The sequence below is a fragment of the Mytilus trossulus genome, chromosome 13 (assembly GCF_036588685.1).
Source record: "Mytilus trossulus isolate FHL-02 chromosome 13, PNRI_Mtr1.1.1.hap1, whole genome shotgun sequence".
Classification (NCBI taxonomy): Eukaryota; Metazoa; Mollusca; class Bivalvia; order Mytilida; family Mytilidae; genus Mytilus; species Mytilus trossulus.
In genome coordinates, this window is record NC_086385.1 from 54,978,500 (window position 1) to 55,050,588 (window position 72,089).

The 72,089-nt window shown below is 32.3% G+C and overlaps 2 protein-coding genes across 2 annotated transcripts; both read right to left on the reverse strand.

Annotated features, from left to right (window-relative positions):
- Positions 1–2,442: 2,442 nt before the first annotated feature.
- Positions 2,443–21,321, reverse strand: LOC134695152 (uncharacterized). The gene is made up of 10 exons (XM_063556352.1): positions 20,976–21,321; positions 14,689–14,727; positions 11,900–12,091; positions 11,417–11,464; positions 10,161–10,478; positions 9,486–9,629; positions 6,708–7,303; positions 5,684–5,851; positions 5,044–5,254; positions 2,443–2,745 (listed from the first exon to the last, which is right to left on the reverse strand). Exons 2-10 carry the CDS (start codon positions 14,707–14,709, stop codon positions 2,638–2,640), a joined length of 1,806 nt encoding a protein of 601 aa, XP_063412422.1. The 5' UTR covers positions 14,710–14,727; positions 20,976–21,321; the 3' UTR covers positions 2,443–2,637.
- Positions 21,322–22,108: 787 nt separating this feature from the next.
- Positions 22,109–34,107, reverse strand: LOC134694861 (uncharacterized). Its single transcript, XM_063555960.1, has 10 exons — positions 34,008–34,107; positions 31,952–31,991; positions 31,316–31,510; positions 30,619–30,666; positions 28,358–28,660; positions 27,752–27,895; positions 25,937–26,514; positions 24,755–24,928; positions 23,352–23,562; positions 22,109–22,403 (listed from the first exon to the last, which is right to left on the reverse strand). Exons 2-10 carry the CDS (start codon positions 31,976–31,978, stop codon positions 22,296–22,298), a joined length of 1,788 nt encoding a protein of 595 aa, XP_063412030.1. The 5' UTR covers positions 31,979–31,991; positions 34,008–34,107; the 3' UTR covers positions 22,109–22,295.
- Between the last annotated feature and the right edge of the window lie 37,982 nt (positions 34,108–72,089).

Below are 72,089 nucleotides of genomic sequence, written 5' to 3' on the forward strand. Positions count from 1 at the left end.
AATTAAATTTTGGTATGCAATATGTCGTCTTAAGTCACTTAAAGAAACTGTGACAGATGTATGTAACAAATATGTGATGTCGAAAGTAGTTCACTTGTAATTATGTTGTTAATGCAGATTAGTAAAACTGTTCATGTCCTAGTGATGCACATGTTGTAGTATACCATTGCCCCTCTAGGTGACTTCTCATCAGAATAAATCTGTAAAGTAACCGGACCGACTTTGTTGCAATGGAAACAAACATGTAAATTGATATATCTTACGATTATTGTTTCAAGGGAATTGATGACCCCGATTTAAAGATTCATTTATCACGTGATTGTCAACGTTTTTGTACTTAACCCATTTAATAAACTTATACTAATAAATAATCCATTAAATTATCAAATACTCGATAAAATGTATCTAAATTGAAAGGTTTTATTGTTGAACAAATATATTGTATTGGATAAACACAATTTAATTACCTTAAATATATGCAACATATTGTAAAATATCGCGGCCTGATTCTAAATAACTACTGTAGGTTATGTTGACAATTATTAGATTCATACTACATTTAGATATTCCGAAATTCTGATCGCACACTCATATACATGCATATGCTCATTGTCTCTTTAAAATTGTAATTCAAATTTCGGGGCCTTTTATATAAGAATGTGCCAAATGAATTTATTTCATTATTGAAGGATGTTCGTAAAGCTATCGTTGTTAATTTTTATGGCATGTGGTCTTTTGTAGTGTGTTGTCTTATTTTCAATCATGTAACATTTTTTTAATATGATTCATCCAAATATTAGTTTATTAGTGCTACATTTACTGAGTGTAGTCAACATTGATAAAAGAATGTAATGAATGATCGATAAACCCCTGACATTTGAATTATCTGAGTCAGACTTTCTTCAGGGCCTTCGGTCATTAAACTTTACTCAGTACTCCGAGTACAAAATGAGTGCTCGAAACACTAAATCCAGTATTTTTATTGGTTGATTCTTGAGTCTGAGTACAAAAATCGTGCTCGAAAGTTATATGACCGCAAGGCCAGCAAGATTTCAACACAGATTCGCAAGAAATTGTATCCTTTTCTACCGTTCATTTAAGTGTAAAATGCACGGAGGTGAACCACGCCCAAATGTCAACGTTTAGGTCACATCACACTCATCAGTCACCAGTAAAAATATTTAACTATCATTTTCCATATATATATAATACATGTTACTCAATTTGCTTGAGAGTATACACAAATGAAAAACCGAGCAATCTTTCTAATAGAACGTTACAGCATATAGGTGTATATTTGATTTTCAAAATTATAAAAAATCAACTTTAAGGTAATACAAGACAGACCATATAACTAAATATTTTACACAGCTTTTATTTGTTGTGATGTATTGAATACAATTGGTTAATGTTTCTTATCATTTTGATATATTGCTATATATTGTAATTATTGAAATAATTTTGCCAATGCTTTTATTTTTTACCTGCCTTTTTTATTTTGTAACGGTTCAGATTTCATTTTCAGGCAACATTTTGTTTGGAATGGTGGAATGGCATCACATGTTATCCAAAATAAAACTAACTGTTAACAACTTTGAAACAAAGATATCAAGATTTCCAAGAGATAAAGTAGGGATCATTCTTCAAAACCTTCAACGATTATGAAATATAAGATATACAGATACCAACGAATATGTTCCAATTATCGAAAGCAAATATGTGCTCTTTTCCTCGATTATGAGTATAAGAATAAAACTTGAACACCACGACAGGTACCACATGGTATCTGTGTAATATCCCGGACAACGGATATCACCAATTGAAATGTTTTAGTTTAAATACGTTCAAATCCTTTTTTAAGTTTGTATGGCTTTTTTCTTAAAATTGTTGTTAGTTGTTGTTTTTCGCCATGGCGTTTTCGACTTAAAAGTTGTATTATCCGTTTATATATTTTGTATTTCGTATACATTACATACGCATTGGACCTATTAGGTATTAACATTATTCTTTTCACCACTAAATGACAAAAAGGAAAACAAGGGAAAACAACTACGTTACCATACAGACGTACATTCAAAAGCCAGTAACCCAACAACAATAATGTATAAAAGTATGAATGTATGACGATGACAAAAAATTGAAACTATTCTACATTGAAATGACAACAAAAAGCTAATGTATATTAAAATATTGAACGAAAGGGAAGAAGGATATAAATAAAGGCAACAGTAGTATATCGCTGTTCGAAACTCATAAATCGGTAGAAAATAACAAATCTGGGTTACACACTAAAACTGAGGGAAACGCATTCAATAGAAGAGGAGAACAACGACAAACATTAAAATATAACACACACATAAAAAACTAAGCATTATGTAAAATATAAAGCAATAAATAAAAAACACTAGATTAAAGTATTCAAGCAGAAGTATGTCTGGTCAATACATGCACGTTATAAAGTGTGTTTTATATTCATAAATTTATTTTGTACATTTCAAAATGCATATTTTGTTTTCATTCAACATGTTCCATCAAGATTTGTATTCATAACAACAAAAAAAGGCTCATTTTCTATAATTTGGCGAACTACTTCATTTTTTCACAGCACACACTTTCGAAAAGTTCAGTTCAGACCGGTTACAATCGTAATAGTTTTCGGATGCTTTTATTGAGAAACATTCCATTTGGATCAGCGCCAGATTTCGTCAGCTGCTCCTTGAATGCGTCGATATGTTGTCCCATATGCTGCAAGATTATAAAAGAATAGTTTATGTACATACATGGTTGATCAATAAAAAAAATATTTCATATTTCTAGAGTTAATATAACGTCAATGCCAAAGACGATAACAGAAATTAACTTCAATATATTAAAGAAGATGTGATTTGATTGCCAATAACACAGCTCTCCATAAGGCCGTAAGGCTTTCAACAATGAACAAAATATATATTGCATTTCAGTTATTGAAGGCCCCTAATGCTGATATATAATAATGAATGTTTAGCGTAAAACGTTATAGGACCAACATTATTCGTCGAGTTATTTATTGTTATACTGTGACTTATAGCTGATTACATTTAGTCTGGTGCAGAGTTGTTACTTTTTAAATCTTACCACACCTTGTTCTTTTTATATTCTTACTAGAAAACACCCGCAAAGTCGCGGGCATATTCAGCTTGTGAACTGTTGTAGGATGATTGTTTTGTTAAAGATATTATGTATTAGAATTACATTAAGGTATCTCCCTTTTTCCAAAGTCCGATATTTGTTTCCTTTCTGTTAAATTCAATTATATTCGTGTTTCTGTTACGACCACAATTATTCTTTTCCTTTGCTACAATGCTTCTTTTGATAAAGTCAAATCAAATTGAAAATTTGCACCGTTTCAAACATGAAATGAATGTAACTGCTTATATATAGACCATTATTAGTCTTAAAAATATGCTTCTATGACAATCCATCAGTGCTTTTTTAGAGCCTTATTAATATGCCAATGGAAGTATTTGAATCATGTATAAATGACTAATACCGACTAAGGCTAATTTGAGGGGTTGTCGATTGGAGGGTCCTGATCCCGAAAATCCGGGCTTATCCGGATCCCGTAAGGATCAATCCCCAAATCCCGAGCTTAAAAACACCCAATCCTGACGCCCCGAAAAAGGTCCTGCCTCCCTTTAATCTCTACCTTACTTTAATTTTTGCCAAATCACTATTTTCCCTTTTAACAATAAATTATATATAGAAATTCCCTGACAGAATACAGAGAGTCTCTATATATTAAAGTAGTATAATCGTAAACGCGAAAAAAATTTTGTCCTCTCTAAAGGATATAAAAGTTGTGATTTTTGCGATCTAAACACAGTGATATTGAGAACGCTCTACGATTGGTAGTACTTGTGTCACATGTTTTACTTATTTTAATATAAATGCAACTGGTATGACCCCCTGAATAGTAAACATTTACAAAAAAAACAGTAGACAGAATACAGAGATTCTCCATATATTAAAGAAGTAAAATCGTAGTTTACATGTAGATAAACGCGAACAATAATTGTCCTCTCTAGGGAGGTATAATAGTTGTGGTTCATGCAATTTAAACACCATTAAATGGAGAACGCTCTGATTAGCTTATCTAATTTTCTTTTTTGTTATTTTTCATACGATTGGTTGTATTTGCGCATGTTTCAAACAGGAAGTCTTATCTATGACGAAAAGTCAGTCTGATAACGGAATCATTTCTGGACTCCTTTTTTGTCGTTTTTCTCCCAAAATAACTCAATCTGAATAATCATAAGAATGGATGACAAATGCGACTATGCATGTTACCTATAGGACACAGAGGCATGATGATTGATTTATTGTGGAAGGAAGAGAAGCGACACCAAAATTGAGGTACTCTCGTTTAATAGTATAGATACGACAACAAAACTGCTAAAGGGGCAAGATGTAGCATTGTTAATATTTCATCTTTTCGCGGAATGTAATTTCATCCTTTTAAGAAATCGTGGCAACAGTGATTGGATGACAATGCAATTATATGACCAATATATTAAAAAGTATACTCCTTACAAAAGACCAAAATGACACAGAAATTACCAGCTATTTGTCACCTTATTGCCTTCAACAATTAGCAACGCCCATACCGCATAAGCATTTTTGAAAGGCCTCGAAATGATCAATACTAAATGAAAACAATTAAAACGAAAAAATAGTCCAGTGTGTCAAAGGGTAGAAAATACGATAAATTGCTGTGTTGATCCATTGATAATCAGTGCGAAAAACGGTGTTTTTGTTTTCTACATTAAATGACCAAAAGCTGAATTAACATTTAATGTAAGTGTCAAAAACTAATATAAAGGACTTTGTGTCTTACATGGATTCAAACAAGTTTTGTCAGAATAATTCAGTAATATAATTGTTTACTTAATGTAGCTGCTGGCGGATTGATTGTATTACTAATTTGATGACCAGATACATTTTCTGGTCTTTAATTCAAGTTTTAATTTTACCTTTATAAACATATAGCTTCTCTTTATTTCTTACCTTGTAGATATGATCCTCAATACGAGGAAGAAAGTCCCACTGCTTTGCTAAATGTGGAACACCATCTAAAGCCATCCACTCTTTTCCTACGTCTGTGGCAAACTTCTTCCATCCTTTGGTGTGGACAATACTTAAAATTTCTATTGTAAAAGTGCAACCAGATCCACCATATGCTGGATTTCCGATTATAGCAGGAGAAAGAAATGAGTCACTGTAATTAAATTAAGAATTTATAATTAAAAGACACCTTTGAAAAATACAATACAACATCACATATAAAAAAGAAACATTTGCCTATTTTGCCTCAATGGTGTTCCTGTATGTGGTAAAATAGTAAGGTTATAATTTAATAGTACATATTCGAATAACTTGTTTCGTGTTATGTTGACAAAATATTGAAAACCTGTTTATATAAATACTAAATATAAACAAAGGAAGATGTGACATGATTGCCAATGAATCAACTGCCCACAAAAGTGACACAGAAATTAACAACTGTAGGTAACCGCACGGCCTTCAACAATGAGCAAAGCCCATACCACATAATCAGCCGATATGACAATGTATAACAATTCAAATGAAAAAACTAACGGTCTTATTTATATAAAAGAATGAACGCTATTTCTTTGTTTTTATTTACCTGTAACCCATCAGGCGCATTTCCATAACAAGGTTCAATGGATACTCATCTTTGTCTTCGTGATGATCTACTTTTTCCACTACGACTTGAATAATTTTCTGCAATCGTTCAGGATTGAAATCGAAAGCAAACTCCATGCAATTCACAGGGGCCTTATGAGTATACTGCCTGTGAAAGTAATTTTAAGGTATCAAATAATTAATGACTTACCAATTTATAAGTACTTTTTACTGGAATATCATAGCAAAATACAGTTCACTTTGAAACGAATTACTCATAATTCAAACTTACAAATATGTACTAAATGTTATTGAGCAAAGATGCATTATATTTAATCAAACAGGTGATTTTGTATTAATTACCGTGCATGCGTCCGACATTGTTGCCATTACACACACATACGTGTATGGTGAATGAAAGAACTAACATTGATTTGAAGAATAAATATAGACAAATGATAGAAACACAAAAATGTTATAAACTGTTTATTCAAGAAATGTTTTTGAAATATTCAAATTACTTTACATATTTTGTATTATCATAAAATATTACAAAACATGCAGTCAGCTTCTACCAAACAAATTATATCTGTACATTTTTTACAATTAGATTTTCGTGGGAAAAGGCATGTAAAGGATAACTTGTGCAAAATATTGTAATGTTGAAAGTCTTTCCTATTGTGATAGGATCGGTGACAATGTAGTGGAATTTGATGCTACTGTCATACAAGTGAGAGGTTAAGCTAGCTATAAAATCAGGTTTAACCCACCATTCTCTACATAAGAAAATGCCTTTAACAAGTCAGGAATTTGACAGTTGTTATCTATTCGTTTGATGTGTTTGAACTTTTGATTTTGTAATTTGATTGGGGACTTTCCTTTTTGAATTTTCCTTGGAGTTCAGTATTTTTGTAATTTTACTTTTTTCTAGTCTATCCCTCGTTTAATATTAGGAGCCTAGGTTATGTTAGTGCACTAACTTATCCATAACTATGGGTTTTATCATAAATATGTAACAGTATTACCTAAAATGAACAGCGTGTGGAAGTTCCTGATACAGTGGACCTTTGGGAAATACGAAATGCTTCAAACTTCCAAAGGCTGACCACGCAAACCATGGAGTCAAAGAAGGATTTCCAACTACTTCTGATGACACGATCGACAATCCTTCTGCTGTCAAATAATCTTTAATTTCTTTCCAGTCGTAGTATGTTTGGGTTTCTGTCTTTACTTTCTTTGTGTCTTTCGGTTTTTTGTTAATTACACGAATCCATACTTCATCATCTTTTGGATCGTAATCAAAAAGGCTGAGTGAGTTGTAAGGAAACCAAAGAATCTGAACCGACCAGTTTTCCTTAAAAAGGTTTTGTAAGCTATCAGGATGATCAGGTTTGTAGATTAAATTTTCTAGTGTCATGTACCGATTTTCTACTTTTACGATAACTTCAGGGATGACTTTTATTGTCATGTCAAATATAACTCCGAAACATCCAAGGTTTGAACTAATCGCTTTCAACATCTCTTTGTCGTCTGATGTATAGGTTCGCAGTTTACCATCGCTTCCGATTACGCGCATTCTCACTAAATCATCACCTGGTGTCTTCACATCCTTTCCAACACCCTATGTAATATGTAATACATATAACCATTTGTAAATTAAACAACTGTTATGCGAAAAACCATTTTTAAATTAAAACAAACTGTATGGCATACATTACATGTCATCACCTGTGGTAATACAGGGCTTAAACCATAATTTGTGTTTTCTTCATCTCAAAAGCAGCGTAACAATGTCAAAGAAACAGGAATTCGAAACCTGCTTAAGGAAGGGTAAAAAATTAAGATTAGCAGATTTGCAGATCTGACACTGTTTAAGTAAATTTCGTACGAACTGTATATGTATACAGTATATGTCTAAACGTAGAACAAAAACCCCGAACTCTAAGATAATTTCAAAAAAAGAGTCGTACAAAACTGATAAAATCAGACATAATTATCCAACAATTCGAGTGCAACACAACTGTATATAGTTTTTATATGAACTTTTAAACGCAATTTATTATTTCTGTATCTCACTTTTAGATGAATCAGACGCAAAAATAAGTTGACATTGAAAAGAACTTTCGTTTAGATATCAATTAAGAATAGAGGTCAACATTCCATGTTGCTCACTATACAAACAATTTGGTTGTAACAGACATTTTGAAAATGTACGCCGGAAAAAAAAAATTATATAATGATCGAACTGTTTAGACTTTAACAAGAGGCCTCGTAAAACAAAAGGCATTGTACAAAATGTATCACATTATACATTCATACCATATATTAAATGTTAGCTTAAAGCCCCACAGCATGACTGATACACTTAAAGTATTGCTCAGCTTGTAGAGCAGACTTTTTGTGAACACATAATTGAAGAAAAGTGTTTGTAATCGACTCGTATTTCATCAAATAAAAAAGTTTGTTACTGATTACATCTGTTTGACCATAGACCCTTACACTTTTAGAAAATTAAAGACACGATAACCTCTTGAAGCTGTAAATACTGCAATTATCGGACAGATACTTTAAAAAAGGTGAATATAATATACAATATTCGCCCGTTGAGAAGATGAATATCCAACATTGTCAACACGAGAGGGTAATTTTATTGAGGGCGCAGCCCGTAGTAAAATAACTTTAAAGGATTCAACTTTGGATACTCATAATTTCTAACAGTGGAACGGGATTTTGAATCATTGTAAAATCCCTTACCCGTTCTTGCGTTAGTACCAAACACAAGTTGTCGTTCAAAAATACACGTAGAATTTATGTCTTTCAACAAACTAACAAACTAAAACTGAGGGAAACGCATTAAATATAAGAGAAGAACAACGACACAACAATAGAATGTAACACACACAGAAACGGACCAAACATTGGACAAAATATGATGAGAATAACAAATATAACATCGAAACTAAATACATTAATTTGGGATAGGAATCTACCGTGGCACGTCTTATAGTAATATGAATTCAAACTCAAATATAAGAGAAAACAAACGACACAACTGAAACACAACGTTAAAATGTAGCACACACAGAAACGAACTATAATATAACAATGGTCATATTACTTATTTGGCACAGACATTTTTAAAGAACACAATGGTGGGTTGAACCTGGTTTTGTGGCATGCCAAACCTCCCACATGTATGGCCATGTTAAATATAACATTAAAATGACAACACAACATTACAGGACTACTTTACAAATAAATAGGAGAACACAATTGACAAGAAACACACGAATAATAGCTAACAAAAGGCACCAGATTTAAACTTTCATACGCCAGAAGTGTGATTTGACCACACACAAGACTTACTAGTGAGGCCCAGATACAAAAGTTTGAAAGCCAAAACAAGTACAAAGTTGAACAGTATCGAGGAACAAAAGTTAAAAAAAAAGTTGTGCCAAAAACGGCAACAAATCAGCAAACGATAAAATGTGATAAATAGGGTCATTCACCGCTAGTGGATTTTTTTCAGGGTTATTCGTCCTTCCTTGCAATTGAATGAAATTAACTGAATTATTCAATGTCACGTGATATAATTGTTTGAAATATATGTAACGTATAATAATGAGGTTTGTTTTTTATATCAATTTTTTTCTGGGGCCGAATAATGGGTCATGTCATGTCCCCTCTCAGTTTCTAAATATAACCTAAGCAATACGTGGAACATATTTCTGTAAGAAGTTAATATTGGAATCCTTTTATATTCAACACTTTGATAAAAAAAAAAACACAAAAAAAACACTTACATGACAGCCTGTTGCTACAACACTGACCATATGAACACAATCTAAAACAGCATTACCAGGTATATTCACTTTGTGTTTTAGTTGGAACTCTTTAAATTCTCCAGTCGTTGCTCCGGTCATAATGTCCACTTCTCCTTTTTCACGCTGAAATGCCGTTAATATAATATTATTTTTCATTTTTATAACAAGCGTATAAACGTACATGCCCAGACAATTTAAAAAAAAATCAGTCTGGTTATATATATAAGGAGGTTTGTTTTTCTTTGGAAATCAAGATATCGTGTCAGGTTTAATTTTAATAGGTGTTGTTATAGATTCATTTATTCATACTTGATTTATAAAATAGTAATTGTACTTGATTTGTACTGTAAAAAAATTATGAATCAAGAATCACCATCAGCCTTGGTTAGACAATACTCGCAACTAACGTCCAATTGTATAGCCGTGTATCCTTGATGCTGTTATTTATCACAACACATCCAATCCATGTAGGTGTTATCTTCTCTTTCTTGTCTTTTTGATATAATCCACAATATACTAAATTTCTTTTGGTATATTGAAAGAAACCTAGTGTGAGGGACCGATTATTGTCCTCAGAATATCATTTCGATTTTGTTTGTCTAATTAACGTCTTCAAAGCAAACATTTTATATTTACATGTGTCATAACGCTTACATCAGATATTCTTATACTGGACCCATCCTTGTAATCGCTTTTCATATCTTCTACATGAATAAGTAATTGATTACTGTCGGCGAATAATGGAGCCCAGCTGTGTCCTCTTCCAGCACATCTTACACGCAGACCTTCCTCAGATGCTGCTAACACCAACTTTTGAAGTTCTTCTTTTGTTGTAGGGGAAGACGAAATAACCTCCATAGATTGTGTCTTGCCCCAATTCACATACCTCTCCTTCTGAACAGTTGGTGTCTCTCCAATCCGTGTTTTTAAACTAGCTAATGTTTTGTCAATATCATCTTCAACACATTGTGTCTATAACATGTACATGTATCGTTAATAACAATATATGAATATGTCTATTATTTCTTAAGTTTAGAGACAATTTGTGACTCCTTTATGCGTGTGAAAACTTTTATTTTTATTTCTGAAAATAGGTAATTGTCTGTTACCTCAATTTATCAGCTAAACTTTCATTTCTTGAAGCCAAACTTTTTCAACATTACAAGTCCATTCCAACGAATATTTAATCATTAACATAGTGTTCATTTAATTTATTTTGTGATATTTCTATTCAATATAAGCTTTTCCTATATGTGTTTTTATGATATGTGTGTATTTTGACATTTTTTCTAAAAATTACAATCACAAATTGTTCTGTTCATTTGTATCCTTTATAAAGCTGCAATGACCTTTTTTCTTTCAGCAAGTCTTCAACTGTTCAGTTTTAAATTCTATATTTAGTATGCCCAATTATCATATTAACCGAGTAATACTGCTGCATTGAACATTTCTTACTTGTTCATAAAATTTGACGTTTATATAATTGAACGTGAACTCATAAATGATCCTTGTGCTTTAAATTTGAACATTTCCAGAACAGGTTAATACTAATAAGAAATACTTTGTTTTTTAGATAAATTTGGCCTATAAATAAACTTATAGATTCCAGGACTAAATTTTATATAAACACCAGACGCGCGTTTTGTCTGCACAAGACTCATCAGTGACGCTCAGATCCAAAAAAAAACTATAAAAGCAAACAAAAGTACGAAGTTGAAGAGCATTTCGATCTAAAACTTCTTACAGAAATTGGTATTAACAAATCATATCAAATAAAACAATTTATTGCCATATAAACCAAATTATACGATTTGTAACACAAACAACATTAACATAATGACAAGAAATAGCATGTATTAACAATGAACACATCTTCATTTTTTTTGCCATCTATATTGTCAGATGCTTACCTCTTCCGACAAATCGGGACAAACAGATTGTGACGGTGAACGCTTCATCTGAAACAAAGACAGTATCTGAATTTAAAGTTCTTAATATTAGTTATAACTCAACTCTGAGAAACAATACCTGTCAAATCAAGCAAATCGAACAGTATGTATATGTGTTTGCATAGACAGCAAGATTAGAGTCAAATACGTTGACCATTTCAACAAAAATTGTCTCACAAGATAAAATGTCTCTTTTAGCATAATTATGACTGTTTGGTGAGATAGGTTCAACTTATTGTCACGTCCATTGCATATGTATTGTAATGTATTCTACTATAAAGAAAGTCAACAATAATGCATGTAACTTATTGCAAACCAAACAGTGCTTTAAAAGGTCAATTGTACAGTTGTTCGTAATATTTTGTAAGTGAAAAGTAATATTTACAACTTTAATGTTCTTGTGTTATATTAACATATCCATAAAAGATGGTTAAAAATGGTTACCTGTTTTTCATACAAAGATTTGCAGTCAACCATAACTAGTTTTTCATTACACCTTGCATGTTTTATCCAATCCTTGTCTCTGTCGCCTAATGACACTAAAACCATCCTTTTCTCATCCATCGCCTTTTTAAAACATTTTTTCAGCTGTTCACCATCATCAGGTTTTTCGTGGTCAACAATTTCCGGTTGACACTATACGAAGCGACGAAATAAGTATAAAAGTAGAATATAAGCAATGTGAAAATTGTAATAATAGCAGACTTTAAGTATTCAGCTTGTTCACCATGTCAATAAGTCAGAATAACTTGTTTCTTATATGATTTTTTTTTTGCTTCAACTTGTCTTTTTTTGCAAGATTAGTTGTGATGGAAAATTTTGTTACACTCACAGAACATAAATACTCAAACTCGAATATTTTTGGGACTCGTGCCATTTTATTAGGTCTTTCCACTTTTCTGTGGAAAGACCTATTGTTTTTCTTCTGATTATTTTTTTTTTCTTCCGCCTAATTTTGTTCTTGCGATAAACATTTGTTTCGCAATATGTCGCTTAGATATTTTGTTTATGATATCGAACAGTTTATGCGCTTTTGAAATTAACCCTGCGTAAACGAATACTTTTCTTTGTAGGAGTTATCTCCCCAAACACTGTTTTCCTTGTTATCGTATCTCCTTCGCAACCGTTCAAGATTATGACAAATTTATTTTACAAAATTGCTCGTTATATCCTTCGCATGATTTGTCCTCTTTTGACCGAAGCGATATGACCGCTCCATATGAGAGTTATTTCCCCTTATGCATCTGATATAAGTGATATGAATTTCTATCTTATAAACCATAAGTGATAGAGACCTAGGATCTTTTGATTTGAGGTCCTTGGTCCCAAAAAATGAAAATTAGGTCAAGGTCAAAGGTCAAGGTCATATTCTAATATTTGAATTTGTCTTATTTTCACTTATATCCAAAGACTGTATAAGATATCAACAAATTATTTTTAACAAATTGTTAGTTGCGACATTTCGTAAGATGTAAATTTTGATTGCAAGCGTACGTTAAACGTAAAAGGGAGTTTTCTCCCCTCTTGTATTTAAAAATACGCGTTTGGTGATATAACTCATTAACTAAATATAATTAAGACCTATGGTCTTTTGATTTGAGGTCCTTGGTTTATGACCTTGAAATTGATCTCAAGGTCATAGCTTAATTTGACGTTCTAGATTTTGACCTTTGCTTTTATGCTATATGTATACATGATAAAGATATACAACTTTTAGAAAAAGGTATCAAACCATTTAACCTTGAAAAAAACAACCGGAAGTGACTTTTTGTAAACCGGAAGTAGCTATTTTTTGTACTTTATTAATATAAAAGTATATAGAACCAGATATTTTTGGAATCAGTGTCAAGTAAATATTCAAATATAATCGGAAGTAACATTTTTCAAACCGGAAGTAACAAATTATCTCCCTTGTTTAAAAAAAATGTACGGAAACAATATATTTTTGGAATCAGCTTACTAGAAGCTATCATTTGACGATTGAAATGACATTTTAGACTTAGTTTCACAACTTTTCATATCAAAATACATTGTTTTGATGGAAAGACCTTCAATTGTTCTCTGAACAATTGGTTTTTAATTTTACCTATGTTTGTGAAGTGTTAATTTCATACTTATGGATAGCAAAGGTTTTCGGATTTTTTTGTCTTATACATATCGTTTCAAAATACTTGTCCTGATCAGCCTTGTTTGAGCTACAAATTTCTATTGATATATAAAAAAAAAGACTCCAAGGTCTATAAGCGGACTTACATTTGATATATTCACAATACATGTAAATATGTAGCTTTATATCATGTTTGACGAAAATGATTTTAGTCTTTTTCATTATTGACACCAATTATGAAAATATAAATGTCCTGAAAAGACAACTACTGTACCGATGTCTTCCCTCCCAATGTCGTTTGGTTAATAACTAGTATTGACAAATTTTATAATGCATGACACCCATCAGTCGTATATCATAGTAATGAACATCCCATGTAAATATTCTCAATTGCTATTCTCCATTTTAGTTTGCTTGTGCATTCCCATTGTAATTAGGAGCGTTGCATAAGCCCAAATAGTTATCAAAGGTACCAAGATTATAATTTTGTACGCCAGACGCGCGTTTCGTCTACAAAAGACTCATCAATGACGCTCATATCAAAACATTTATAAGGCAAACAAGTACGAAGTTGAAGAGCATTGAGGATTCAAAATTCCCAAAAGTAGTGCCAAATACGGCTAAGGTAATCTATTCATGGGATCAGAAAATATAAGATATGTATTTCATCCAGTGTCTTTAGAGATGTTCAATTGAAATGTTTGTTTTATATCTATAACAAGCCAACTGAGACCCACTTCCTACAGAGGGTTTTCACGATGCGTCGTAGACCTATTGGTGGGCGTCGGTCGTTATCCTCTGTCTGATTAGGTTGTTAGGATTTTTTTTTGACAAATTCCCTAAGTCCATCCTCACTTTAGATATGAACTCTGAATTATAAGCGAAACTAAAGGTAGGGGAAGTCCGTACAAATTGACAAAACCAAACTATGCCATTGGCAGACAACAACAAATAACAAATAATTCTGACTTTTAAAAAATGGAATGACCATATATGATTTAAGGAATCTATAAAAGTTATTTATCTTTAATATATTTTGGATGAATAAGGTATTTCGTTTAACCTTGAATTTAGCTTTTCAATTCAATAGAGTTACTTACAATTGGTAAAATGACTTATACCTTACCTTTTCGTTACCGCTTCCCATTTTTATTTATATTACAATCTGAAATGAAAATAGGCATGGAGTTGTTTTACATATTTTATTTATATATACATATCATGTTACGCATTTTTGCTACAACCAAGATCGTTTAAGGTATCTCTGTAGAAAAATATATTTGATGGTGGAATTTTTTTTTCCCGAGGACATCATATATTTGCAAGGAACATAGAAGCTCAGATGTGTTGGTTTTTGTTTTGTGTTAAACTGTTTTCTTCTACGAAGTTGGTAGAAATGAGCTGTTTAAACGTTGAGAGTCGATACCTCTGTTGGTGGATTATCAGTCCCTGAGGGTATCATCAGCTCAGTAATTGTAGATTTGGTACTGACAATAAATTGAGAAAGGCATAACCCATCAAACGGATATGATTAGGAATACATGTAGCACACACGGAGTATTAGTATCTCCAAACAACAAGCACGCACTTAGTACTGATGTGAGAGTATTCGAAGTTACTGACTACTAGCTCAAAGCCACAAGCAACTAATTTAAATAATCATAAGACAAAATTATCAATCATTTAACATTCAACTTCTTATAGATTAAGTGTAAAGATTTCATAAACAGTCAGAGAAAAGCATTACATTTTGTTATGTCAAGATACAAGAATCGACAAATTGTAGATCTATAAATAGGTGTATATGATATGTATATAACAATAATATTTAGGTGCTTTTATTTACTGTTAAAAAAAAAACATCTATACCAATAAAAACAATATTCAATGATCTAATTACAATGGTGAATTGACAACCTTTTATAATACGTGTATTTAAAGGATCGATAAGTTTACCGATCAACTCAGCCAGGCAAACATGTACACCGTAAAACATGTAATACATATTTTAGTATATACACCGATTAGATTATACCCATTATTCATAGTTTTTAATTGACTCATTGACAGTTTTTAACGCCCTTTTTAACGCTATTTGATATATCATGTCGGCTATGTGATTTGTTGGCATATAATCCGAAATAACCAAGAAGGAAACCCGATTCCCGGCAGGAACATCGGTGATCACAATTAATTAAAATCCAACTTATATTACTCGGTCATCAATGTTTATTATCTGAGAATCAATCATATGCTAAATGAAAAGAATAATTTTTGTGTTCTTGTCTTTCATTTTTCGCTAAATGCCTCGGAGTTCAGCATTTTTATAATTTTATTTTTTGTTATAACGCTTACACATGTTACAGAAACAGGAATATTAAAAGTTTATTTCAAATTCAAAGAGACACACAATAGCATACTTGAGGTATGGTTTCATGTTTATGATTTTGAAAAAGAGTGTTTTGTTTAAATAACATTCAGTTCTTCCGTTACATTAATTTCATGTATTGTAATTGTAACGACACTTAAAACAAAGATCGTACCCACATAGGCTTGACATGCACACAATTATTCACATTTCGTTCTTGCATAGCCAAAAATTTCATGATTTTATCATGATACGGGGTTTTTTTTAACTTGCTTATTATTAACCATATTTTGTGGATCGGTTAATATTTATTCGTGTCGATTGACCTTTGTGTAATTCTTTCTTTATGAATATCCTTGTATAACAAATTGAGATTCAATGTTTTTAAGAATAAAATCTATTTAATGCTATCAAAAACTAATTCAATCTAAAGATTAGCTCAACTGTGCAATATAAGAACGGCTTCGAATAATAAAAATTGATTTTGTTGATTTTTAAAACAATTTATTTGCACCTATTATACCTACAGAAAAAAGAAGGTTTTCTCCATAGTATCATAAATCACGTAGTCTATGCATAGACTCTCTATTGAGTTTTAATATTGATTTGTAATTATTACAATCCAAATAAAATATTATTGAAACATTTCCAAACTTCTTCGGGCAACAGTTGCTGTAGACAATCCTGACTTTTCTTTTACAGTCTATCATTGGCATAGGCCTCTTTTTTTATACATCCATCAATATGAAAAGATTGTATCGGACCTTTTTCTTGCCAATGCATGATTCATCTTTTCATGAAGAGATATTGCCATTGTATTCGTCTTCATAACACTAATTATATGGTACCATTGAATAAGAAAACTATGAGTTTAAGAAATCGAAATCCTGATAACTAATTATGTTTCGACAGTGATATGATTCAACAAGAAAATAATAGAAGGTAATTTTATGTCAGCGTTCTCATGGCAGGTTATTTTTAATGTATATTAACATATTATAACAAGTTAACTTATTAATTCTTGGTGATTTGTCTTTGACTTGTTATCAGTTTTGTTAGATGATATGATTTTTCTGATTCTTTCTTGAAGAGAATGGCCGTTTTTTAAGCAATAAGAATCAGTGTTTTTTTTCACATAGTATGTTACATCACCATTCAAGCTTACTGAATCTTACTCGTGTTAACAGCACTGTGTCAATACATCTCCTGTTTGAATATCAGACCCCAAAAGTATTATAATATCAAACAGTTATTTTAATACGAGATTTCATAGTGACTAATGTTTGACAATATCGACTCCTTCAATTTTGTTATTCGATTTTGCCATGTGATTATGGACTTTCCGAATTGATTTTCCTCTAATTTCAGTATTTTTGTGATTTTACTTTTTTCTATAATTACTGACAACTTTAAACATTACAGAAGTAATATGTTATCTTAGTAAAGTATAACAAGAAGCATATGATCTTAAAATGAGATGCTCAAGTTTTAAAAGTAACAGAACTTTTATATACCATACTATAAAGCTTGTGATTTTTCAAAGCTTATACCCCAGTCCCACAAGGCCACGATTGCACTACAATCTGTGAAAAAAATGCAAATGTTGACGAGCGTAGTGCGATCGTGTAGATCGCAGTGAGGTCGTAATACGGTCGTGGTGAGGTCTTGGAGATCGTGGTGAGCGTGGCCAACTTTGAACATGTTCAAAACAAGCGATGTGCGGTCGTGGCGAAATCAGGTCGTAGTAGAAGCGTAGTGAGAGCGCAGAAGGATCGTGATAAGATCGCAAAGGTCGCTGTACCATCGTAGCGAGAGCGTAGCGAGACCACACTACGATCTCACAGCGACGTTTCTACGACCTCTCTACAACCATCACGTTCTCACCGCGACCCAACTACGCTCCCTCTACGACCATTCCACGTTTACACCACGCTTTTCAAGACCATAGTACGATTCTAGCACGCTTATGCCGCCCTCATCACGCTCTTCTTACGACCTGTCTACGTTCGTACTACGTATTTCGAGTTCTTGTCATGCTCATTGTCATTGTCACATAAATGTATAAAAGCTCTCCAGGTTTTGTTTGAAACATCAATTTCAATTGAACCATGGAAACATAAGACCATGTACATGAAGTAATGCTCCTTCAATCAATAACTAAGATACAAAATCTTAACGACCAAGCCATGATATTGTTATTGTGAGAGCGAAGAAGAAGGATTCGAAGAACATTTAGACGGCGTAGGTCTTTGGTTAGCAACGGATAGGAGACTCCAGTTTGGTCATTATGATCAGTTGATGAACGAGTTAAGAATTGAGGATGATTGTTTAATCTTAGATGCATGATTTTTTATTAGTTGTTAGTGGCTTTGAACTAGCTGTCAGATAACTGCGAGTACTCTCATATCTGTTCGAATTCATTGTGTCTTTTTGTGTCGGGATGTATAAGTACCCGGCCACGTCCACTTGTATTTTTTGTCTATCTGATGAGTTAAGTCTTTTTCAACTGATTTGTATAGTTCGTTCTTATGTTGTACTGTTATACCACTGTCCAAGGTTAGGGGAGGGTTGGGATCTCGTTAACATGTTTAACCCCGCCACATTATTTATGTATGTGCCTGTCCCAAGTCAGGAGCCTGTAATTCAGTGATTGTCGTTTGTTTATGTGTTACATATTTGTATTTCGATCATTTTTTTACATACATAAGGCCGTTAGTTTTCTCGTTTGAATTGTTTTACATTGTCTTATCGGGGCCTTTTATAGCTTACTATGCGGTATGGGCTTTGCTCATTGTTGAAGGCCGTACGGTTACCTATAATTGTTAATGTTTGTGTCATTTTGGTCTTTTGTTGATATTTGTCTCATTGGCAAATATACCACATCTTCTTTTTTATACTTCCTTCTTAAATTTTTCAAGAATGCCTCCAGAGATGTTTGATGGTGGCATGTCTGTGTTTTTTCCGTAAAATATTCTTATAAATGAGAAATAGAAGAAATAAAACAGTATTTATTGGAGTTCGGTGCTGAGATTATTGTTGAGAGCCGTAGTAAGATCAGGGTATGATCGTGGTATGGTCGTAGTAAGGTCGTGGGACGAGCGTGCTATAATCGCAGTAGAAGCGTGGTAAGATCGTGTTGCAGTCGCATAAATCGTGGTATGGTCGTAGTGAGAACGGGAAGAGCGTAGAAAGGTCTTGATGAGCGTAGTAAGGTCGCAGAATAAGCGTGCTGAAAACGTGGTATAATCGTAGTGAGATCGTTGTATGAGCGTAATGACGACGTAGTAGCATCGTGAAAGCAACGAAAATGTACATTTTCATGCCGCTCATACCGCGACCTCACCACGATCTAAATTTATTTTAGATCGTGGTGAGCGTAGTGCGATCGTGGTCTAGTGGGACTGGGGGTTTTTGAACAAATTTAAGGTTCTTAAATGATAAATATTTCCTCTGTTTCGCTATCCTTCCAACATTAAGATAATGATTTTGGGTTCTTCACGCACTTGACAGGTTCGAACGCCTCTAAACTCACTATAATTACAACCAAGGGAATCGGTCAAATATAACCTCACCTTCACGAAATACTAGTAGTACTGAACGTTGTGTTAAAACCAATATATTATACAATCAAATAAATAACAGTAGAATACCGCTGTTCATATCCAGAAATCAACGCCACTTTGCTTATTTGAATATTATACTAAAGAAATCGGATACGGGTCACGGAAATTACATTAAAATGATAGGGAATTTTGAAAAAATGTCTGTTTTAATTTTAATTTAAGTGATAAACAGGTTGCCGGGGCTGAAAAATAAATATACACAACAATATACCCATTTAAACGAAACATAATGACTGTTGTTGCAAAAATTCAGGTTCCTGAGCTATTTTAAAAATCGAAGCGAGAGGCCTTCAACATCGCAGTGTAAAATACCGGCTAAAATGGCTGAAACGTCAAATTTGCAAACTTCGTGTTGAAAATTGGCTTACAAGGTCTTTACAAAAACAGGTTGCCGGGGTGAAATTAGAAACTTGAATTTCCAAAGAATAAGCAAGTCCAAACCGTGTATGTGTAGTCGTTGAACTTTAGGTTCCCACGTACTAATTTCTGGCTATGTTGAAAGTCATAAATTGTTTGAGAGAAAACAATTACGGGTTACAAACTAAAACTTGAGGGAAATACATCAACTATAACAGGAAAACAATGAAACAATAGAAACACTTAAGTGAACGAAAAACAAACGACAATGAAACACACAGAAGCGAACCATATAACACTCAAATGCCACCAGCATATAACAGGAATACAGTACAAATAAATGCAAGCACATTCAAGACAGAGACATACACAAACAAACAATATCACATTGTGTCATGCCAATCATTTAAAACCGAACACAAACACGTTAAACAATAGATGTCAGCACACGAAAACAGCTCAACAGAAACACGAACTGTCTTTCACATGGCTTTATCAACGCCACGAAAATGACGTCACAGGCAAATTTCTAATAACAAATGATACGGTTCAAGATCAGGTTTTTCACTATGTCATAGATCCACAAATGTGTTTCATAAACCTACACATGTGTACATATTTAACGAGCGCGTACTAAATGAGTATTCTAAGATCTGTAATTAAAGACTGTTTGTATCTATAATTCTGATGAATTGAGCGGATTCGTAAAGTTTGTTCTTATGTTGTTATATTACGCCACTCTCCAAGATTATGGTTTTGGTGAATCATGAATAACCACACCACATGATTTATGTGCCTCTCTCAAGTGACGTGCATGTAGTTCCGTAGTAGTTTTTTGTTAATGGTTGTAATATAAATTAGTCGTTCATTTTCTCGATTGAATTCTTATGTTGAGTAGAAATAGGACGATGTGGAATGAGTGCCAATGAGGCAACTCTCAAATTCACATAACAATTTATAAGTACACCATTATAACATTGTATAGGTCAAGATACGGACTTAAACACGGAACATGGGCTCAAACTTAATAGCAAACTTAAGATATATGCATTAGAATTAACTTACAATTGACAAGGACATCAATCCACAAGTCGTCTTGAACGTTTTGCTTCGGCGTTAAAATTGAAATGAAATGTACAAATTTCCTCAGTCCAATATTAAAAGTGACTTATAGTTTGCATGTTGAATATAATCACTGCGTTGTGTGATACCAAGAATTAACTTTATATTTCACAAATCTTTGTTCAATCAAATCGCATGCATTGTCCACGTAATGTTTATTATGTAATGTACATAGTAACTATGCATTGATAACCACTATCTATGCACATTTGCTGGTCCGAGACCTAAAATTATTTCGTAGTGCATTTCTTTTAGACAATCAATGCAAATTTAAAAATCCCACCTGCGCTTTCTCAATAAAATTTTTACTGTGTATTGTACTACTTTTGGGACACATTATATCAAAATTACAGAACATTTCATCGGCTCTAACTTCAAAAATGAACAGTGTTATGTTAAGGGGGTCTTGAAATCTTTTGACAGCTTCCGAAGTGCTACTTTTCAACCTTTTTCAACTGAACCAAATCACTACTTTACTTTCGAAATCATTACCCAATTTTTTGACAGTGTCATTTTATCCTTTGACTTACTATTTGATGCATAAAACATGAAGAAATACATTTGGAAGGGGTATAAACAAAATTGAAAAGTAATACACTGTCCACACTAGGGACTACATTAGTGGACAACTAAAATCAAGGGACGACAATTGTGGTCTCGGACCTGCTGTGATTGGTTAGAGTATCAATTAAGGCTTTAGTATAGTTTTAATAAAAGTAAGTGTGCCAAATATCTATTATATTCTCTTAATGATAAAATATAACGAAATGCCTGTACTAAGTCAGAAATATGACAGTTATTATTCAGTCGTTTGATGTGTTTGAGCTATTGATTTTGCCAATTGATTATTGACTATTCGTTTTTGATTTTCCTCGGAGTTCATTTTTTGTTGTTGTTATTTTAAATTTTATAATCATATGATTGAACAGGACTGAAATTTAACAAACCAATAAATAATAATATCTATCTTATACAGACATTTGCCGCATGAATTAAATTTATCATTTGATCAAATTAAAACAATTTTTATTATATTTCTAAATGTCTTCATTTAAATAACCCATTATACATTAAAAAAAACATGCTTAAGTAAAACACGCTATCGAGTCACCTCTATAAAGATAACTTTCCAAAATGAAAATTCTTTTTTTTTCATTTATTCATGAATGTATTCATAATAACAAACACAATTTGAGCTATAGTAATTGGACGGATACTTCACAGATATCACAACTTGCTTATTCCGAACAATTTGTCATCATGTTATAATCGTAACAGTTTTCGGATGCTTTTATTGAGAAACATTCCATTTGGATCAGCGCCAGACTTCGTCAGTTGCTCCTTGAATGCTTCGATATGTTGTCCCATATGCTGAAAGATTGCACAACACTAATAACTGATTGATGGATAACTACCCTACTTTCAGGTACGTTTCTATTCCAAATTCGTGTATTTAGTTTTGATGTTATATTTGTTATTCGTATCGGATTTTGTCTAATGCCTAGTTCGTTTCTGTGTGTGTTACAGTTTAATTTTCTTGTAATTAATGCGTTTCCCTCGGTTTTGGTTTATGACCCGGGATTGTGTTTGTCTATCGATTTATGAGTTTTAAACATCGGTACACTACTGTTGCCTTTATTCAGCACTACTGTGATGTTAAGTGGTGGTCAGTTTTCATGAATAAGAGGAGCCAGAGTGCCAAGATGGAATCCGGTAGAAAAACTTACTATTCTACCAATTTAAATTTGTATTCGATTAATTTTTCTGCAAAATCCAGTCTTATATGAAGGATTTGCTTCATAATAAGGAATCACTGTTAAAGAAATGTCCCATAGCGAGATAAAGTAGACATAGAAGTTGTTTATAAAAAAAAACATATTCAATGTCCGTTTTAAATTTGTTAACTACAAACGGTTGAATACAAGATATCTTAATTAAATTATAAATGAATTTTGTCTAAGAAAGTTTCATGTGTTTATTACATTAATACTTTAGTCTGGGAGAACATATTAGTATTTTAGCTGTATAAGGCTTTGAAATAGCAACCAGTAGCTGCAATAACTTTTTATGTTGGTGCTGTGTGTTGCATTATGTTTTCTGTTTTATCTCTTAAGAACGATTTTTGCCCTTCCTTGTTTTGTTACACCAATAGTACGTCCTGAAACAAATATATAAATCCGCCATATTACTCTTATTTCTTTTTAACGATGAGCCTGCCATTCCTAGTTTGTCATAGGTTTATATTTTATTTTTCGTAAATTGCATACTTCAATAAAAGTAATGATCAAATGTATTATAAACGAGTGTTTTATTTCTTACTTTGTAAATATGGTCCTCAACATCGGGAATAAAATCCCATTGCTTAGCTAGATGTGGAACACCATCTAAAGCCATCCATTCTTTTGCTACATCAATACAAAACTTTTCCCATCCTTTAGTGTCGACGAGACTTAAAATTTCTATATAGACCACGTGACCAGATCCGCCATAGGCAGGATTTCCGATTATACCAGGACACAGAAGAGTATCACTGAAAAAGCCGAATAAATTTTAATCTAAACTACAATCAAAACGCATACATCATAGAACATTTAATACGATTTTGTGACTTTGTTCAATATGCTTATTTTCCGATGATGGTTCTCATTCATTGAAAAGGAAAATCTGAGATTGATAAAATCACTGATGAACTTAAATGTGTGACAAATTCGTATGTGCATCCATACCAATAATCTCTAATAGAACAGTACAACAAAATCTAATAAAAAAGAAAGGGTATAAATACACTCCATGTTACTACTAATTAGTTTGATTGACATATTTACATACATCTTATAATCTAGGTTGCATTTGTGTTTGATAGCATAATTGAGTACATGTATCGTTTTATGGCACTGCCAGTAGATGTTTCGTTTTTAAGCCTTATAAATGGTACCAGTGTTGTATCATTTCAGAGAACTTATCGGGCTTATCGGGGCTATCATACCACATCTTCTTTTTTATATTGGCATATTTAATCTTGAATTTCGAGCGTTTTTAATGATAAAATCAGTTCAAATCTTAAAACGGTAAAAGAAGAATACTTCTGCTACATGAATATGAGCTGTTTTGACAATACAATGCACATTTATCGGGTACTTGCATCATTAAGTGATGCTCAATTCTTCACAATCTTCACACTTTTAGCATTTTAGTTTCATTTCGACGTCTAAAATAAAAATGGCTGGATTTGTGGTCATTCTTAGTATCTAAATGTAAGTTGTATTTGATGATAATTCATAACATATTTAAAGTTTGAGAGTGAACACGGATGCGGCAACTTTCATTTTTGTCAAAAACTATCAAGAAAGGGAAATATATTGGCATATTTGACAGATATGTTGTTTTTCGTTAATTTATTTACATACATAAGGCCGTTAGTTTTCTCGTTTGAATTGTTTTACATTGTCTTATCGGGGCATTCCCTAGCTGACTATGCAGTGTGGGCTTTTCTCATTGTGGAAGGCCGTACGGTTACCTATAGTTGTAAATGTTTGTGTCATTTTGGTCTTTTGTGGATAGTTGTCTCATTGGCAATAATACCACATCTTCTTTTTTATATTGTATTCATTTTGATTTTAAGTGCCATGATTCGAGCGTGACTTATAACTATAATGTAGACGAACGGCGCATCACAAAGCTATACGTCTGGTTTCTTTTATTATTTTTTTTTTTTAATTTACCTATAACCCATCATGCGCATTTCCAGAGCAATGTTCAATGGATACTCATCTTTTTCCTCGTAATGATCCACTTTGTTCACTACTACTTGAATTATCTTCAAGAGTCGATGAAAATCTCCCTTTAAATCGAAGGCAAATTCCATGTCATATACAGGAGCTTTCTCGATGTATTGTCTAAAATTCATATAAAAATCAAACATAAATCTGCTTATATCTTGATTAAAACGATATGATTGAATTGAAAAATTATATCAGTTCCCATGCTTTATTCCAATTTTAGAACTTTTAACCAAAAAATCGTAACAAATAATGTTTTGTTCAAAACCATTTGATATTTTAGTATTTGTTTGCTCATAGTGCGAGCAAATTGTTTATATTTAAGTGTTGCAGCATTGTTTATAAGTAATTTGTCTTTTCAGAATCCAAAGTTATGCAGTTAATTCTGTTGATTGTAACATGTGTAACTGAAATTGACATTAACATTACACGTTTTTAATGATATTCGTTTGTTATGGACAGTGTATGTCAATAACTAAGTTTCCGAAACCACTTTACAAAACTAGAGCTAGAGCTATTAATTAGAACCATCATAATTTAAGTTCTATTTAAGAATTTTTTCGTTAATCTCGGTGATTTTTGTATCATACCATCTACACAAGAAAATTTTGCCTACTTTTATTTCATATGTATCTTACGTGAACTTCTTTCCACACCTTTCATTTCCGATTCAACTCAAAGTAGCTTAAACACAAAACATGTGAAACTCACATGAACTTTTTTATGTTTACTTTATTTTGGTATTGTTTAATGGTTTTTATAGGATCATTTAATTTGCATTAATTTCACATGGAAACAATTAAGTTATTGTCACGATAAATTCACATGCGTTTCACATAAGATTAACGTGAATCTCATATGCGTTTCACATAAGATTAACGTGAATCTCCTATGCGTTTCACATAAGATTTACGTGAATCTCAGATTCAAGAATAAGCTCGTTTGAGGTAAAACTCAAATCAATTTAAATGCATGTGAAGTTCTTTTGAATTAAATTCCCTTTCTATGTTCGACCTCCAATATTGTAACCGTACATACATAAAAGCATCAATAGTACATCATATATCGGGGCTCAAAGGTCATAAATACTTGGAGAAATGAGCGTGGGTCACTTATATAGATTACCTAAAATGAACAGCATGTGGAAGTTCCTGATATTGGGTACCGCTCGGGTAAATGATGTTCTTTATCGCACCAAACGTTGACCATGCGTACAATGGAGTCAATGAAGGGTTTCCTGCTATGATTGGTGACATGATCGCCATGGCTTCTTGTGTAAGATAATCTTTCACTTCTTTCCAGTCGTAGTAGGTTTCAGTGGCAGTTTTAACTTTATTCGTTTCTTTGTTAATAACACGGATCCAAACATCATCATTTTTTGGATTATAATCAAACAAACTCAGTGAGTTGTAGGGAAACCAAAAAATCTCAATTGACCAGTTTTCCTCAAATATTTTTTGTATATTTTCTGCATTGAAAAATAAATCATCTAGATCCATGTATCGATTTTCTACTTTGACGATAACTTCGGGAATTAGTTTTATTGTCATATCAAATATAACTCCAAAACATCCAAAGTTTGCACTTATTGCCCCCATCATTTCTTTGTCGTCAGATGCATAGGTGCGTAGTTTTCCGTCACTTCCGATTATGCGCATTTTCACAACATTGTCACTTGGTGTGTTTGCATCCTTTCCTACGCCCTGTATGTAAAAATGAAATCAAAATATAGATTCATACAAATTGAATTCGTCATAAACAATTAGCTTTTCTCTCGTAGTATTGAAAAAAGTGTGCAAGAATTCAGTTAGTGATTTGTATTGACCTGTATTGACCTGAAAATATGGTTTTTAAGCTCATCATTTTAAAATATGCCTTGGATTTTAGAATATTTACAATGCCCCCTCTCCCCCTCGATAATTAATGAATAAATATTTGTATCTTGAATGTTTTTCTAACCATTTAAAATAGACAAATGATTGAGGAGTGTGACGATTGGCACAAAAAACATGTATCTACCATTAACATGATTAACAAAAGGGCAATGATTTAAAAAGATGACGAAAATTGTGAGGCAGTAGAATTTAGAATCGCTCTCAACACAAGGGAGTTTTAAAAGCCAAGAGATTAAAAATGTCACATAAAGGATATCAACTGACTCTCGTTAGGAATATAAGAAAACAAACTATAGTAGAAACCCTTACAAAACTATCAATATATTAAAGGTTCTTTGTATGGGACAACCAACTAGGTCGGATTTTGTATTGTTTTTGCGCGCTTAACGTTCGTATTCATCCCTTCTCTGTCCAACTTTCTTTAATATAAAAACAAAAGAACAAATTGTAACACATATTTGAAAGGGGCCACTCAAATCAAATCAAATCAATACATAGCTAAACCATAACTTACTCAAAGATCTAATTGAAGATATTGAAAACTGCATGTAGTACAAGTCCCAATTTCTACTAAATACACGATGATTCCCAGAAAATAATTTGAAAAGGGAGAGTTTGTATTTCAGTTTACCTTTGATTTCGGATTTTATTATTTCACTTTATACCAATCAGTTCATAAAGTCACGACCTTAACTCATAAGTGTATGATATACTTACAAAATTTTGAAATTTTTCAAAAAACTAAGGATTTTCTTATCCCAGGCATAGATTACCTTAGCCGTATTTGGCACAACTTTTTGAATTTTGGATCCTCAATATAATGCTCTTCAACTTTGTACGTGTTTGGCTTTATAAATATTTTGATATGAGCGTCACTGATGAGTCTTATGTAGACGAAACGCGCGTCTGGAGTACTAAATTATCATCTTGGTACCTTTGATAACTAATTAGACATCTTAGTGCAATGCAAGGTTAAACTGATAATAAAAAAGTCATTTAAGATAAGGGTCGTTATCAACACAACTATATTGATATGAAAACTCACATGACAACCAGTTGCTACAACACTGACCATCTGAACAACATCTAAAATTACATTAGCAGGAATATGCAGTTTGTTTTTTAGTTGGAACTTCTTAAAGTCTCCAGTTGTCACTCCGGTCATGATGTCCACTTCAAGTTTTTTTCGCTACAATTCAAAATTATACATAGAGGATCATATTATATAGCATATCAAATTTGGTTATCACCAACCCAACCTCCGAAGACATTGTGTAGTGGTAAAGTCACATTGTTATGTATAATAAATTGTATAATATTTTTGTCTTGTTGCAATTTGCGTTTGAGATCTTCTTAGTCTGACCTGCTGTGCCAGATTTTAGATTCTTATAGTTCACAAGATATACATTCACTCGAAAACATAATTTGGACACATTATTCTGAAGCTGTTTTTCTATGGTTTCACGCAAGAAGAAACCGAACTTTTAATTGCTAAAAAAAGACCAACAGAGAGGTGATGTGTCACGGACCAGATGGTATAAATATATAATTAATTTTTCTCTTGCCATTGCATTAACAAATGAAATGTAACATAATTTACATAAAACATTTGAATATTCTTAATTATACTGTTTTATATATCACGACTAACACTAGATATTCTTATTCTTGATCCATCCTTGTAGTCGCTTTTCATATCTTTTACATAAATAAGTAATTGTTTGCTGTCTGCAAAAATTGGTGCCCAGCTGTGTCCAGTTCCAGCACACCTTACACGCAATCCTTGTTCAGATGCTGCTAACACTAACTTCTTCAGTTCCTTTTCTGTAGTTGGAGAGGAAGAAATAACTTGAATAGCTTGTGTCTCTCCCCAGTTTTCAAACGTCTCTATTTGTAAAGATGGAGAACTCCCAACTATCATTTGTAACTTTTGTAATCTATCTTCAATATCGCCCTGAAACAGATGGTGTATCCCATGCAATAAAATATAGTTCATTGATCAGATAATATATACATTTATGACTAAGGACTGTTGCCTTTATCCTATCTCGTGTGTAGGTTTTTCGTGGACTATATTTACTAAAAAAAAAAAACAACTTCAAATTACTTTTCATGGTCATACGTATACATGCGTAATCACATCATTATCATTATTAAATGTGATGCTATTGTATTGTAAAGTCAACATTACTTTTCAAATGCATACTTTTTCGCCCACACGTTTTCGGTGGTTTCTTTGGCTTAGTATTCAGTGTAAAATTATGCAAGTTGCAGACTGTTGTTTTTCATTTTGGCGTTGTTTCTTTATTTGTTCTTTTTTAATTTTGTTTTGACTGAACGTTACCAGTTTGCTTTCATGATCATGATTATTCAATTGTCCCTTTGGTATTAATTTAAACATATTTGTTCATAGTGGATTGGGAAACAAGTTTTGCAATTTATATTAATCCCTTTCCATTTTGCGGGTGCAAGTGCTGCATTGTAGCGGCATTAGCCTGCTATTTTTCGAAATCTACAAGGGTGTCTCTAACGTGCAAGGGATATTGCTCTCTCTTAACACGGGTCAGCCTTTTATCGTCTTCTTCCGACGGACTATCATCGTTTCTTCAAGACCCTACTCGCAAATAGTGTCAAGGGAGAGCCGATAATTCACTCCCTGAAATTTTCATCCCTAACGGGAATCGAACAAAGAAACTTTGTATTAGTAGTACGATGCACAAATTACTACACTACGGTATCCACTGCCTCTCTTTTTCTACGAATCAATATGTATAAGTTATTGCAATTGTAATATGCAAAGAACGAACAGTCCGAACAAAAGATTTAAAATGTATATTTCGTACATGCATCTATGCTATAAACTTTATCAGACTCAACATAATGTCCAGAATATAATTACACCTTATGTAAGAATCCTGGATTTTGATTGGATGATAGCCAGTATTTAACGCCGCGGGGGTATTTGATAAAAGGATATGCCTTTTTCACCGGCTCTGCCGTGGTATTTGCCAAAAAATACTCTAACCGACTGGACGCTTTTAACGTCACGATCATCAATACGTTTTTGAACTTAAACATTTGGTGCAATTAAACAGATATATCATGTTCATGAGGGGTGTTCGCGAAAAATACCAGTCTTGCGAATGAATTTCCCTCGCCTTAAGGCTCGCGAAATTTAACATTCTTTCGACGGGTATTTTTTGCTTATACCCCTCCTTAACATGATATATCTGTTTGCGTACGAGCAGAAATGTAATTTTCCGATACAATACAAATCACCATGTAAATAAAGTGCTCAAAGGTATATGAGAGCATTTTTTTTCAGGGTATAATCGTTCATCGCTCATGTCTTCGACATATTACAGTTGCCCTGTTTTCCGCTTATTTCTATGCATTCAATTGGAAAAAAAAACACCTACATGTAACTGATAAAACTTTTTGTGTAGAGATCTTCATCGGCCGAACATTCAAGCAAAACCAATGTATGGTTCTTTCAATCTTACACATACTAATTATTTGTTCGCCTACTCAGCCAATTTCAACATTTATAATGCAAGTGGTTCGTTTGGATACTTTTTGTTATTACTTTTTTTTCCTAAAATGATTAGATTCAAAGCAAAAACTATTTATTATTTATAGTGATAAATGAGGGCAGCAGTAGTACACCTCTGTTCAATACTTTTACATCGATTAAGGTAAAGAAAATCCGGGTTCCAAATTAAGATCTAGGGAAACACTTCACCTTTGAGCGAAAAGCATTAAAATAACAATGTACTGTCCTCACTCACAATGTACTATCATCGTAACAATATACAAAAACATGTATTAATGTATCATTGTCATTTTGCTTAGCTTCTTTTGTTCATATTCTCCACATATTGAGACGTTATTGCATTGGAATTAAAAACTGACCTGGTCAGACAAATCTGGTTGAATTTGTTTCGCTTTTGGTTTCTTCATCTGAAGTAAATACATTGTAGGAAATGAATAAACAGTTATAATAAGACATAATAACTGCATTACAATCTGTAGAAAGATGGTCATGCCACCGGTAACTCGTAATGAGAATTGGATACTTTTAGATAACAAGATCATCTTCCCTCTTTTCAATTAAATTCGTATTTTTCCGAACGTTTTACATATACGTTTGAGGAAGAGAACAATGATTTCGTTTATTTCGTCAATGATTGTTTATAACATATTCTTGTTTTAACTTTTTTTTTTTTTTTTTTTAAATATATACTGTGAATTTTTTTTTTCGTGGGTACCTATTTTCGTGGTTTTGGCATACAGACCCATTGAAAATTTATCATTCGTTGAACATTTAATTTCGTGGTTTAAATGTGCTCACGAAATCCACGAAAATTGGGTATCTCAAGAATAATTATGAATCCACAGTATCACTTATCGGAAATATTAACGTGTATCAAATAGTGTGATTCCAAATAGTAAGGCATTACAAAAGGTAAAGATATGCCTGTAAAGTTGTGTTTGGTGTGTGTGTGTTGTTGATAAAATACGCAAGATTCCGTGAGATAGAGAAACATAAGAATACCGGAACAAGTACGTATACAAAAAGCAAAATGATACCAAACAAAAATGGTAATACCTGTTCTTCATACAAAGCTTTGCAGTCAACCATGACGATTTGTTTGTCATTACATTTGGCATCTTTCATCCAATCATTGTCTCTGTTGCCTAGTTCAAGTAGAGCAATCTTTTTCTCCCCTAGTGCCTTTTTCAAACAGCTTTTTAGTTGTTCATTATCACTTGGTCTATCATGTTCAACACCTGCAGGATGAACCTGCAATAAGAAAGACACACTCAATTGATCATTTTCAGATATAAATACAAAACTACGTTCATTCGGATGTGTTATTTTCATGTACGTGATTTTCCAACTTCAGTTCCTTTAACAACAAATATCGAAGAAAAACTACGGAAACAACTGTATGATATATTTTTGTCGAGAATATCAATTGTAAACATTACCCAGTTATTTTTAAATGTCTAATTTGGCTTGTTAATTGAAAATATGATGCTGTTATCCTTACTTTGGCGCCTTTAGTTGATTTTTACAACATAAACATGACACCCGAAATCACATAATATATTTCGTTTTGTTTCTTAAAAAATCATTTTAAACCACCCTTGATAAGCTTTCTTAACAATATCAGTTGCAAATGGATAATATAACTTATAATCAATTGAGATACTAGTTTTGTAATACTGTATTACAGCTTACCGCCTGTGATGATGTCCCACAACCCATTTCAAGTTACAGTCTGAAATCAAAATGTGAATAAAACAATAGTTTAAGACAAACAATTCACGGAACATGTTGAGATTATATATCAGCGTGATGTGTATGTCTATCAATTTAGTCAATCGCAGATGAGAAGTTATTTTAATAAATGAACAATTTGAAATGATTATTAATTACTGAGCAGAATTGACGTTATTCGTCAAGCGATTATGTATATCATAGGAAAAGGAATAGGTTCAGTAAGACCCTCTTTTGACCCCAAACTATAGCAGTTGTACTTAATTGTTTAAATGTAACTGTTAGGATATTTATTTGAAAGTATAATGCTTCTGCTACATAAATATGGGCTGTTTTATTTGACAAAACAATGCACATTTAACGACTATTAGCATCATTAAGTCATGCGAAATTACTGAAATCATCAAAATTTCAGCATTTTAGTTACATTTTAAACGGTGTCCGTCTTAAATGGAAGTGGCTTCATTTGTGAACATTCTTAGAAGTTGTATTTAATGATAATATATAACATATATAAAGGTTGAGAGTGAACACGGATGCGGCCACATTCATTTTTGTAAAAAAAAAAACATCCAAACAGTTAAACATTATGGCATATATGACAGATTTGTAATACCTAAGCTTGAATTCGAGCGTCTTTAATGATCAAATTAGTCCAAATCTTTCACATAAACCAATTAAATCGACTGAAGTAGACATTTTACGGTCTAAAAAGTGTCTAAAATCTTTTATCAGATGCACTCGAAATTGAGGTCAAAATCAGCTATAACCGAACCTACTCCTTTTAAATAATGAGTTCGAAAAATAAAAGAATATGTTAAGGTAACATTGAGGAATGTCGTGTTTTTCAAATATTATATGTGTGTTTTATTGCAGTAATGTTACAAAAAGGTTACATTGAATTTCGCTTTTTTTTACTTAACCTTATATGTTAACGTAGTTCTAAGTAATACTAAAGGTATTCGATCATCAATCAATAATGAGTATACCCACTAAGATATGTATATATACATATAAAGAAATGAGAACATTCAAACTAGACAGAAGCTCGATTAAAAGCAAGCATAAACAACTATACAAAAAATTACAAATTGTTTCATCTATTTTGGCTAAATATAGATTACTAACAAATGTCGTTTTCTCAATTGAATCCGGTCCATTTGTATGATTTATATATAGTACACATGATCAATTAACAGTCTTTCATCCATTAATATTAATGATACATATTTGTTACTTGTAAATGAAATATATTTAAAGTACTTTTATTAAAGTCTACTCAATATAAGTGATATTTGCATCCTTAACACATAGATGTTCGTCTTAAACTGCCCCGTTCTGAACAGGAATATAATGCATGACAATATTAACGCATGAACCAAGTCAGTAATATGACCTTTTTTCATTTCATTTGATGTGTTTCAGCTTTTGAGTTTGCCCTTTGTGAAAGGACTTTCCGCTTTGAATTTTCTTTTGTGATAGGTACTTTTTGCAATTCATTTATTATGACTATATGTGTATAATTGGCAAATCAAATTATAACCTTTAAAAACTATAGAAGGACAAGACAATTCTTATATAAACATGATAATTTATTTCTAATTTTCCTCAGATTTCAGTATGTTTGCGATTTTACTTTTTAGTTGGTCATCTTCAAATACATCTTGTAATGTATGACAATCGAATATTTTTTTACGTAAGGCAAGATCAAAGATGTACCAAATTTATAACTAATTGTCATTTTTTGAAATACTATGCCGCCAGTAATCACCTGTCTTATACATCGTATGTTTCTTAGTCTCTAGTTTCTATGTTCTGCCTTGTGTACTATTATTTTTCTGTTTGTTCCTTTTTTTTAGTCATGTCGTTGTCAGTTAATTTGGATCTTTGAGTTTAAGTGTCCCACTTGCATCTTTCGCCCCTCTGTTATATCATTTTATCGTTTTAACATGTGTGAAACAGATTCAATAAAAACAAATAATAATTAATGCAAAGACAAAATACAAACTCCACTTACCAGAACATGTGTTGTTAAAGTGTTAAAATCAAAATGATCGTCAAATTAGTTGAAATCCGGTTATATACTTCAGATGTAAAACCTATATACAAAACTACTAGATAACTTACCTTATTTACATAAATTATTTTTAATTTTTCACAGTTATTTTTAATTTGTACTTTCGACAGTATTGCTTCAATAATCCTATTGGGGATTTAATACCTAATAAAGTGCTACCTTAAATTACCAACAAACATTAACGTTGTTTGTTTACATGTTGTATCTAAGGAAATAACATTTATAATTTAAATGCAATAAACAATTTTAATTGAACAAAAACTGTGTAATGTGTTTGAAAGTAATGATTCAATGTAAACCTAATAAAGTGCGTTAAACGAAGCGTAAGCAAACTATAAAATGGATTCCATACATTTCAAAGACTTAACATAGGAAATGTTTCAAAAACATACGATTAACAGTTCAAAATATAAAAACAAGAATCATTAAGAAAGCTGTAAAATGTCCAGAAAGAAAAATGTGGATATTCACAAAACTACTGCTTACATGTAACAATACAGTAGTCACAGAAAAAAAGGCGACAACATTTTTTTACTCTCCTGAAATCAAATATGTAACACAACATGATAAATCACCTTTCTTTTACTCCGCTGTTTTAATTCTAGACAGAACTATCTTTTTTTTCATTACAAGTGTCCAAGTCACAGTAAGTAGTGTTCAGCTTTGAGCACTTTTGCAATATATCAAAACCATTTAGCAGATATCCGTGTATTATCTAATATGTAATTATATATTCCAGCAAAATGCACCACCTGACAAAACATCGACTTTCTGAGAAGTCATAACAGTTGCGCAACGGAGTAATGGGCAAAAGAATAAAATACTTGTATCATGTATCACTCAAAAAGTATATTTTGGTCGATTTATATGTGTTTTCTATGTTTTCTATACAAATTGTGAACGATTACACTCATTAAAAAAATAATTTCTGAAAATGACTTCATCAATATATTTGTTACGTTTGGAGAACGTGTTTTTTCAACAGACTGTCGGAATTTCAATGGGAACCTATTGTGATCCTCTTCTTGCCGCCATGTTTCTGAATTATTATGAGGCCGACTTCATACAGGAACTACTTAGGATGAAAAATAAGAAGTTAGCTGTATCTTCTTACTTTATTTTCCGCTATAAGGATGATGTTCTTACACTAAAGAATTAAATTTTGGTGACGTTGTTGAACGCATATATCCAATCGAACTAGAGATATTGGAAACAACAGATATAGTTAATTCTGCGTCATATTTTGACTTACATCTAGAAATTGACAATGAGGGTCGGTTGAAAAAAAACCTGAAAGACAAACAAGATGATTTCAGCTTCCAAATTGTAAACGTTCAATGTAGCAACATTCTAGCAGCGAATGCATACGGAGTATATATCTCCCAATTGATACGATATTCCCGTGCTTGTATTTCCAATCTTGATTTCCCTGATAAAGGGTTGCTGCTCACAATGAAGCTATTGAACCAAGAGTTCCAAATTGAGAAGTTGAAATCATCCATAGTCAATATTACGGACGCCATCACGAGTTGGTTGACCGTTTTATAATAACCGTTTCACATATGATATCGAATAAGTTTCCTACGTCGTAACAACAGTCCCTTCGCTTTTAATGAATGTGACCTACCGAATAAGACTATTTACCGAATGTTTAATAACATGATTATCACGATGAATGCCACATGTGAAGCTGGATCTGCTTACCCTTTTGGAGCACCCCCAGTTTTTGATGGGTTTTGTGTTGCTCAGTGTTTATTTTCCTATGATGTTTATTGTGTACTTTTATTTGGTTGTTTGTCTGTTTTATTTTTAGCTATGGCGTTGTCAGTTTATTTTCTATTTATGATTTTGACTGTTTCTCTGGTATCGATTGATCCAGTTTTAAAACAAAAGAATGTCACATCCTTTCAAGAGGACTTTTAACCTCAGCCTAAAGTTAAAACAGTGACTTTGTAATACGATGTTGTTCTAGAACACGATAATCTGTCATGATCATGATTGCTAATTTGATGGTACATGTACCTTCCCGTATAGTTATTTTTCTATGCGTGTATGAAGCAAACTGATTGTTTTTTTAATTATTTTCGTTCAAGCCTCTGCTGGAGTTTGACATGACCAGGGACAAAATGCGTGTGTTATGCATTCACTATGTTAACGTTTCATACACACCTTATCGATTTTGTGATAGGAATAACTTCAACAAACTCTTTCTGTTGGAATTCAATGTTTGACTCCGTCGTGAACTTCATCTAAAACACTGTACATGAAACATTTACTCACTTAAAATTTAAATGAATCACACATATGAAATATTTCATGCGAGATTCACCTCAAACGAGATTATGTATAAAACTGTCGTCTGAATTGAGTGAAATCCATTTAGGTCAATTGAAATTAACACGAATATCATGTGACATTTTTCACATAAGGTTATGATCAGCATTACAAAAAAAAATATTTTACGTGATGACTAAAAAATATTTTTCTACAGGCTAGTGATAGGCACTCGAAGGGGATATAGTTAATCAAATTTTAAATTTATATCATTAGAGAAATACAATTTCAAATAGTGATCGTGTATTATCGAGCTTATCCAATTTCGGGCTTAGAAATTCAATAATTTAACTATCCTAATTGGTTAAATTGGACATTGCACTTGTACCAATATAAGAATCTATATATAAATCACGCTGGTAAACTTTGATGCAAGATTTAATTGAAAGTTAAAGTAACACCTTTACGCCTAACGTCTATTTCATAGCTAGCTTCTAAACTCTTCATTTACAAATGTAACCTGTAGCCTGTTGTTTAGAAGATGATGTAGCACTCTTGTTTTAAAATTTTTTATTTTTTTAAATACTAAGGCTTTCCTACATCAGGTATAGATTACCTTAGCTTTATTTGACAACACTTTTAGGAATTTTGGATCTCAATGCTCTTCAACTTTGTACTTTATTTGGCTTTTTATCTTTTTTGGTTTCGAGCGTCACTGATGAGTCTTTTGTAGACGAAACGCGCGTCTGGCGCATATACGAAATTTATTCCTGGTATCTATGATGATTTTTTTTTGATTTTTTGCACAAATTTACATGATTATACTTTTCTATTAGATGTTCAATTACGTCTGACTTTTTCCAATTACATTCGTCTACATCCCAGCTCACTCTGACCAAACGGATATCCAAAAACTCTCTATCCAAAACTACACTCCATACACCTCTGTACAGGACCTTAAATATCTTAATGTAGCCTTCATTTATTATTGCAAGTTACACATTATATTTAGAATCTACCTTATCTATCCATTTACATCCCACGCCGAAGCCGAAGATTATAGTTTTTATGTATAGTCGTATCACATTTAACATGGTAATCACGCATCATGCATATTGTATATGTTTGAGTCATCCCTTCCTACATCTCTGTCGTGTTGTTTAAGGGTTCATAGTGTTCATGTATTAATCGATCTGTCAATTACGCATCTATATGACATTTTGAGGCAGAATACATTAAGGTTCTCTTCTATTATATGTTTATCTCCCTCCCCTGAATGAATGAATACAGTTCATCGGGGTTATGCCATGAGTTGCTTGTAATTTTACTATTGGCACGTTAACTACTACTTTATGGCTATACGTTTTGCACTTTTTGTATTATGGCTCCGTATTCCCTTTTATAAGCTGTTTATTTTCAGAACGTATGGCCTGGAGCATCACTAAATATACATTTATTATCAAAATGCGCATCTAATGCAGATAAATTGGTTTCGTAAATGTTATCACATATATGTATATTATGACATTTTGAGGTCATTATTAAGTTAGGATCAAAAAGATCATTGTTTTCCTCAGGCAAACTTACATACATTTTTTTACAAAAATAAGGCCGTTAGTTTTCTCGTTTGAATTGTTTTACATTGTCTTATCGGAGCCTTTTATAGCTGATTATATGCGGTATGGGCTTTGCTTATCGTTGAGGACTGTACGGTGACCTATAATTGTTAAAGTTTGTGTCATTTTGGTCTTGTGTGGATAGTTGTCTCATTGGCAATCATACCACATTTTCTTTTTAATATTATACAACTAAGTGAAGTCACAAAACTACTTTCCAATAATATGTAATTAGTTATCTATAAGATGAAGTGTTGTGTGAAGTTATTTACATTTCACATACTAATTGATGCAGATAACATTACTAATGTTTTTTGGGGGGGAATTGTTTTTATTTAACAAATATTTTTTTATAAATGATTAAATAGTTGTCAACTGACCGACTTTAATTATCGTCATTACGCAATGTTCAGATATTGTACTTAAACCATGTGAAAATTTATCGTAAAATTTAATGTAAGTATTTAAAATCTTTGCTCCAGTGAATATTTGAACTATTTATCTTTATGCATGGTATCATTTGACATAAACATTTGATAAATCTCGGTCGTCCGTATTGCTTTTTTTAGATTAAACTTTTTGAACGCTATGGTTCCATACAATTGGGTTTCCTTTCAATTTTAAACTTTAAAGTACCTTTGTAAAATTACAAAGGACGCGGATTTAGAATCTGAGAGTGAAATAGTACTTTAAATATTTTTGGTTTTGATGTTTTATTTGTTATTTTCATCGGATTTTGTCTAATGCTTAGTCCGTTTCTGCGTGTGTTACATTTTGATGTTGTTTCAATGTTCTCCTCTGATATTTAATGCGTATTCCTAAGTTTTAATTTGTTACCCCGATTTTGTTTTGTTGTCCATTGATTTACGAGTTTTGAACAGCGGTATACCACTGTTGCCTTTATTTAAATCAGTAGAAAACAACAATATATTGTCGAAAACACACCCAATATGTTGAAAACATTATTGATTAACAACAAGTCGGGATTTTACTAATATTAGCAACACGACAGAGTCATATGTGTAGCATGATCTGTGTTCCGTACTGGAGCAAGCACCTGCTATCCTCCTCCGTTTTTTATGAGGTTTGTTTTGCGCAGTCATTAGAGTTTCCTGTTGTGTTTTTGCATACGGGTGTTTGTTACTTGTCCATGTTGTTCGTTTTCCTCGGGGTAATTTCATATCATGTCAGTTTCTTTTCTAAATGAGTTGCAATTTTCTTGTGGTATTCTTTGCTTCTGTTATAAGATGAGTCTGATAAAGAAAAGCATAATGATTGTAATGACAATAACTTTTTTTAAGGATTTTGCAATAGTAATGTTATTGTATTTAAATAAAAAGCCTCGGTGTCAACACAAATGCGTTTCGTTAGGCCTAAAGGGAAATACAAGAATGCTGATACGTTATATTATAGAAATAAGTCAAATATAGACAAATACTTCCAATGACCTCAATTTAACTTGAATAATTTACTCCAAATTTTTGTATGTGTTTGATATTGTATTTTGCCATTTGATTAGGGACTGTATCACTTTTAAACAATTCTAAGCGTGTCCAACTCTTTCTTTAAAAAAGGCTCTGGCATTAACGATAAGGGAAGTATCCGATGTGTGTAGATATTTGCCAATTTTTCGCCCCGTATGAATAAACTCATCATAGATACCAGGACTAAATTTAGTATATACGCCAGACGCCCGTTTCGTCTACAAAAGACTCATCAGTGACACTCGAATCCAGAAGAGTTAAGAAGGCTAAATAAATAACGAAGTTGAAGAGCATTGAGGACCAAAATTCCTAAAAGTTTTTCCAAATACAGCTAAGGTCATCTATGCCTGAGGTAGAAAAGCCTTAGTATTTCAAAAAATTAAAAAAAATTTAAACAGTAAATAAAGGTTTAATTTTGACGACTTATGCGTAGAACATATTTTAGATTTCTCATATCATTTGTTGTCCATTCGTTTGATGTGTTGTGTTATTTGATTCTCCTCAGAGTTCAGTATTTTTGTGATTTCACTTTTAATTTGTAGCGTGTGCATGTCTGGTAAAAGCTTCACACATCTTTTTTCAGTGTAGTCATGCTTGTCTCTTGACTTTGGTCGTGCTCTTTCACTTTAAGCACCGTTTTATGTATACTTAATTTTTATAATTTTACTATTTCGAGCATTCAAATTATAGTTGCCTTCTCTGACTTCATTTGTGTCCTTTTAGTGCTGAATTTACAGTTTGACTAGTGTTGACGGTCACTTGAGTATCTATAGATGCTAATATATAGGTTATTGAGATATCTTTGTCTGAAAAAAGTCGTATGGACATAATTAACACATGTACTAGTCATATATTATAAATAATTATTTGACATGTGTTAAAAAGTAAAAGAAAGCAAACACTCAGATGTTAGTATTCAGTTTATTGACGTTAATAAACGCAACAAAGTAATTTAAACCTCATTGAAAGGTTTTATCTGTTTATCATGGAACCTACAGCCTTTGAGTCACGTTCAACTCTTTCCTACAGTGGTAAAACTTCGAACACTTGTATGCCAATTGAATAAAGTAATTGTAAAATAGAACGACTTTGGTCTTCTTTCTTTTCAATGTTACAATATGAACTGAGCTTACTTTATGTCTTTATTATTAAAGAATAATTAAGATGCAACGTTAAAGATAACACTCAATCAGGTTGTCAAATGCCATTGTCCAGCCCTAATATACTATATAAACATCCTATCTGCTTAGGCATAAGTTTTATCTCATGGTCCACAAATATAGCCATGTTCCATCCATTGTCACCAATAGTAAACACCATATTACAAGTTCTTCGTGATTTGCGAAGTCCAGGGTTCAGATTAAAACTAGCAGGTAATACTACAGACATATTTTCCTGATTGAAATTGATATCAATAATCTTTTTCAATCCTCGATTATAGTTTGAACACATTCAAACAACGTTCTTTCTGTTTCTTTTAAGTATCAAATGGGATAATTATTTTACAGTTAGATCTAGCTATATACAATTCCTATTGCATTTTTTTCACCTTGATATGTATATAGTGAACAGGCGTGGTTCCAAATAGGCGTGGTTTTACTTTTAAGTTAAACATGTAAACTGTTTCAATACATATTTTTATATATGTATAGCAAAATGTCAGGATATTATGATGAGTCTGTGAATATTAATGTCAATAATAATTATCTCCTCGGCTTTTTATAAAACAATCAATTTTCAGTTTGTTTATCTAACTTTCCAAAATATTTTCTTTATTTCAAATAAAAGATCATTAGTGTTTGTGCATACATTTGTATTTTAAGATGTGCATGTATCTGTGCAGTTTTATTTTATTTCATTGCATGTGCAAGGTGTCACATGCATTACTGATAATGCTAACCTTATTTATCAGATTTTCAGAATTTACAAATTTTCCACTGGGTCGATGCTACTGCTGGTGGACGTTCGTCTCCGAGGGTATAACCAGCCCAGTAGTCAAAACTTCTGGGTTGACATAAATATCAATAATGTAGTAATTTTTATAAACTTCCTGTTTATGAGCGTCACTGATGAGTCTTATGTAGAATACAATTATAATCCTGGAACCTTTGATTACAAGTCATAAAGATATTCTTTTTTTTAAATTTGTAATGTAAAATGCTGCATTTAGCAAAATTTATATATTTTTTGGCAGAAAAATATTTAACAAACCTTTATGTATATGTCAGATAAAAAAAAATCTGTTGTTGAAAGTCTGAAGTCAGGGTCTTATAAAATATTAAGTGACGAGTGTCACAACAAAAGACTAATAGTTAAACTTGTTAGCTTAAATTAATTAATCTATCGATGTCAAATGAATTGATCAGCTTTCAGTTACTGTGAGTATTCTTATGTTATTGTAACTTTTGTCTACTCACTGTAGTGTTTGTTGTTAGTGTGGTTGAATCAATATTTGTTTTAAATCAACTTAGTTAAACAGTTTCATATTATGTTATCCTGATTTTGTAGTTGCCTTTGAGTCCTGCGTTTTTGTTATACTTTATAACTATTACACCACATCTCCTATAAATGGACGTATTGAGCATTGGACAAAGGTGTTGTCCACAACACATGTAAGCGTCTGTCCCAAGCAAGGAGTCTGTTATACTGTGGTTGTCGTTGCTACGTGTTTGTAAAGTTATTGTGGTATAATGTATTGTTGAACAACTTTTTGAAAGTATGGATCCTCAATGCTCTTCCTTTAGTACTTGTTTGGCTTTATGAATATTTAGATTTGAGCATCACTGATGAGTTTTATGTTGACGAAACGCGCGTTTGGCGTACTTAATTATAATCCTGGTACCTTTGATAACTATTAAAAACAACCCGTTAGTTTGTGCTTTACTTAAATTTCTGTTAACCGGTCCAGCACAATTTCAGTTTATGTAGGGTTGGTTTTCTCCGTTTTTCAGCTTTTAGTGTGGTTCTATTTATGGTTGAGACCATAACTGTGTTTGTTTCGCTCTTTTTGTTTTCTTATACGCCAATCAATGTATTTTTCATTCCGTATGGAGATTGGTGATTTGCGAACTAAGACAAACACTGCTTGTTACGCCCTAATGACATAAATATTGTATCAAAAACGTCAGCAACCCAATTTTGTACTTTCTCATTTCTATGTTGAAACATTTCAGCAGGCCTTCACACGGAGTTCATATAAATCTCATAGTTGATATTCGAGGGCTTTGTATGTTGATCATTATTTCCTCGATAGAGTGTTGCTGCTCAAAAGGAACATATTACACCTATTAAACCAAGATTTCCAAGTGGTGAAGTTGAAATAATTTCTTCATTACTCCGGACGCCATCGCGAGTTCGTTGACTGTTATGAATGAAGAAGGATATGTTCAAACTGTCAAAACATTCATCACAGACCTCTAAAGTGACCTACAAATTCAGACATATCACCGATATCACAAAACTTTGAATAGGGTAATTTTTGGTCAGTCTTTTGATTTTGTGTAGTGTTGCTTGTCTGTATCTCCTTAGCCATGGATATTAATTTTGACTTATGAGTTTGAATGTGCAATTTGGTAATATTAGGTACACAATTATTTCGTAGTGCAAATCTTTTAGACAATAAATCAAAATTCAAAAGATCTCACCTGTGCTTTCTCAATAAGAATGTTTTACAGTGTATTGTATTACTTTTTTGACAAATTATATCAAAATTATAGAAAATGTCATCGGCTCTAACTCAAAAAGTGGACAATTTTATGTTAAGGGGTCTTGGAATCTTTTGACAGCTTCAGAAGTTCCAATTTGTATATTTTTTTAATTCCTTAACTTGCTATTTGAGGTATAAAACATAAAAATTACATTAAGATATGGAACGCCAACACTGTCTTGTTATGACCATTTTCATTATATGATGTGCATTTACCTTTATATGAAGTGCATTTACCTTTATATGCTGTGCCTAAACCTTTAAATGATGTGCACTTGTCATTATATGATGTGCAAACACCTTTATATGATGTGCAAATATCCTTATATGATGTGCAAATATCCTTATATGATGTGCATATACCCTTATATGATGTGCAAATATCCTTATATGATGTGCACACATCATTATATTATGTGCACACATCATTATATTATGTGCAAACATACTTATATGATGTGCATATATACTTATATGATTTGCAAATATACTTATATGATTTGCAAATATACTTTTATGATGTGCAAACATTCTTATATGATGTGCAAGCATTATTATATGATGTGCAAATGTACTTATATTATGTGCAAAGATCCTTATATGATGTGCAAGTATACTTATATGATGTGCAAAGCTCCTTATGTACTGTGTACATATCATTATATGAGGTGCAGTTTCCCTTATATTACGTGCAAACATCTTTATATGATGTGGTTGTGTCATTATATTATGTGCTTGTAATCTTATATGACGTGGTAAGGTTTACTTCATTATGTGATGTCGAAACGTCATTATATGATGTGCTTTCATCGTCGTTATGGTCAATGAACATGATTACGATTAGAATGATTACTGTCTACGTCATAGCTGAGTCCGATCTGCTTCTGTAAACTATTAACCCGGCTCAAATATGTGTCTATCGATAGCGAAAGTACAATTTATAGGAAAAATGAGACAAAGCAATTTAACAAAATCAACGTTTAAAACATTTCGGTTGAAGATTAAGATCAGTTAATACAGGAGCTAGTTGAAGAGATTCCCGGCTGTGGAGAAAATGATAAAACAAATTTAAGAACTTTTTATAGCTTGATATTCGGTTTAAGCATAGGCTCCGTGTTAAAGGTCGAACTATGACCTATTATAATTGTTTCCTCTTACAAATTATGACTTAGATGGAGAGTTGTCTCAATGGCTCTCAAACCACATCTGCTTTTTTCTATTCATTGCAAAAGACACCATTAAAATCTTAGTCAGTTTCAAAAATATTTCATAACAATAGCTATAAAATTAACTACTGATGCATAATATGGCGAGATGGTTTGTTTTATAAAATGTTATTGAATAATATTTAACTGTAAATGGTAAGATGTATAATGTAGTATTGAGTATGTACAATGATATATATTAGATCTGGTATATAATATAATCTATGCTACTAAAGGAAGAGACCGATTTCATTGAGCCGCAACTCCTCTTAAACCATACAAAGTCGGAAATATTTGTGATATGACGTTTACACGTAGTGTTTTTTTACCTTTGATTTGTCTTTGAACCAATCTTTTTTCACAGAAAACGCCTGGCCAGTTATGTGAGAAAATATTTATCAAATTTCGAAGACTGTAAGCTTAGTCGACGTAGTGCCCGCGAAATGCAAAATGGCTATGTGGATATTATAAAAAGAAAAGAAAAAGTGGTATCCTTGCTAATGAGACAACTCTCCACAACAGACCAAATGACACATAAATTAATAACTATAGGTCACCGTACGGTCTTTAACAATGAGCACACATTGGCATATACAGATTGTTTATCTTCAACTTATTTTAATGGAGATTGTTTTAATTGCTAATAAAATTCTGAAACATGAGTACTAGTATGTCAACAGATTTGGAGAAGGGTCAACATTTCTGAGATACAAGGGCGTAATTCCTGATGAAGTGTTTAAGATTGAATTTTTCGTCCGACTAGATCGGATTTTCCCCATTGTGGTACTTATTTTGATCCTTTTCGGTAATGGTAACGGCTTTTATGTAGACGATACAGACTTGAGTTATTGAGTTAAAAGGGGGGGGGAAAACCACTGAAAATCACACTTTGCAACACTTTTTCAAATTTAAGTTATTAAATACTTTTATTTTCCAACCGAGATGAACGGGATGACGCCCGTCTTTTGCATTTTGTTCGTCTTTTTCGTCTATTTAAAAAAAAAAAAAGAATAAAAACTATTAACCTTGTCATCACTGTGTCCACCTTATTACTGTGTCATCACTCTTTGTTTCAACACTTGCCCACTCGGTGGCATCTCCGTGTGTCATCGGTACAGCGGATATAGGTACTAACCAAGGGGTCGTGATCGATATTTCTTCTGACACGGTACACACATCTTTGTTTTGTTTACTTTATATCAATGTATACTTCAATCTAAACATATTTGTTGTTTTAAGAATTGTTTTTAGACGTAGGTTGGTTATTAGAGAAGTCTCACTATTTGCCCAAAACAAGAACCCTTACTACAAACATGTGCAAATACTTGTCAAAGAAGTTGGCGCTCGTCTCATCCAATATGATTCTATATTCATAACTCTTTTTATGAAATAAGGCCACTGTTTGTGGGTAATAAGTATAGCTGTTTCAATAATTGGCATTGAAATATTTTATACATATGTTAGTTTTCGATATTGTATTCCGACAAGAAGCGTTGTGTATAGATGACCACATAAATCCTTCTGTACGGTGCATAATTAAATGAATGTACGGTATATAGTTTTTCTCGCTTCGAAGTACCTATAAAGCTATATTCTCTCTACCGATGATACATGGTGGTTATTATAATTCGGAATACTTGCTTGTGACAATGGTGTTCGACAAGGAGAAAACTTATCACCTTTCCTATTTTATTTACTTTTGATTAACTAAAATAATTACTTAGTGACTAAAAATATTACAGGACTTAACAGGTCTATACCAGAAGATCTGAATAGAGAATCATAAATATATCTTCAGTGTTTTGTAATATTGTTTGCAGATGACACGGTGTTGTTGGCTGAAACAGCAAAGGACCTGCAGACTCATCTCAATGCTTACCATGATTATTGTAACGCTTGGAACTTGAAAGTAAAGTTGACAAAATTAAAGTCTTAGTGGGGTTTTTTTTATGACGGAAGCCAAAAATCTCTGATTTTCTTACAATGATACTAGCATTGAGATGATAATACAATATAACTATTTGGGAATTGTTGTAATTTTAATGGGAAATTTTAATATGACAAACAACATTTATCCGATAAGCCCTTAAGCCATGTACGAAAACTTAAAAACAGGAAAGATGTATAAGATTTCTCTAAAATGTCAACTTCAGCTTGTTCGTTTATAAAAAAATATATAAACACGTGCGTTTATCCTCCAGCTGGCTTAGTAATTTTGAAACCTCTCTCTCTTGTTTTGTATATACTGTAAATAGTTTTTATTTTTATCTCTGTATACTGATGTTATACAGTGACTTTGTGAGCTTAAATATTTAGATTTAGAGGCCATAAGTATACCGGCATGGATGATTGATTGACTGTTATGTAGCGCCACTTTCAACACTTTCATGCTATTTTGTGGCGGTGAGTTTATACTGGTGGAGAAAGCCGAGGTGCCTGGAGAGACCGCCTGACCTTCGTTTAGAAAACAAACAATTTTGGTCAATTAAGATTGGAGTCGAGCTTACCTGCCACGTGCTGAATTTTAAATTGCACACCTAAGTGTTGACATGGTAGTGATACAGCAGTTCGACTACTTATAAAAAAGAAGATGTGGTATGACTGCTAAAGAGACAACTCTTCACAAGAGGTCAAAATGACACAGAAGTTAACAATTATAGGTCACCGTACGGCCTTTAACAATGATGAAAGCCCATACCGCATAGTCAGCTATAAAAGGCCCCGAAATGACAATGTAACCACTCGAACGCCTAGCGCCAATCACTTTCACCCGAAATGGATTAAAGGAGATATGGAATGAACCTGAACTCGGTGCATTACATTCACGTGCAGCTTTTTATCATGTTTTTGTGCATATATTTCACAGTTTCAACTATAATATATGATTATTGTGGATTCATGAGGTCCAGCGGCAAATTGATATATGCATATTCGTACAAGAACATGTTAATGTGATATGAATATTATCCCTGTTTAGTACTAGACCGACACCCTGAGCCGGATTTTTTAACATGATAGTTCAAAAGGTAGCATTCCGAAGGAAGACATTTATGTCACCTTACCCGGACACATTTTTCTAATTTTGAGCCTACCAGCTTTTGCTCTTACTCCTTAATCCCGCGTGCTTAGCTGGGAAGCAGCATGTACATACGAATTTTAAAGTCTTTGGTTTTGACCCGGCCGGGGTTCGAACCCACGACCTCCCTCACTTTAGGAGAACATGCTACTACGAAAGTACCACCACTAGACATGCAGTAACCCGCAATATAAAAGGTTTCGTGGGTAGCCGCTCGTATACTAGTATACACCTCTAGACTCAATCAAACAGGGCTAACGTACCGACCATTGATATTTTTATGTGTGTGTGGGCGGGGGGAGTTATTTTGTAAATGTTTGATTCTAAATTTAAAGAGATGTTATCTATATCAGAAGGGAAGCGAAATAGTTTGTTTCCATTTAAAACGAGGAAAAAATAAAACAATGATGAAACTTAAAAAAAAACATAAACCATGTTTTAGAAAGAAAAAAAATTTCTAACAAGGAAAAACACGTGCTCCTTCCCTCACATGTACACTAGAGTCAATGTCTAACACTTTTATTAATATGTATTAATATATAATGTACATATCATCTGTTTAAGCTTTGGATACAAGAATCTGACATTTTACCTTCTGTCCTTGTATATATTAATTCAGCCAATGAAATTTCAGCCTTCACAATTTTGAAGGTGTGTATCAATCCGACAAAACCAGAGAATTGATCGTTTTTAGATCGACTTAATCAGACAATATCTGTTACCTGGTGTCTAAATGAACTTAAAACACTGCATTTATTTATTTATATTTTACTAAGACCTGTTGTTCTCTTACAGATAGAGAGTGGTGTTTTGATTTTTTCAAATTGAAGATTTACGGCAGCGGCTTTTTATATGTTGCGTTTATCCTGGAAACATAATAGATCTGAAAAAAAAGGTTAAAAGATGTCGAAATATTTAACTTGGATACTCCATAAAGACATGGCCCCGGGGCTATAACAAACAGAAAACTTACTAATGACCACACACCCACTTTATAAAGGCAAGATACATTGAAAAAGGAAATGCAAACAAAAGTCAGACCTTCTTAATTATCCTCATCAGCCAAAACAAATTAGGCAGTTAGTATTCTCGTCTAAATTGTTTAACATTTCGGGCCTTTTATAGCAGACTATGCGGTATGGAAATTGCTTTTGAAGTGTCCTATAGTTGTTAATTTCTGTGTCATTTTGGTCTCTTGTAGAGAGTTGTCTCATTCGCAATCATAGCACATCTTTTTCTTCTTTTTTTTTCAATCATTTAACAAGACATCAAATTGTTATGTTGTGTTATTGTTGCTTCTATAATTCTTCTAAAAAATTAAAAATTGTTCATGTAATTAAAATTTTGTTCAAATTCAATGGAATTTTGTATTTGCACCGGCTTGAAAAAATAAAACCATATAAAGAAGCAACTTCGAAAATCTCTGTACTTTAAGCGGCATTTCACATGAGTAGAATATGAGATCAACGTTGAAACTTTCCGTGGAACAATGTCAAAATCGTCGTTTTAATACGAACGTCGTGTAACACTAAGTGGCCCCAATACCGTGCGTAAAGTTTGTCAAATCAAAGAACTGAAGTATGACAGTTGTTTGCGACTTCAGGGAACTAAGTTTGGATTTGCCTTTTGTGGTTTCATTAATATTTAACACACCTTCATTCAATAATAGCATCAGATGAAAAATTCTCTGCTATTAGAAATTGTTGAAACTAAATTTTCAGGTTTTGACAATTTAGGTGAGCGGAACGAGACGAACATATTGATGCCTACGGTTGACAAAGAACTCGCCATAGCATTATACCGCGGCAAATTTATAACTATGTAAAATTGAATGCCACTTTTCCATTCCAAAAATGATAAAATTAAAGGCCCCCTTTTTTTCTTCCTATCTCCTCTTTTTTTGGTTACAAATGACCGGTTCCTTATATGAGCCGTTACTCTACCAGAGTCTGATTTTTTTCCCAATTGTTTATGTCTATCTTGAGAATATATAATGAGAAACTCGAACAGTTGAAATGATCAGCAAGGGTATATTAACATAAATGAAAATACTAAAATTCGTGTATTAACTTCTTATAGAGAAAAATGCTAACGTTAGGTATACCGAAATTGACAAATATAATGCCTTCCCTCGTTAAAACAATCATAGAGCATGATGACATAATTTTATTTTTTTTTAATTTAATAACCTGAACCGTATTGTAACTCCGTATGTTTATTCCTTAAAGACCCGTCGATTTAAACAAAACTTTGCAATTCATATATATTTTTACAATTTTCCAACAATATCAGATATAACTTTTTGCATCTTAAAACGAGGTACTAACATGCCAAGGTTTATCTCAAGTCTCAACCTTTTTTCCAAACAGTAGCTACAGATTTGATCCTAATTTATTTAGTAGTAACGGTAACTCTGCAGAAGCAGATCGGAATCAGTTATGACGTAGACAGTAATCATTCTAATCGTAATCATGTTCATTGACCATAACGACGATGAAAGCACATCATATAATGACGTTTCGACATCATATAATGAAGTAAATAAAACCACATAATATAAGATTACAAGCCCATAATATAATGACACACACACATCATATAAAGATGGCTGCACATAATATAAGGGAAACTGCACATCATATTATGATATGTACACATCATATAAGAATATTTGCACAGCATTTAAGTATATTTGCTCACCATATAAGGATCTTTCAATATAATATAAGTATATTTTCACATTATATAAGAATGTTTGCACATCATATAAGTACATTTGCACATCATATAAGTATATTTGCACATCATATAAGTATATATGCGCATCATATAACTATGTTTGAACATCAAATAATGATGTTTGCACATCATATAATGATGTTTGCACATCATAAAATGATGTTTGCACATCATATAAGGATGTTTGCATATCATATAAAGGTGTTTGCATATCATATGATTGCAAGTGCACATCAGATAATGGTAAATGCACATCATATAAAGGTAAATCCACAACATATAATGAAAAATGGGCATAATAAGACAGTGTTGGCGTTCCATATTAAGAAGAGGTATAAAACATATTGCCAGGTAACAAAACTTTCCACACTAGGAATTATACTAGTGGACAACGAAAACCAATGGACGATAACTGTGTTCCCGGACCTTCTCGTTTAGTTTTACTCTGGCTCCTTAAAGTACATCCCGCCAATGTTTTATAATGTAAAACATCGATCCCTGACTTTTCCTCCTAAGGTTGATACTTTTATTATGTATACATCTTGTCAGGTTTATATCACGTCCTTGACCTTGTCGAGTTGGTACCATGTTGTAGTATATTGCATGTCTCTTTTCTTCAATCTACGCATTTTTTATCTTCGTTGGTGCGTATTTCGCACCTCTTTTAATAATTTTACATTTTTTTTCTTATCTCAGTTCTTTGCCGATTGAATTAAAACATAACTGCACATAAACCCACTTCAAAGTGTAGTGTATATTATTTTTTTTCACATCCGACAGACATGTATTTTTTATGCAAAAACATTTTTAAAAACTGAAATATTCAACACTTAAATTAGATACATGGGCTGAATGACGTGTGTGACGCCTCTGAAATAAACTCATCAAAAAAATTTAAATATCATAGATTTTTTTTAATCCCGACTTTGTTTTCCGATAAGATTCTTTCTAAGAAGAATATCGTCGATGTTGTTATTTACACAACAGATGGAACGACAATGGTATAGTATGCCATCTTGCATTTCTATACACATGTCCTTAATCAAGAACTTTTGTTCAGTGGTTGTCGTTTGTTGCTCGGCATTATATGTATTTTTCGTTACTCATTTTTGAAATGGACGTTTTGAAATACCGTTACAAATGTAGTTGAATTGTTTTACAATCGTCATTTTAAGGTCCTTGATAGTTAACTTTGATGTTCGGATTAAATTAATGCTGTGCGTTGAAAGCCGTTCTTTGACCTGTAATTGTGAACTTTTTATAACTCCAGAGTTGGTCTTTGGCACACTTTCTTATAAAGAGGCAAACATGAAAGAGAAAAATAAACTACAAACTTTTTTAAAAAAGCTCTAAGCTGCGATGTAGAAACAAAACGTCTTGTTAGTTAGACTTGTCATTGTTTATCGTGGTCAATATTTATAATGCATCTCAGAGTGTGGAACCCTAAAAAAGTGCGGACACGGAAAATCTCGGTGCAGTAAAACTGAACTTGTTTCAATTTTTAAACAGTGCCAGACCTTAACAATTGTGTTGATTTTGGGGACAGAGGCCTTTAGAGTAAAAGTAAAGAAACCTATTATTTTAAAAGATTTACGTAATAAACAAAAATGTAATCAGAAAGTCTAAAAAAAGTTTAAACACAAATTATGTTTACAATTAAGAAATGGTCAATTAACACGGGTCACAATACTAGCGAGGATACCCAAATGTTTCTGGACAATACAGCGCATATATTGAAGTAATAATTTACTTACGGATCGACAAAAAAGCGTTCGATAGGGTTGAATTGGTTGATTTTGTAAAGTAGATTAGGAGGGAGACTGACAGTGTGGATAAAAATGCTTATATATAATGCTACAATTTTCTTCGTGTATACTAATGGATTTGTATTAAGATACTTTTCGAATAATCGCTCAGCTGAGCATGGACGGACAGTGGCGTCTCGTTTCTGAATCATACAAACTGACATGAATTTTAAATAAATTCTTTATAATTTCCAGGCGTGTGGGAACTTAATAGAAACAAAATGATATACATTTGTACAACATATACAATGCATGTTTGCACCTGAAACCCAGGTTTCTAATAAGAACGAAAACTATTTAAAAACATTTATTCACGACTTTGTCCTGATTTGAAAATTAAACCACGGGCACTAAAATACATTATGACAATGCAAAAAGCTTGGTTTTATGGGCTTCTATCAGAAAACGACATATAAATTTGATAAAACCAAAAACACTACAAAAAAGTTAAATTGTAAGGTGTGTGATATTATTATGAAATAGAAGATGGTATATGGACAAAAATAAGTAAAACAGGGAGAAAAGATATTCACATCTGCAACAATAAGAGCTAAAATTAACAAGTAGCCCTTTATAGCTTGTTGTTCGGTGTGAGCCAAGGCTCCGTGTTGAAGGCCGTACTTTAACCTATAATGGTTTAATTTTTAAATTGTTATTTGGATGAAGAGTTGTCTCATTTGCACTCACCCCACATCTTCCTATATCTAAGTAGAACACTTTCAGTTAAAATCTAAGACTATCCCTCTGTTCTCACAAGAATGATATACAAGGACTTTTGAATAAATAATGAGGAGCTAAACAATGTAACAGTCAGAATTATGTAAAAACAGTAAAAGAAAAACAAATCTTTTAAACAATATAAAACGACTTTATGTGAACAACAGGGTCTTGACTGCAAAATGAAAAGTAATCCAAAGATAATAACAACAACAAAAACCACCATGTCAAGTTTGATATACTTTCCCTTATGTAACACCTCGGTTTTTGTGGGGTTCGTGTTACTCGGTCTCTACTTTCACGTTTTCTTTACATCATAATTTGTCTTTTGTGTGTTTGGAGTTTTTTTAGGCATGATGGTGTCAGTAAATTATCAACTTATATGAGAATAAATGTCCTTTAAAATATTTTTATAGGAATAACATAACATATGTATTTTTAAAAATAAGTGGATTGTTTTTATTGTTTTTTTTAATTTCCCATAGAATCAAACTTAAATTTATCCTTCCTTTTTTAAACATTTTTTTTTATCAAACAGTTTATATCAATTATGAGATGATCTCGTACAACACATGCATGAAAGTTGTTTAACCATGTGTACAAGATTTCTCGTTATTTTCTTGTTTCTGGTATGTAATTGACCAGCTTCATCCTTGAACTTTTCCTCGTGAAAATTGTTTGTCGATAGAAGTAATCAATTGTAATACAAATATAATTCAGTTTTAAAGAGCAATGCATATAATTTTTTAAATATTGTAAAATCAAAAGTTAAATGCCATTTTGATCTTTCAATAATTTCACAGCTACCTTACTAAACTTTCTGTTAGACGTCATCAGGTGCATCCAAAATAACACCATAATTCAATAATAAATGTCAAAGTATATTGTTAGTTTACTTACTTTGGTTCTCAACTGGGTACCGATTGGTAGACCATCCATAGAATACGGTAAACAATCGTTAACGCCGCGTACACCAGTCATTGGACGAATAAATATAGGCTGATATGGAAAAGGCCATGTATTAATTACTTTATCATATACTTCCGACAATAGTTTTATGTAAGGCAAATAAACAAATGCAACAACTAAAACAGTCAAAAACTTTAAAAAGAAGTTAAGTTATGAATCAAATATACTATAATTGTCCGACAACATCATCACTACCTCCATATATGTTTGGTAATATTTCCTATAGAGCAGGAACATATATACTGTTTCCAGTATAGAGGCATTTTGAAACATTGCAAATTTGGAAGAGTTTTATGATCATTATTACTCCAGGTTTGTTGTACTATAAAATTATTCATAATTACCAATGGCATCTGTCGGCAAGTACTTAACTATCCCCACAAAAGTTCACGTCGTCATAAAAAATATCTGACGTTACAATGGAAAAGTAAACAACCGATACCGGAAACACCGGAAGTAACTTGCGCGAGAAGCACTGTTATGGGTTTTTGCACAAGACGCCCCTGATATGGGTTATCAGACCGGGCTGAATATGGGTTATTAGCCTGGGTGGGAAATTATGGCTTGTGTACTTCCGTTCGTTACACATATGCAAAAGCTATCATATACATGCTAAGTATATGATAAATAATAATTACCCTTGCAAAGTATTGCATTATATTACAATAACTCTTGCAAAGTAATGCATTATATTACAATAACTCTTGTAAAGTAATGCATTATATAACAATAACTCTTGCAAAGTAATGCATTATATTACAATAACTCTTGCAAAGTAATGCATTATATTACAATACCTCTTGCAAAGTAATGCATTATATTACAATAACTCTTGCAAAGTAATGCATTATATGACAATAACTCGTGCAAAGTAATGCATTATCTTAGTATAACTCTTGCAAAGTAATGCATTATATTATAATAAGTCTTGCAAAGTAATGCATTATATTACAATAACTCTTACAAAGAAATGCATTATATTACAATAACTCTTGCAGCGGAATGCATTGAATTGCATATTACATTTGTAAATGTTAAAATTAAGTTTAAAAAAAAATGAAAATAATATGAAATAACAAAAAATTCTAGCATGTGCATTAATGTTCCGTATACATATTGAATTTACGTATCAAGTTAAAAGTTCATTCAAATCAACACTTTGACGTTTTAAGATCATAAGAGATTCAACGTATACTCTCTGTGTCTTTCTCTAAAACGAAATTACAAAGTTGAATTTTAAAATTTATTTTAACTTATGGAATCAAACTTTGTATTTGCGTCAGATGCACGTTTCGTCCACAAAAAGACTATTCAATAACGCTTGCATGAAAACAGTTATAATGGCCACAATAAGTACAAAGAGGAATACCATTGAGAACCACTAGTTCCGAAAAATGTTTGCAAAATACAGTTAAGTTAATCTATTCCTGGGGTAGAAAAGCCTTAGTCTTTCAAAAAGTCAAACGTAATTTATAAAAAAAAAAATTCAATAATGCGATATCGACAGTTCGATTAAATTTACTATGAGTTTAACATAAACAATTTGCAAACTTATTTTTTAGCACCGGAATGTCCATAAATAGAGGGAACTATGATATCTGATTTCAAAATCAACTTTTAACCTCATATATATTGTAACCTTAATTCTACATAAATTGAACGTCTATTTCAGATTATTTTCTCTCGGACAATCATAACATCATTAAAACATATTTGTTGTTTAACAGTAAAATATATCAACAAAAAGTCAACTGAGATGTAAGTATTCAATTTATTGTAGTATAACAAGTTGAACAAATTATATATATAATATTATATCACAGTGCATTCATAACTACTGTCAGTACATCAAAGCACATTTTAGTTTTCTATGTTGTGTCATGTGTACTATTGTTTTTCTGTTTGTCTTTTTCAGTTTTAGCCATGGCGTTGTCAGTTTGTTTTTGATTTATGAGTTTGACTGTCCATTTGGTATCTTTCGTCCCTCGTTTATAGGCATCATCTGCTTATTATGAAACCGAACTTTAGATCACTGTTGTATCGATTAACTGAGGTCATTGTACTAAACAACGAATGCAGGCTTCCATCTTTTCAAGGTAACATTTAGAAGATGATGATTCTTTATGTTCTTCTTATTAAAGAATAATGAATACACAACGTTAGAGGTAAAACGCCATCAGGTCTTCAACTGACTGTGTTCAATCCTAATATACTACATGAACTTCTTATCTGCTTAGGAATATTTTTTTCCTCCTGGTCCATATCAATAATCGTGTTCCGTCCATCTGAACCAATTGTAAACATCATATTGCAAGTTCCTTTTGATTCTCGAAGTCCAGAAATCAGATTTGAAGTAGCTGGTAATACTAGAGACATCTTTTCCCGTTTTAAACTGATATGTATTTGTTGTTGCAAATCCTGGTAATGTTTTGAAATAACATTCAAATAACTTTCTATCTGTTCCCGTAACGTACTTCACAGATCTAATATTTAACACTTCTGTTCTATATTCACTTTTATATAAAGTTAATAGGCGTGGTGCTAAACAGGCGTGACTTTACTATTAAGTTGAAAATGTCAACTACATCAATAAATGATTCCAAATGTTTAATAGCAAAATGTCATGATATTGGGAAGAGTCTGTGTATATAAATGTCAATAATAATTTATCTTCTTGGCAATGTATTCAACAATTTAAGTTTTCTCTATCGATTGGTGGATTTCGAACAGCGGTCTTCTACTGTTGCCTTTAACTTTACATCAACATACATGTATTTGTCAACATATTTCCTTTGTTTCGAATAAAATGTCCCTTATCGTTTCGTTTTATTTTTTCTCTATGAGTTTATTACAAGGTGTGCCTATGTCTGTTTCAGGGTTTAAAAGAATTGGGATGCATACAGTACTATTGGTACCATATGTCGAAGCTACGGTCTCGAATCTGTTGCAAGAACATGTGATTCCTTTTTTTTATTGTTGTGTTTTTTTTGTGGGTTTTTTTTTTGTGCTTTGAATTTTATTTATCGATTGCATTGATAAAATTTGCACATCGATTAAATACTGTTGCCTGTATTAAAAAGACCTGTTTGTTTTTAATTATATCTTAAAATAGTCATCAAATATGTGAATAGAAAAAAAGAAATGGTATTGTTTTTTTGTTTTTTTTATTTCATTATGCAATTAATATAATAGATTTTCTTTTTTAATTGTTCCTTGGTATTTTTTGTGGTTTTTATATTTTGCATGGATTTTTTTAATCCAAACAATGGAATTTTCTTTCAGAAACTCCAGGACTCCTTTCATGTGTATCACGCATAAATATATCACAATGAAATCATAACAGTTGTTATCTAGTAGTTCAAAATAGTTTTCCTTTTATAGTTGATTTGTTTCCCTCGGTTTTAGTTTGTAAACCGGATAGTTTTTCTCTCAATGGATTTATTACTTTTGAACAGCGGAACTCCGTGATTTAACAACACGTAAATCAAGGAAGTATTCAAACCTCTACAAATGCAAGTTGAAATGCGTAAAATAGTACAACAGTACTCAAAATATGACATTAAATAAAAAAAATGCTAAATTCATCTGAGGTAAATTTTGCCTATAGAGAGTTAGAACCTTTGTTTCACTTTAATCTATGAATAGAAAAGATTGAATAAGAAAAGGATTGTCATAGGACTGCCATACAACAATCATTAATGGCTTTATCAGGGAGGAAACGGTTCAATCGGTTTATTATTCCATTGACAAATATAAAACTCGTGATCGAACAACACTAATTGTCATGCTGTTTGGTCTCCCTTTAAGTTTTTTTCTTTCAAAATTTTAAACTTTTGGATTATTTATTCTCTCAATGTGAACGGAGCAGCATTCTAGCGGCGCCTACATACGAATTAAATATCTCCCAATTGATGCGATATTCCAAGTCTTGTATTTTCTATCAGAAAAGGAGGGACGAAATATACCAAAGGGACAGTCAAACTCGTAAATCTAAAACAAACTGACAACGCCATGGCTAAAAATGAAAAAGACAAACAGAAAAACAATAGTACACATGACACAACATAGAAAACTAAAGAATAAACAACACGAACCCCACCAAAAACTAGGGGTGATCTCATGAAAGGGAAGGGATTGTAGTTACGACGTAAGGAACATATCCAATATCATTTGTGAAACGGTTATTCCATAACGGTCAACCAACTCGTGATGGCGTCCGTAAAATTTACGAAGGGATGATTTCAACTTCACCATTTGGAACTCTTGGTTTAAAAGCTTCCTTGTGAGCAGTAACCACTTATCAAGACAATCATGACAGGAATGCAAGCACGGGAATATCGTATCAATTGGGAGATATATACCCCGTATGCAGGTGCTGCTGGAATGTTGCTACTTAGAAATGGAAAGTTCAGAATTGGAAAGCTGAAATCATCTCTTTTGTCGAAAAGTTTTGTCTTCAACCGACCTTCATTGTCAATTTCTAGATGTAAGTCAAGATATGAAGCCGACTTAACTGTATCTGTAGTATCCTTTATCTCCAATTCGATGGGATAGATGCGATCCACATAGTCACCAAATTTTGAATTGTTTAGTGAAAGAACGTTAAATAGCGGAAAGTAGAGTTAAAGGATATTGCTAACTTCTTATCTTTCTTCCTAAGAAGTTCCTGCATGAAGTCAGCCTCATAATAATAAAGAAACAAGTCAGCAAGTAGAGGGGCACAGTTTGTTCCCATTGGGATGCCGACAGTCTGTTGAAAAACACGTCCTCCGAACGTAACAAATATGTTGTCAATCAAAAAATCAAGCCTCTTGATAATATCGGTTTCAGAGAATTTTTTGTTTGAATCAGAATGATTCTTTACAAAGTAGGATGTATCCCTCCTTAAGACAAGATACTTGTATCTACGTTGGCCATTCTTTTTTATAAAGCAAAGTAATACCAACTCTTTTAATTTGTCTTTTAGTTTGGAATGTGGAATACTTGTGTAAAGAGTAGAAAAGTCAAATGTTTTAATACTGTTCCAAGATGAAAGAGAGTTAGATTGTATGTACTCTAAAAGATCTTTGGAATTTTTAAGTATCCACATCTGATTTTCATCACAAGGAAGCTAATACATCTATAGTAACTGGTTAATTTGAAAGAATCCCTTTGTTAATGTTAAGGACGCCATCAAAAGTAAGTTGACTGCTATGGCGTTGACGACTTGTCTTCCTTGCATCTTTTGCCTCATTTAGTAAACATGATTGGATAAATTACACACAGTTGTGATGTATGGTAATTTTTTCTCGTTTTTTATATAGATAAGACCGTTGGTTTTCCCGTTTGAATGGTTTTACACCAGTAATTTTGGAGCCCTTTATAGCTTATTGTTCTGTGTGAGCCAAGGCTCCGTGTTGAAGGCCGTACATTGACCTATAATGGTTTACTTTTTTGAATTGTTATTTGGATAGAGAGTTGTCTCATTGGCACTCACACCACATCTTCCTATATCTTTTGAAATTATTAACATTCCCTATCAAATGTTTAGTATTACATGATATAAAATCAAATAAATACATGGGTACTAACGTAACCATTAAACTTTGTTGTCATTTTTTTTAACCATTCAAACATTTTCTTGTTGAATATCATGTTGTCCTTGATCCTTTAAAATTCGGTCATGTAGTTGAGTTTATTAACTTAGCTTTATAATTTCATTGATGAAAACCTACATATTCACGCACACAAAACTCACACACAAAAAATTCGCACACTAAAAATTCACACAAAAAATTCACACAAAAAATTCACACACAAAAAAATCACACAAGCAAAGAAATATAACAGTCACCAACAACAAAAGTTCAGTTGACAGTACAGTAAAGTAAAACATTATGACATATACACTGGTGCAAAATCATTCTACCCTACACTTGGCGCAGTAGATAACTCTGCTTTATCTGACTGCACAGCTTTATACGACAGCAGTGGTCGAACCATGAAGAGATTAGCAAATTTTAATATATATCACAGTGATATATCCATAAACGAAGACACACACTATCAAAAAACGACCATGATATTAACATGGTAAGGTTAACTCGAGGTAAAACAACCAAATATAAAAACAGTTCTGTGGATTTGTAGAACTTTAATTTTGAATTTAGAACCTGCGAGGTAAATTTAAACACGGTTTACTATTTCTTGAAGTGAATGTGTAGATCAACAATGTCAACAGTGTATCGGAAACATATTGTTTAAGTATTAGTATGAAGTAATTTGATTACAATGTTATAACTGGACAGATGTAAAATGTCATAAGAATCTGACTATTTGTTTGTATAGCTTTTTAAATTGGTGTGCGTATAATTGTGCCTATAATGCTCCTTTTTGTACTTAAAAAATGTAACTTTAACTCTGGAAAGATCGGGAGTTCCGTGTTGATCTGTATTTTCTTCTTTTTTTTTTTTTTTTTGCTTTTTAAATTTTTATTTGAAAGTTACTGATAAATCTGTTAACTCACGTTTGTCGCAGAAAATGTAAACCTGGTTACTTAAGATTGGTTTGTTTACAAAATCGGGTTGATACCTTACCTTTGATGTTGGAAATTTCTGTCTTTGGTTATCTCTAGCAAAGGAGCCACTACTGTTGTTTTTTTTAAATAAGGCAAACATTTCAGAATATGATTTCTGTAAAAGAACTGTTTCAATTGAAGACATTCTACACAAACAAATATAAATTGTCATTACCTCATCACCTGCACTCAATTAAAAACTGCTCTAAATTTGTCATTTTCTCGTATGTTGAATGTACGTTCCCTTATATATTCATATATATATATATATATACATTTATATATACAACTCGTCTAAACATCACCGGAACAATGTTAGATCTGTAAATTTGCTTCCGCAAAGTTTTTGGTTCTTTCCTCGCCGGGATTCGAACCCATGCTACTGTGATATCGTGACACCAAATCGTCTGCACTACAGCCGTCCCGCTAGACCACACGACCACCTGGACTAAAAATAGCAACAATCAACATTCAATCTATCTAGGTGTGGGTCAGTTTGTAAATAAACTGATGCAGTTACTAAATTAAATTATATAAGTGTCTAAGAATGTAACTTTAACACACTAATGAGTGTTATAAAATTAGGTGTTATATTTTATATATTATTCACGCAATATTTCGCTAAACAAATAAGCTTCATCGGGCGTGTGCATCTATCTAGGTGAAATCGGATGAATGACAAGAAATATCTTTGTAGCTTGGGCTACGCAAAAGTTTAACATAATGATTGATGGTCTGTCTAAAACAAATATTTGCCGTTTACTGTACATAAACATTTTTTTTTAAATTAAAACAAATAGTTGTTTAAGTTGAATAGAATTAAAATTCATGATTTATTCCTTTGGTTTCGGGTAGAACTGTTTTTCATCCCTCTCATTAAGTCTATCAGGTTCAAGAGTACGTAGCTGATGCATCCAGAACCTTTCTCTCTGTTTTCTCATTTCGGAGTCCCAATTTTGGTTTACCTCAATTATTTGAAAGGTGATATAAGGATGTTGCTTAATTGGAGAAGCATCTCCTACATCAACATCATGAAAAACAGCAGTGGTTTTGTTTGGCACATCTGGAAAAAGATTTTTAAAAGAAAATACCAAAGTTTTTATTTCTTCTCTACGATCAAAAGACAGATGTGCAAGTTTTGAATCTAAATTTGACAAAATTTCTTCATTAAAAGTATGTCCTGTTTTTAAGAGGTGTCTCTTAATTGGACAGTTTCTTTCTTTTGTATAGAACGACCGGTGCTTGTTTAGTCTGATGTTGAATTTAGTTTCTGTTTCACCAACAGACTGCAGCTTGCAAGTTCCACAAGTAAGAATATAAATACTATTTTCCGTTTTGCAATTAGATGTAACATAGATGTTGTATCGCTGCTTTGTTACTGTGCTGCTGAAAGAGTGGTCAGTGTTGGCGGCTTTACAGCACTTACAGTTGCTTCTACCGCAGTGTTTGTAACACCCAAATTTCTATATATATATATATATATATATTAAACTGAGGATAAAGGAAACAACATATACAGTAAAGCCTTCCTGATATTTTACTTACATCTAAGACACGTACAGTAAGGTTCAGTAAACCTTACAACAAAAGATTCCTACATTTAAACTTTCCAATTTCTATGTAGAAACACTCCAGCCGAAATATTCATCGAAAGAGGGTTGTTACTCATAAGGAACATATTAAACCAAGAGTTTCAAATGTTGAAGTTAAACTTTTACAAACGCCATCATGAGTTGGTTGACCGTTATGGATGACGAAAGAAATGTTTCAACTGTCAAGACTACACTTACGGCCTTCGAAAGGTACGTACCAAGTTACCGAATAAGTATTAACATAAGCAATACGACAGGTGTCGCATGTGAGGATTGATTCCCTTTCCAATCTTCAGGACCTAATGGTTAAATTCGATTTTTGAATGGGGTTCTTCTTGCTCAATCTTTTGTTGTTTGTATTGTTGTTTGTCTTTTTCGTCCTAGCAATGTTGTTATGGATATCCCTTTACTATTTTTTTGTCTCTCGTTTGAATTTGCTCTGGCTCGTAAATGTGCATCACGCTCATTGTTTTAACCATGTAACAAATACATGACGTGTCTTCATAAGGATTATACCTTTATCATGAATACCTTATATTCATTTTATATCATGCAACATACACCCTCAAACTAGTCGATTTAGTACCACGTTGCTGTATGTCGCATGGTTCCTTTTCTTCAATAAACACATTATTTATCTTCGTTTGTGCTTATTTCGCACCGTCTTCAAAGAATTTGACACTTTTTTTTTATCAGTTGTTTGTCGATCAAATTTATAAATGCCTGCAAATATATAACTCACATTTAAAGTGCAGTAAATATCATTTTTGACATCCGACAGACATGCATTTTTTATACAAACACACTAAACAAAAGTGAAATATTCCACAGTTAATTTAGATACATTTATTGAAAGACGTATTTGACGCTTTTTAAAAAACCTCACAACAAAATAAAAATGTCATAATGTATTTTTTTTTTTTTTTTTTTTTTTAAATATAAAACATATTTTATTAACAATCGCCTGTTACATCAACCCTCAGTTGCTCAGGGGAGCAACTAAGGGGCCCCCAATTGTTACAGTCTCATTTGTCGGTGAAAAATCAAATGAGAAAAAAAACTCCCACTATAAATTATTAACATCAACCTTTAAAAATATTATCTGTCCTTGTACAAATGTACATGTACCTGCAATCATTATCGATCTATATATCTTTACCTCTCACCATATATAAAAATTTTTAAATAAAGTATGTTTTGTATCTTTATTTATTTCTCACAAAAGCTACCTGTATTTATTTAGCAGTTTCAAAGTAACCGTACATCAAGTCTTTTGTTATGTTAATTTCAATTACATTTAAATTCTGGTCATGTGATCATTTACCACGTGCGATTTGTTAAAGGGATGTGTTACCGTAGTTCATTCATAAAAAAAAGGGATTATTTAATGATTTTTGATTTCCAAAAAGGTTTTATTTCAAAGATATGGTGAGTAAATATTTGTTTATAAAATTAACCTGTTGATACAACATGTCTTGTTACAATTAGATGGTACACCTGAATTACATACACAATAGAAATTACATGTAGGGAGCTGAGAGCAGTATACAACATATTATTATTCAATCAGTATCAAAGAGGTCATTGCACTGACCTGACCACACAAAATGTATATTTATATACACAAAATGTCACACATGATAGAAAAGGCTTCGTTTTTTGTATTCGGTTTAAAATATTTGAGCAAAAATTGCATTTCTTGTTTTATCATATTTAAAATCAACGATTTACTTATCCCTTTATTTTGATATTTTGCGATATTTCTAGTTTTCCAGATAACCCATTTCGTGATTAGAAGTACCGTATCTAAAATTTGGGTATAAGATGCATCTGCATTAATGACCCCAAATATTATACTTGTTTCCGATTTTTGTAATTTTTCGATAGTTAATTGTGAACAAAATTCCCATATTTTCTCAAAAATTTCCCGCCAAACGTCTTCCACCAGTTTACAATAAATAAAAAGATGAAAAAGTGATTCGTTTTCATTGCAAAAGTGACACTTCCCGTTTGAGCGATTCATTTTTTGTAATTTTTCTTCAGTGTAAATTATATTATGTAGTAACTTCCATTGAAGTTGTTTAGTTTTCCTATTAGCTAAATTCTTATTCAAGGTTATCCATGGTAGCTCATTCCAAAAATGTAAATTCCACTTAAACTGGCTTTTAGGAGCTGTTTTATTCTCATAGAAGAATCTAATATCTTTAAGGCATAATTTGTTGGCATCAACGACAACTCCATTTTTTATAAATTGACAAGAATTCATTATTTTTATAGGTCTATTAGAGTGACTTTGCATGCTAGAGTCTGTTTTTAAAACGTCAATTTGTTTATGTGTTAGCGAAGATTTAATGCGGCTATATTGTGCAATCCAATTCCTTTTATCTTTAAGACGGTTAAAAATATCAAAAGAAGTTTTAAAGGATTTATTGTCTAAGTCCCGTATATCTTTAATTTTTTTTTTTAATTTTTTTTTTTTTTTATTTTTACATTATTTTTACATTTTTTTTTTTTTTTTTTTTTTTTTTTTTTTTTTCATAATGTATTTTTATTATTACCGACTTTGTTTTCCTTAAAGATTCTTTTCAAGCAGAAAGTCTTGGATGTGTTTTTTACAGATGTATCAACAAGTGTCTAGTATAGTATAACAATACAACCAACCCGTTGCATTTCTATGCAAATGTCCATAGTCAAAAGCTTGTTGTTCAGTGGTTATCGTCTGTTGATGTGCTTCGAATTTATATATGTTTATCGTTTCTTGTTTTTGATAAATAATGGACCGTTAATTTTCTGTTTGAATTGTTTTGCAATAGTCATTTTGTGGACCCTTTAAAGTTTGATGTTCGGTGTAAGCCAATGCTGTGTAATGAAGGCCGTATTTTGACCCAAAATTGTGAATGCATCGTTGTAAATAAAAAGGAATGTGAAGAAATTATAAATTTGTGCAATGAAACTGTCTCTTACAATTTTTAATCACTGACTGACCTCAACAATTATGGTCATGTTGGGAGCAGAGGACCATTGAGTAAAATTTAAACGACATATATACTCTAATTGATTGCAAACATCAGTTGCAATACCTTTAAATAGCGGAATTTTTTATATTGTCTGTACAAAAAATACATGAACATATACTTATATCGACTTACAATAATATTTCCTTTCTAAAACATTATCTGATCGTCATATTTGTTTTCTCAGATCTTTTTGAACTCTCCTGAATGTAAACTGAAAGTCTTGTTGGTTTTACAGTTTCAAGATAAATATTCATTTTGTACTTTTTTACTGTAATTACTTTAACATTCATAATGCCGCGGTCACACATAAACTGATCACTTCGCCGAATCCACTACGGCTTGAATCCCATAGATTATTAAGGAAATACAGTTTACGTAGTCCGATACAGATCCGATACAGACGCACAACGGTATGAATACGGGTTTTGACCTTACTATCACTTACAATGAAAACTGGAAAACTGGTTGAATTTTGCAACATGAGTGATACGGGTTCTTACGGCATGATACGGTCAGGTCGTATGTACTGAATATGAACATCGGTTTCTTATGGTATAAGTAAGGGTTAATACAAATGAAAACGGTCTGAAACGAAATAGTCATCATTTCTATATAGCAGTTTATTGTAGATTATTTGTCGTCGTTGACAGTTAATAAAACAAATATTTATATGTCTGTCTGAACCATATGTGATGTACTTCGTACTCCTCAGACCAAATACATGTTGCCGTTCTTGAAACATATTTTAGACTATTCTTTCAAAGTTCTTAAATGTAGCCGAACTTTTCTTACAATATTCAGTCTTTGAAATGGCTCAAAGTGGCCATGGATAGGGAAGTCAGTTCATAGTCCACTTTTTATTCTCCTGTCACATCTACGTCTGTCACCAAGTAGCCATACCCCTGCCCTGTCATTTTGTGCCATGTCAATATCCAATTCAAGCCAATTAATTGTAATCAGAAGTTGTTGAGTATTCATGTTGTATAATGTTATGTATACATCAACGAAAAGACACAGAGTAAGTTGGGCTTATTAAGTATAGTACATTCATACAGACGCCTTGTGTCAGTTTGTCGTCGTCATATTCCATATTGTGTGACGTAGTGATTCGTAAAAGATTTTCAGAAACCAGACTGATACCCTTTTCTCCGTATTGCAACGTAATGAAATTTTGCAGTTCTATGACACATTCGAAACAAATCGTAGTGTATCCTTACAAATACTTGATGTAACCATAATAAAACTTAATTCCCCGAAACTAGCCTTTATGTGCCTGTCCCAAGTCAGGAGCCTGCGATTCGGTGGTTGTCGTTTGTTTATGTGTTACATATTTGTTTTTCGCTAATATTTTTTTACATCAGTAAGGCCGTTAGTTTTCTTGTTTGAATTGTTTTACATTGTCTTATTGGGGCCTTTTATAGCTGACTATGCGGTATGGGCTTTGCTCATTGTTGAAGGCCGTGTGGTGACCTATAGTTGTTAATGTTTGTGTCATTTTGATCTTTTGTGGATAGCCATTGGCAATCATTCCACATCTTCTTTTTTTATATTTGAAATCATTCGGGCCAACGATTTAATACGAATTAATGCGGTTTTGTTAGGTTCTCTAACGGAGCAATATGGTATTATACGGTTTAGAACGAATATATTACGGTCATTGATCTTTGGTCAAATTTTGCGCATGTTCAGAAAATGTCAAGGATATACAGGTAGCACTACGTATGACTACGGCTAAAATACGGAAATTTACGGAATAATACAAAATGCCACGAATGATGCCGAATCTTTCCGAAGCCAATCCGGAGTAAAATCCGTTAATGTGTGAACAAGGCATTAGAGTGTAATATGATTAGCTTTAATCGTCAATTTGTCAATCGAAAATGGACAGTTGTTTATGTTGGTGTACTTTATCATTTGATATGTTAGTTCAGTGTATTCAGATAACGATTACAATCTGCGTTAACACGCGTGAATGAAAACAGTAAAGGTACGTTTACTCTTTGCAAAAGATGACGCGCCTTTCTTCACGTTAACGCGGAAGTAAACGCGATATTAGACCCGTTTTCGTTTTAAGTCAACTGACATTTCGGATTTTACCCAGAGTTAACATGGCGTTCACATGATAATATTTATTATCCGCAGCATATATATAAGCCATTACAAATAAATGTGTTGAATGTCCCCATCTAGAAATTAACAATAATGGTCGGTTGGTATCAAAACTCGTCCACTAAGAGATGCTTTCAGCGTCCCAATTGTGAACTTTTGATGTCTATATAGTAACATTCCAGTATCGCCTGCATATAGCATATATATCTCCCATTTCCTTCGATATTCCCGAGCTTTTATTTTCTATCATGAATTACTTGATAGGAGGTTGTTGATCACAAGGAGGCTATTGCACTAATAATTTCAAATGGTGAAGTCGAAACCCTTCCTTTTAACATATTTCAATTTTTACCCACGATATCACGAGTTTGTCGACCGTTACGGAATATCCGTTTCTCAGATTATATCGAACATGATCATTATGTCGTAACTACTTACCACAAATATTATCTACCGAATAAGACTACTAATCGAGTTTGTACTAACATGAGCAACACATCGGGTGCCACGTGTGGAGCAAGATCTGATAATCCATCCAGGACAACTAATAAACCCTAAGTTTTTGGTAGGTTTCATCTTGCTAAGTCTTTATTTATAAAGTGTGTCTTGTGTACCATTGTTTGTCTGTCTTTTTTTCCTTTTTAACCATGGCGTTCTTTATATCCGATCTATGAATTTGAATGTCCCTTCTGGTATCTTTCACTCCTCTTTTATTAACACGGACTAATGTAGTAAAGATTTACATATTCGCATGACAATCGAATATGATGTACTAAAAAAATGTTGTTTCATAAAAAATATTTAGAGTAGAAATTGTCTTAACATTACATTGTTTATTTTGTTATCAGAAAGAGTAAAAAAACTGGTGTAAATGCCTGTTATCTATCTACTAAAAAGGCACACAGTCACTGCGCGTATACTCGAGTTGAATTAATGTTGAATTTGGACTTGTTAACGTTATAATAACTGAGCGCGAAAAATGAGGGAATAAATAATTATGTGCACGATTCGTTGACATTTGTTTTCTTTATGCAAAGCTTCGTCTGTACCAAACGGTATCCATTTTGTCCTACATCAATTTGTTCACCTATTAGCCAAAACGTAGAAGTTAACAAACAAAGTAGGTAAAAAAAGGACTTTGACATTTACTATAAGATTTGTATGTTATCTTAAATGCTTCTTATGACGTCCTAACGTTTAAAAGAAGCTGTGAAAATATCGAAAGATCACAATTGCATGCTTACAATTTTTATTATTAACTGTGAAAAAAAATAACAATGTGCATTGCTGTATAACACTGTATTATATTTATAATAAATTTTATTAATTCATTCGACAAACAACGTCCTCAAGGAACAGGTCAAAAATGTATCATGTGGCTGGTTAAATGAAAGTGATACAACAATCTCACTAGAACATAACGAAAAACATAGAATTAAAATTATATACAGGTAGTTAAGCCGGCCATCATTCATGTGTTGTTCGAGATTATTTCCTATTGTTACAAAGAGTTTGGTTAGAAAAAACACATTTGAAAAGAAAGGAAAAATATTACTTTGATTTCATCGAATAGAAAACAATAAAAAACAATCTACTTATTTTCGAGCCTACATGTGTTAGAGACGACATCAAAAGTCCAATGTAGGATAAAAAAAACTTAATTCACATGGTTTTTTCACTGTCACCACCCCACCCCTACACACACACACACACCCATCACCCCCAACCCCACCTCTAAACTTAATTTGGGGAAAATTGATTTAACAATAGGGATATACGTAAAAATCGATTATAGATATACAAATTGTAGAATTTTAACCCCCCTCTTACCCCCAAAACTTTTTGATTTAAGTGTTTTATCCTACATCGATCTTTTGATGTTGTCCCTTATTTTTTACTTTACCTAAGTTAAATAAATTGTCTGGTCTTTAGTGTTTGAAAATAGTGACAAAGTAACCAAAGAACCCCCGCTCACACAAGTCGATTATAAACTGACACCGCCATGACAAAAGCACAAAATACAGTTTCCAAACACAACATAGAAACTGAAGAGATAAACAGACACGATTCAAACACGATCCCAAGGATGAAGTCAGGTGAAGGTATATCTGTGGCATCCTTTACATGATTGTTATTTAAGTTTTTATTAGTTTTGACATCGTTTTCAAATGTTTTTGCCTTTATAAAGTCAGACATCTGTAATTAACATAAAGTCGTGTTTCGCTGTTTTTAATATTTGTGTGGAATGTTTTTACATAATTCAGACTATTGTTTTGTTTCTTTCAAATCATTTAACTAGAAAAATGAGACCATCATGCGTTCCTATCTGTGTCAATTAATGCATCATGAGGTATCAATATAACTTCATCACCGAACCAATATTACATGAATATCATGAAAATTAAAAGAAATGCACTTTTATAATGTATCAGCAATACCTTGATAAGAAGACTGTTAATTATACTTTGTATTTAAAAAGTAATAAATGGAAGTAATATAATCAAAATCTGCCCTTAAGGGTGTTCGTTTCTCAGTTTCAAAATAATTTTTAAACCATTAGTTTATATTGATAGGGGATAAAATGAGGATTAAAAAGAGCAAAAAAAATGCAGGACTGGAAAATGTTCTATCTTAATTTTTAACATTGACAAGTTTAAGTTCTCAAAAACTATTAAGATAATAAAAATTTAAGAGTTTGGTACTTTTACAGATGGCTCATTATTATACATGACAAAAATCTATCAAAGGAAAAATGGGGGTCAATCGGCAAAGTGAAGACCGAAATTCGAACACATGACAACCGATCATCCCTACAACTAGTTTATCGATAGCTTTACTCAGTATTCAAAAAGTAATAAAAGCCTTTTATAGCTGACTACATGTATGTGGTATGGGCTTTGTTCATTGTTAAACGCCGTACAGTGACCTATAGTTGTTAATTTCTGTGTCATTTTGGTCTCTTGTGGAGAGTTGTGTCATCGGCAGTCATACCACATCTCAAGTAATATAAGCAAATTCTACACATAAAACTATTTGTCACTCTAAACCGATTTACTGTCATAACACTTATGAAATGTGAATCAACAATAGCATCTTATCAACTGAGATAGCACTTATAAAATGTGAAACAACAATAGCTTCTTATCAACTGAGATAGCACTTAAAAATGTGAAACAACATTAGCATCTTATCAACTGAGAAAACACTTATAAAATGTGAAACAACAATAGCATCTTATCAACTGAGATAGCACTTATGAAATGTGAAACAACATTAGCATCTAATCAATTGAGATAGCACTTATAAAATGTGAAACAACAATAGCATCTTATCAACTGAGATAGCACTTATAAAATGTGAAACAACAATAGCATCTTATCAACAGAGATAGCACTTATAAAATGTGAAACAACATTAGCATCTTATCAACTGAGATAGCACTTATAAAATGTGAAACAACAATAGCATCTTATCAACAGAGATAGCACTTATAAAATGTGAAACAACATTAGCATCTTATCAACTGAGATAGCACTTATAAAATGTGAAACAACATTAGCATCTTATCAACTGAGATAGCACAAATAAAAAGTGAAACAACAATAGCATCTTATCAACATAGATAGCACTTATAAAATGTGAAAAAAACAATATCATCTTAACAACTGAGATAGCACTTATAAAATGTGAAACAACAATACCATCTTTTAAACAACTGAGATAGCACTTATAAAATGTGAAACAACATTACCATCTTATCAACTGAGATAGCACTTAATGTGAAACAACAATAGCATCTTATCAACTGAGATAGCACAAATAAAATGTGAAACAACAATGGCATCTTATCAACTGAGATAGCACTTATGAAATGTGAAACAACATTAGCATCTTATCAACTGAGATAGCACTTATAAAATGTGAAACAACAATAGCATCTTATCAACTGAGATAGCACTTATAAAATGTGAAACAACATTAGCATCTTATCAACTGAGATAGCACTTATAAAATGTGAAACAACATTAGCATCTTATCAACTGAGATAGCACAAATAAAAAGTGAAACAACAATAGCATCTTATCAACTGAGATAGCACTTATAAAATGTGAAACAACAATACCATCTTAACAACTGAGATAGCACTTATAAAATGTGAAACAACATTACCATCTTATCAACTGAGATAGCACAAATAAAAAGTGAAACAACAATAGCATCTTATCAACTGAGATAGCACTTATAAAATGTGAAACAACATTAGCATCTTATCAACTGAGATAGCACTTATAAAATGTGAAACAACAATAGCATCTTATCAACTGAGATAGCACTTATAAAATGTGAAACAACATTAGCATCTTATCAACTGAGATAGCACTTATAAAATGTGAAACAACAATAGCATCTTATCAACTGAGATAGCACTTATAAAATTTTAAACAACATTAGCATCTTATCAACTGAGATAGCACTTAAAAAAAGTGAAACAACAATAGCATCTTATCAACTGAGATAGCACTTATAAAATGTGAAACAACAATAGCATCTTAACAACTGAGATAGCACTTATAAAATGTGAAACAACAATAGCATCTTATCAACTGAGATAGTATTCGATAACAAGTTTTGTATGTTCTAATATCTAATTTTCAGTAATACTTCGATACTGTTTGAATACTTAACAGAATTTATATCCCACTAGGGTCAACAAGAAGCCTAGTTTTCTCACGTTGTTTGTTGGTAAATCTTATAAAGGCTTACAATAGCATCTTATCAACTGAGATAGCATTAGATAACACGTCTAGTATGTTCAAATATCTACTTTTCAGTGTTACTTCGATCATGTTTGAATATTGATTTTTAACAGAATGGATGTCCCACTAGGGTCAACAAGAAGCAGAGTTTCTTCATGTTGTTTGTTGGTATATCTTATAAAGGCTAACAACTTGATTTCTGTAACTGCAAGAACTGCTAGATTAGTACTTGATTACTTTTATCTCCAAATAAGTTTAGGGATTCTTGCAGGCTTTCGTTTAGATATGATGAGTCAAATTTAAACAGTTTTTTTTTCTGTTTCTCTTATGGTGTACTGTTTTACTACATGACAAGTTCTACGGAAAAGTATGTTTGATGCTTTCAAACATATAGCTGACA

Excerpts from the sequence above, each read along its gene's own strand:
- LOC134695152 (XM_063556352.1), bottom strand. The coding sequence starts at position 14,709 with ATGGGAAGCGGTAACGAAAAG. Across the intron at positions 10,479-11,416 it reads GTCCCGATTTGTCGGAAGAG|ACACAATGTGTTGAAGATGA; the intron begins GTAAGCATCTGA and ends TACATGTTATAG. Across the intron at positions 5,255-5,683 it reads ATGCGCCTGATGGGTTACAG|TGACTCATTTCTTTCTCCTG; the intron begins GTAAATAAAAAC and ends ATTTAATTACAG.
- LOC134694861 (XM_063555960.1), bottom strand. The coding sequence starts at position 31,978 with ATGGGTTGTGGGACATCATCACAGGCG. Across the intron at positions 31,511-31,951 it reads GTGGGACATCATCACAGGCG|GTTCATCCTGCAGGTGTTGA; the intron begins GTAAGCTGTAAT and ends TTCTTATTGCAG. Across the intron at positions 28,661-30,618 it reads AACCAGATTTGTCTGACCAG|GGCGATATTGAAGATAGATT; the intron begins GTCAGTTTTTAA and ends CATCTGTTTCAG.